General features: G+C 40.5%; 3 protein-coding genes and 1 long non-coding RNA gene across 4 annotated transcripts in view; 2 read left to right on the plus strand and 2 right to left on the minus strand.

Moving 5' to 3' along the window:
* The first annotated feature begins 3,789 nt into the window (after positions 1-3,789).
* RARRES1 (retinoic acid receptor responder 1) lies at positions 3,790-39,612 on the plus strand. The gene is made up of 6 exons (XM_032262285.1): positions 3,790-4,339; positions 22,289-22,351; positions 25,186-25,369; positions 30,732-30,868; positions 38,643-38,705; positions 38,787-39,612. The coding sequence occupies exons 1-6, from the start codon at positions 4,064-4,066 to the stop codon at positions 38,934-38,936; spliced, it is 873 nt and encodes a 290-aa protein (XP_032118176.1). The 5' UTR covers positions 3,790-4,063; the 3' UTR covers positions 38,937-39,612.
* LOC116539392 lies at positions 34,316-39,848 on the minus strand. The gene is made up of 3 exons (XR_004264026.1): positions 39,767-39,848; positions 37,004-37,672; positions 34,316-36,206 (listed from the first exon to the last, which is right to left on the minus strand). It is a non-coding gene; the product is annotated as an uncharacterized LOC116539392 (long non-coding RNA).
* Positions 39,849-44,986: 5,138 nt separating this feature from the next.
* GFM1 (G elongation factor mitochondrial 1) overlaps positions 44,987-72,089 on the minus strand; it is a 44,388-nt gene continuing 17,285 nt past the window's right edge. The window contains exons 12-18 of the mRNA XM_032262323.1: positions 71,683-71,820; positions 70,794-70,876; positions 55,323-55,485; positions 52,659-52,803; positions 47,231-47,391; positions 46,379-46,432; positions 44,987-46,228 (exon numbers count right to left, since the gene is read on the minus strand). Of these exons, the coding sequence (XP_032118214.1) occupies positions 46,097-46,228; positions 46,379-46,432; positions 47,231-47,391; positions 52,659-52,803; positions 55,323-55,485; positions 70,794-70,876; positions 71,683-71,820 (876 nt within the window). The 3' untranslated portion in view covers positions 44,987-46,096. The remainder of the gene's footprint in view (positions 46,229-46,378; positions 46,433-47,230; positions 47,392-52,658; positions 52,804-55,322; positions 55,486-70,793; positions 70,877-71,682; positions 71,821-72,089) is intronic.
* Positions 64,310-70,766, plus strand: LXN (latexin). The gene is made up of 6 exons (XM_032262336.1): positions 64,310-64,883; positions 66,203-66,265; positions 67,624-67,801; positions 68,076-68,212; positions 70,097-70,159; positions 70,427-70,766. Exons 1-6 carry the CDS (start codon positions 64,755-64,757, stop codon positions 70,523-70,525), a joined length of 669 nt encoding a protein of 222 aa, XP_032118227.1. The 5' UTR covers positions 64,310-64,754; the 3' UTR covers positions 70,526-70,766.

Below are 72,089 nucleotides of genomic sequence, written 5' to 3' on the forward strand. Positions count from 1 at the left end.
CCTTCAGGTCAGGCTGAACGTACCTGTCATATAACTGTCTGAGATCCTTGCATGGCTATCCTCCTTCTAGCTCCTTACTGATTTCTTCTGGGAGCCTTTCTTCTGGGAACAGTCTTTGTTTCAGGACCTGCTTCTAGGATACCTAATGTAAGATGCAGTTTTCTAAGGCCGGGCGCGGTGGCTCAAGCCTGTAATCCCAGCACTTTGGGAGGCCGAGGCAGGTGGATCACGAGGTCAAGAGATCGCGACCATCCTGGTCAACATAGTGAAACCCCGTCTCTACTAAAAATACAAAAAATTAGCTGGGCATGGTGGCGCGTGCCTGTAATCCCAGCTGCTCAGGAGGCTGAGGCAGGAGAATTGCCTGAACCCAGGAGGCGGAGGTTGCGGTGAGCCAAAATAGCCCCTTTGAACTCAGCCGGGGGAACATTGGTGAAACCCCGTCCAAAAAAAAAAAAAAAAAAACAAAAAAAAAACAAGATGCAGTCTTCTTCCTTAGTAACAAAATCCTGAGTTTTATTTTGGCATATGCCTACCCTGAGTAAACACTACATTTCGCAGCTTCCTTTGCAACTAAGTTCTTGCCAATAAGATGCAGGGCAGAAGTGCCCTGCAGGACACTTCTAGGAAATCCATAAAGGGAGCCTGCTGATGGCTAGTGCCCATCTTGGACCCTGAGGGCAAGGGACACACTCTCAGGATGTGGGAGCAGAGATCTGGAAAAGGCCTGGACCTCTAACAACCTCATGGATCTGCAGTTCTAACCACAGATTGTCTACCGCCCCACCTTTGCCGCACAGCTTCTTTTATGTGAGAAATAATTTCCTCTCCTGTTTCAGCCAATGTCATTCAGGTGTTTGTTCCATGCAGTTAAATTTAATCCTATTTTACAGACCAGACCACTGACTCTGATAAACGACAGATACTCACTTTGCCAGCCTCCCTTGTGCCTAGGCTTTGCCAGTGCAACCCAGATCTGGCTGATGATGTATAAGGGAAGGTCTGGGGGCAAGAAAGGTATAGGAAGAGGTTCTAGAAAAATATTTCTTCCTGATGCAAAAAACAAACAGGTGCATCATGTCAAGCGCTCTTTCCACTCTGGCAACCTATTCCCTGCCACCTGCCTTTGGCTGCAACTCCAGCACATGATGTGATGTCTGGAGCTGTAGCAGCCATTCTATAACCATGAAGCTACAAGTCCATGGACAAAAAGTCAACCAGCTGAGGATGGCTGTGCAGAAAAATGGAGAGAGCCTAGGTCTTTCAAAAACACTGAGATCTCCCACTCCAGACCAGTAAGTAGTCCACATTGTTAATCAGGTTTTCTATGACATACAGCTGAAAGCAGTCTAACATAGGGGACAAAGCTCCGAGTAAAATGAGGAAAATTTATAAAACCTGGAGGTGATCAATTCTCAAAAGTCTGCTACTACAACCTCTTGGAGGGTGCTCTAGTTTGGGCATTTTTGTCCCCTCCAAAATTCATGTTGAAACTCAATTCCAAATGCAAGAGTATTGGGAGGTGGGGCCTAGTGTGAGGTGTTTAGGTCATAAGAGTGGGTTCTCTCCCACTCTTCCAGCATGTGAGGACACAGCGTTCCTCCCCTTCAGAGGATGAAACATGCAAAGCCCCATTTTGGAAGCAGAGACAGACACCAAACACCAAACACTCACCAGACACCAAACCTGCTGGTGCCGGGATCATGGACTTCCAACCTCCAGAACTGTGAGAAATAAATATCTGTTCTTTATAAATTACCCAGTCTCACGTATTCTATTATTTCAGTACAAAACACAATATGGGGGGATGACTAGGTTCTGGGAGGTGATCATCTGTGCTAGGCTGCCTCTGAGGGCAAGAAACAGCAACTTCAGCTTCAAATAAGTGAAATAATAATAAGCTCCAGGATCAGCTGATTCCTGTGTTCAACAATACCATCAGCAACCCAGGGCCCTCCCATCTCTCTGCTCTGCCACTCTTAAAATAGGCTTCATTCTCAGGTAGCCAGCAAGACCAGGGCACCCTTCTGGGCAGCACGGCCAGACTTAACCAGGACCTATCAAGGACCTGCACTCTTCCCCTTGGATTCTCCCTCCAGATAGACTTTCATGTCATCTCTCTTTCCACTCTGGCAACCTACTCCCTGCGACCTGCCTTTGGCTGCAACTTCAAACATGCCAGATGGACTCCTGCCCCCGCCTCTGCACTTGTGTCTCCTCTGCTTCCAGTGCTTTTACCTACATGTCCACCTGGCTCCCATGCCTCCTTCAGGTCCTCACTCAAATATCACCTCCCCATACAGGCCTGCCCTAACCACCTTTTAAGATTAACCACCTCCTGACTCCCCACTTCTTTTCTGGCTTCATTTTTCTCCCTGGCATGTAACTGCATCCAACATAGGGCACATTCCCTTGGCCTCATTGAGTGTCTGGGCCCCACCTGGCTAGAAGGTGTGCTCCAGGAAGTCAGAGATGTTTGTGATTGTTTAGCCTCATTTCCCCAGGGCCTGGCAGAGTAGGTGTTTCGCAATTATCTGCAGAGGGAAGGAAAGATAGAGAGGGACAGACAACACCCAGAGGAAGAAGTGCAGTGAGAGAGGATCTTTACAGAGATGGCACCACGTCCATCAGCCTGCAGGCTTTGCTCACATCTCACGCAGAACTTGCACATGCCCAGCCTCAACCACCCACTGGCAAGGAGAAGGGATTTCCTTTAGCCCCATAACAGCACTGGGGTCCAGGTTTGGAGCAGGGGTAGACCCCTGAAAAAATGCAGGATGGAGAAATGGATGTCAGGAGTGCCTAGCAGTACCAGTTCTCCCCTCTGAGCCCTGGTTCTCCAGGACTTTTCCTCTTGTCTGTGGTTTAAAAACAATAGCTCTCTCAGCCCTTCACTGTCACCTGTCTAAAGAGTTGCCACCAGGTGTCGTGGCTCACGCCTGTAATCCCAGCACTTTGGGAGGCCGAGACGAGCGGATCACGAGGTCAGGAGTTCGAGACCAGCCTGACCAACATGGTGAAACCCCTTCTCTACCAAAAATACAAAAATTAGCTGGGCATGGTGGCGGGCGCCTGTAATCCCAGCTACTCAGGGGGCTGAGGCAGGAGAATCGCTGGAACCCGGGAGGCAGAGGTTACAGTGCGCCACTCCACTCTAGCCTGGGCGACAGAGGAAGACTGCCTCAAAGAAAAAAACACTTGCCAACACTTGCTGCCTCCATTCCTCCATTTCCATTCCCTGAAGTCCCATCCATGCCTCATGCCGCTGGAATCCGCTTCCACCCCCGGCCTTTAAATCTGCCTCCCACCCGGGTTGTCAATGACCTACTTGCTTCTGAGACCAATGGGACTCTCAGGCCTTATCTTACCCTGCCCTGCTGCCCGCTCCTCCCTCCTCAGTGCCTCGCCACCTGGGCAGGCCCGTCTCCAGCCGCCAGACTCCGGAGTCCTGGGCTCCCTACCGGAGTCCTTCACCCTCCCCTCCAGCCCCATCCCTCTGGTGCCTGACTTCTCCCACTTCCACAGTGACTGTGCCACGAGGAGCCCCATCTATGCCCAGTGCGGCCCGCCCCTTTCTCTCTGACTGTTACCTTTCACCTGTTGGGAAATCACAGCCCTAAGGCTTGGAGAACCCAAGCAGTTTTCCTCTAAAGCTCCAGGGTTGCGAAACCGCCGGGGAAACGCCAAGTCCCTGAGCTGGGCTAGGGGTGCCGGGTGAGGTAGCACGGGCGGGCCGCGATCCCCCAGGGGAGGTGTCCCCACTGTCCCGCCACCCCCACCCCCTCCCTCTTCCCGCGCGGTCTGGGCCGGAAACACTTGACCCCGCGCCGCGAAGGCGCCGCCGCATCCTGGCACCAAGCCGGGGCAGCGGGGAGGGGCAGAAAAAGCCCAAGGGCTGAGGGAAGCGTGGAAAGGGCGCGGCCCCACGGAGATCCCGGCTCGCTCCAGACGTTCGCCCCGGGGGCGGAGGGGAGGGGCCCACCGCGACCTTATTTCCGCGAGCGCCGGCACCGCCGGCTCCGAGCCCGGGTCTGTCGGGTGCGGAGCCAACTTTCCAGCGTCCATGCAGCCCCGCCGGCCACCGCCGCCCGCTCCCGGGTCCGGGCCCTGGGGCCCGCGCCCCGCCGCCCCGCTAATCTTGCTGCTGCTGTTGCTTGTCCCGGTGGTGGCGGCCGCGGAGTCCGAGAGCGCGGAGGACCGGGGGCAGCCCCAGGATGCGAGGCTCCAGCGCAGGCTCCTGCAGCAGGCGGCGCGCGCGGCGCTGCACTTCTTCAACTTCCGGGCGGGCTCGCCCAGCGCGCTGCGAGTGCTGGCCCAGGTGCAGAAGGGCCGAGCGTGGGTGAGTGCGGAGCGATGTGCCGGGGCGCGCGCCTGGGCTGTCCGCGCACGGCGCTGGGCGCGACACCTGGGTGCGCGCGCCCGCCTCCCAGCGGCGGATGCGCGAGGGCAGGTGCGGTGGACACGACGCCACGGGACATCCCAGCTGGGCCTGGCTCCCCCTAAGTGTCCCAGGGCGTGGAAGGGGCCCATCGGTGCACTGCAGAAAGCTGGCTCATTTCTTCCAGCATTTATGAAGCCATAAATTTTTCACAGGGCAGCGCTCTTGACAGCTCCCATACCTGGGAGAGAGATGCTTTGGGAAATTGAGGAACACGCTGAAAGAGCAACATTTAATTTTATCTGGAGATACCCAGAGTTGGTTGCTAAGGGGTGGTTATTGTGCGCACACCCTACCAGTGACTGCAGCCATGCAGCCAAAGTCTTGGGCGGGATTTCCAAAATCTAAGTCAGTAGCGATACCACACCGCGGACGACAATCTCTTGGTAATCGCAGGCCGCCAAGCTAGGGCTTCAGAGTAATGTGGTTGGAATTCACACGCAGGCCTGGGCAGAAATCTGCTAATGCTGGCGTCTGCTTTTATCCGATAGAAGTGAGTGAACCGGGGCTCAGAGTTCTATATGAACTGAATGAATAAGAACTTTGCAACCCATTGTTTGGTTGCTGATTTCACGGCATTGGCTGTAGGTATCGTGTGTGTGAAGCTATATTGCGTTCTTCATCACATAGATAGAAAAGTTACAGAACTACACCAAGTCTGTCCCAAAAGCAAAGTTGCTCCTTCTGCAACCCCGAGATATTCCACAAAGCCTGCAGACACACAGCCTCGAAGAATCTGGTATTGAGTACCGCATGTATTTAATAAATAGGTGAAGTTTTAAAGTGCGGCAGGAGGATTTTCATTTAACAGTGCCGAACGCCTGGTAGCAGACACCATTGGAAAGTCCTTCAAGAAGTTCAGCCTCCGTTCTTCAAAATTTATTCCTGCACCTGGCATGACTACATTTATTGAATGATTAAATCAAAGTGTTCCTGGAAAATGGCAATCTGGCCGGGCGCAGTGGCTCACGCCTGTAATCCCAGCACTTTGGGAGGCCAAGAAGGGTGGATTGCCTGAGGTCGGGAGTTTGAGATTAGCCTGACCAACATGGAGAAAGCTTGTCTCTACCAAAAATGTAAAATTAGCTGGATGTGGTGGCACTTGCCTATAGTCCCAGCTACTCCGGAGGCTGGGGCAGGAGAATAGCTTGAACCGGAGAGGTGGAGGTTGTAGTGAGTTGAGATATTGCCATTACACTCCAGCGTGGACAACAAGAACAAAATTCCGTCTTAAAAAAATAGATAAAGAAAAAAGCAACCTGGCTGGGCATGATGGCTCACACCTCTAATCACAGCACTTTGGGAGGCCGAAGTGGGTGAATTGCTTGAGCCCAGGAGTTGAAGACCAGTCTGGGTAACATGGCAAAACACCATCTCTGCCAAAAATACAGAAAAAAAAAAAAAAAAAATAGCTGGGTGTGGTGGTGTGCAGGGCTATGGTCCCAGCTACTCAGGAGACTGAGATGGGAGTATTGCTTGCGCCCAGGACCCCAGGACCCGGAGGTTGCAGTGAACAGAGAATGCACTACTGCACCCAGCCTAGGCAACAAGAGTGAGACCCTGTGAAAAGGGAGGGAGGGAGGGAAGGAAAGAAGGAAGGAAGGAGGGAGGGAGGGAGGGAGGAAAGGAAGGAAGGAAGAAGCAACTTATTCTTGTCACCTGTCTTAATGATCCTTGCTATCTGAGCTACAAAAAAGTTCAGTTTTCCTAGTACAACATGGCAGTGAGGTAATGGACCTTGAGGACTTTGGATTTGCTCCCTGGTTACCGGGGGCAGGATTCCCTACAGAAAACCAAGCTCACTCAGATTTCTAAGGTACACCAGTTTTCAATCCCAGGGATTTTTTTTCCCCATTCCAAACCCATTTTTAAAAGGAACAATAAAATAGCTTGCATTCTCATGCATTTAGTCACCCCCTTGAAAATAAGATACTTGACACCCTTCATAAAATAATCAAACTAGCTCTCAAAACCTGAGTAAATAAAGTAAAAATTCCCAGCCCCTGCATTGCTCCAATGAGGAGGCAGGGGCTGGGTATTTTATATATGTTATATAAATCTTAAAGAGGTCTTAAACATCGTTTAGTCCATTGGCTTTGGGGAAGTTTATTTAAGTCTTCTCTGGATATTTCCCTGTTTGGAATGGAAATAATTCATGTTCTGCCAACAATGTCAGGTGGTCTTAGGAGTCATGTAAGATGATATGAGTGCCAGTTGAAAAGTATAAAAATGTGAGTTCAGGGGCAGTCTGTTTATCGATTAGCTCTGTATTGAATGCTTCCTCTGTGTCAGGAACTGGGCTAGATAGTGTGGCCTGATTCACATTGAATATAGGGTCATTAGGGAAGGCCTCTTTGGAGATTCTCTGTTTTGAAGCACTTGGCTGCCTGAGTGAAGAGCGCAGACACATCTACATAGAGCTTTCAGTGTGGTCATAAGAAACTCCTGCCTCCATTACAAAAGCAGTCACAGCATTGGGGAGAAGTAAAACATGGGCCAGGCATGGTGGCTCATGCCTGTAATCTCAGCACTTTGGGAAGTTGAGGCAGGCAGATCACATGAGGTCAGGAGTTGGAGACCAGCCTTGCCAACATGGTGAAACTCCATCTCTATTAAAAATACAAAAATTAGCCGGGTGTGGTGGTGCATGTCTGTAATCCCAGCTACAATGGGAGGCTGAGGCATGAGAATCACTTGAACCTGAAGGCGGGGGTTGCAGTGAGCAGAGATCATGGCACTATACTCCAGCCTGAGACTCTGTCTCAAAAAAAATAAGTAGAACATGATTGGTCTCCAAACTCAGGTTTGCATTCTACCCAATCAGTGCATTGTTGGACTGAGTGCTCAGCTGCTGCACAACGTCTATCATCCATCCAGAACTGACCCTGAGAAGCGAGCAGGTAGCCAGGTAGGGGAGAGAAGTATAGCTAGTAGGGATCCCTTCCCATTCTAGGGGTCAGTGCACTCCTTTGTAAGATGAGAGGCTGAGATGAAGTCAGAGTTTTTCAAACTAAGGGCTCACCAGGGTTATAAAGTCAATTTAGTGTGGGATCCTGTTGACTATGAAATAGTATAGGCTAGAAAAGATTAGAGTGCATTGCAAAAGCAAGGGTAAGTAGTGTCTCCAAATGTGTTTCAGATATATATGTATGACCTAGGACACAACGAGAAATGCAGTTCTTGCTGTGGGTTGCAGCTTTAAAAATTTTTGAAAGCCTTTGGACTAAATGATGTTTAAGACCTCTTCTCCCTCTGAAATTCTGTGAGATCTTGGCGCATCAAGTCATCTTTCATTTTAAAAACACTGTTGCCCTCTGGTGGCAAAATGCAGCAGTATTTGCGGTAGTAAATGCAAGGAAGAACTAAGTGCTAGCGGGAGTCGAGTGGAGTGGAGTAGAGGAAGTATTGTTTTGTTTTGTGTTTTGTTCCTAATTGTAGGGAGATCACAGATTATGATTTGTGTTCCCTCACTGTCCCCACCTGATTCCTCTCTTATCTGGCCTTACACTACCTTTCCAAAACCAGTGAGGCTTTTCCTTTTCTAATATTACATGGCTTAGGCTCAGGACCCACAGTTGGAGTGGTGGGAGATTTTGGATGGTGCCAAGCATTCTTGTGCTACTCAGGGTTTCCTGGATCAGCCCCACAATGTTTGCCCTGCTCCTGACTATTCAAGGCTGTCTCTTACTCGGAGACAAGTCTCTACTTGCCACTCGGCAACTTCTGGGGCCACTGCCTCTGTGTGGTGCATTTGGTGAGAGGCCAGCCTTTTACTAACATTTTGAGAGACTGGCTGAAATCCTCAAGTGCACACACTCCAGAAGAAAGTCAACCCATTCCGGGCCGGGCACGGTGGCTCAAGCCTGTAATCCCAGCACTTTTGAGAGCCTGAGGCGGGTGGATCACAAGGTCAGGAGTTCAAAACCGGCCTGGCCAACATGGTGAAATCCCATCTCTACTAAAATACAAAAACTAGCCAGGCATGGTGGTGGGTGCCTGTAATCCCAGCTACTTGGGAGGCTGAGGCAGAGAACTGCTTGAACTGGGGAGGTGGAGGTTGCAGTGAGCCAAAATCGTACCACTGCAGTCCAGCCCAAGTGACAGACCAAGGAATTAGCTGTTGTTTGGGAATTGGCCACTTAACAACAAAACAAAAAACAAAACAAACAAACAAACAAAACACACCCTCTGACCAGGTCAAGACCAGTGGTTGGAAACATACAAAGTGTCTTGGGAGAGGGGAGTTAGGCCCATACCTTAATTGCTTCAATTTAAAATAAAATCTGTAAGTGTACATTTATCATCTATCTTTTGATATAGGGCCAAGGCCATTTAATTGGAGCTCCCTGAAGTCTGTGTGAGTCACTTCTTGCATTGTTTAAAGGAATATCTGAGGCTGGGTAATTTATAAAGAAAAGAGCTTTTTTTGGCTTATGGTTTTGCAGGCTCCACAGGAAGTGTGGTGCTGGCATCTGCTTCTGGTGAGGCCTCAAGGAGCTTACAATCATGGCGTAGGGAGCCAGTATGTCACATGGCAAGAATGGGAGCAATAGAGCAAGCAGGGTACTGCCACACACTTAACCAGATCTCAGAGCAAAAATTCACGTATCACCAAGGGGATGGTGCTAAACCATTCATAAGGGACCCACCTCCACAATCCAGTCACCTCCCACTGGGACACCCTCAACTCCAAACTGGGAATCACATTTCAACATGAGATGTGGAGAGGACAAACATCCAAACCATATCAGTTTTTCTAGCAAGAAAACACACCCATAGGGAATCGTTTGTGGTTTCCATTTTGTTTTACTGATTGTGGAATGAGCTCCCACAGAATACGCTGAATAATCCTCTGCTTTTACTTTTTCTTGACTAATCTTGACACCAATTCAACAGCTAAATTTCTAATGCATTTATCTTGAATTTCATGGACATGCCATCTTTGTTTATACCCACTCTTCACCACTTTACATAACATTTATTTATGTAATCAGGTACTAAGTATATCTGCTATAAGCAAATTTGAGAGCAAAGCAGCTGGCTTTGGGTAAGCATCAGGTCAGCCCCATACGGGCCACTAGGCAGGAGCCCATACTCTGGGGTTCAGGCCACCATGGGTCTGACGGCAAACATGAAGCCTGTCCTCTAGGCCACAGGGCAGTTAGGAGAGCACTTACTCCACTATGAAAAACTTTATTCCTTTGTGACTTTCAACCTATAAAGCACGTTAATACAATATAATTTATCTAATTACCACTCTTGAGGTCTCCTCTCCATTAATGTCAATAATTCAGAGGTGATGATTCAGGAGATGAGGAAAGCAAAATATTAAATAATCCATAGAAACAAAAACTGCAGAATTCAAAAGGCTGCAATGAACATAGAGGGAGAAGATAAGTAATAAAATACTCAAGTGAAATAGTCTTCATTTTCATGTAAGGAAAGCTCCCAAGTACTTTTTATAGGCATTAGGAAAGAACAGCAGGGAGGGGGATATCTGCAAGAGAAACTAGGATCTCTTCAGTGCCCTCACACTGTCCTAAGGATGAAACGTAACAATCCTGAAAGCACAGAACAGACAGGCAGGAATCTCTCCTTCCAGGCAATGCTTGTGCTGAAATAGCACAGGTGCGCCTACGGTCTCCTCCCCATCACCAACCTGATCTGCAGGCTCTCATCACAGAATCTGGGTCTAGCATGGGGTGGGAAAGGCCACTAGGTCTTTGGAGTAAAGCTTCAACTTTGACCTCCTTGGCACTTTGCCCCAATCTCCTAAGCTAACTGCGCCCAGATGAGCAAGCCGATAGGAATTTTTTTGGTTTTCTACCATTTTGTAATAAATTGTTTTTAAACCACAATTTTTTTTTTTTTTGGCAGCCCATGACATTTTCCACTTGGCTTTCCACATGCAGAGTCACAGCCAGGGATGCATATAATCACAGAGCATTAGTAACATCCCACATCAAGACCACCGGTGGCGGGTCATGACTGTTGACTACCAGAAGTCTGGCTTGGCTGCAGACTCATCCTTTAATGACCAGGTTGTTCTGCTGGAGACTGCATGTCAATAATCAGCCCACAACGACTGCATGAGGCATGGAATATTACACATGCATGCATACACACTCGCCCAAATCCAACCTGACCCTTGATCACACTTGCTGTAAAGCAGTATCTCACCTCAGACATGTATGACACTAACACAACCTTGGCATTCATTTGCCTTTCTGAATGGTACCTCAGTTGAAGAATGTTTCACAGAAATAGTCCCACAGTGGTTAGGGACAGTAGCCACAACAAGTCACTCTGGCTGGCTTGCTATGGTTGTTTAGGATGTCTCTAGCCAGAAAAGTCAAATTAAGAAAGGAAATCTTGGCCGGGCATGTTGGCTCACACCTGGAATCCCAGCACTTTGGGAGGCTGAGGTTGGAGGACTGCTTGAGCCCAGGAGTTCAAGACCAGTCTGGGTAATGTGATGAGACCCCATCTCTAGAAAAAATAAATTAGCCATGTTTGGTGGTGCATACTTGTAGTCCCAGCTATTTGGGAGGCTGAGATGGGAGGATCACCTGACCCCAGGAAAGCTCAGCATGCAGTGAGCCCTGACTGCACCACTGCCTCCCAGGCTGGGCAACAGAGTGAGATCTTGTGTGATTTAAAAAAAAAAAAGAAGAAGAAAAGAAAAGGAGTCTTGCAGCATGGCAGTGTATGGGATGTATGTGATCCATGATCATCCCAAGAACACATCCCATACAGAACGTGACATTAAGGATCATAGTAATTCTGTATCGGTGTTGTGTCCTATTGCTGCTCTAACAAATGACCTCAGACTTATTGAGTTAAAACAACACAAATTTACTTATGGTTCTGGAGGCTAGAAGCCTGAAATAGGTCTCCCTGGGCTAAAATTAAGGTGTCACAGGGCCTTGTTCCTTCTGGAGGCTCTAGGAGAGAATCCATTTCCAGCTTCTAGAGACCACCTGCGCTGCTTGGCTCATGACTCCATCCTCCATCAAAGCAAGCAGCACAGCATCTTTGATTATGACACCGTCTGCTCCTCATAGGACTGTTGTGATTATGTTGTGCCCACAGGAATAATCCAGGATAGTCCCCCATCTCAAGATCCTTAGTCACATTGGCAAAATCCTTTTTGTCACGTAAAATAACATATTCACAGATGCAAGGGATTAGGAAGTGGACAGCTTTGGGCAGGGTGGTGGGGGGGACGTTATTCAGCATACCACACCCAGTGTTCAGGCTGGCTGTGAGCTCCTGCAAGTATTTACTACTCTGCCCGACATATGCCAGTACGCAGAAAAAGCAGCTCTTGCTCCCACCTCCTGCTTGCTGATGTCCGCAGCCTTGCTAATCTCACATGGGAACCCACCTGCCCTCTCCACTATATCTCAGTACTCAACCATAGGCTGCTTCGTCCAAGCTCTTGCACAGTCACTTTTCTTTCCATTCTGCCCATGTGGTTGCCTATCTTAAATGGATGGTCGGCTTCTACAGGGCGCAACGTATTATAACATGTCTTTATCTCCTTCATTGTACTAGCACAGGGCCTGCTAGAGACAAATATTAGACATTTGTTAAATTAAATGAAGGTCGCTGGAAGGGTGCTGGAACCACTGAGGCACCTGGAACAGGGAGACAAGCCATGACTCAGCCCATTCCCAATCCTCCCAGCAGGAAAAAGCAGACCTGAAGCCTCATGTCCCTCTCTCAACCAGCCTTTTCTGATTATCCCCACCTGAGGCCAGAGAGGACCTGGAGCAGGCAGCTTCCACTCATTTCCTACCCAGATCAAGAATGTGGGACCCAGGGTTGGCTGAAAGAGAAGACACACAGTATTCTGGCTCTCCTCTCCACTGCTACCTACCCTGATAAAGCAAAGCATCCACATGCAAAGGGCTCCCTTGGGCCCCACTGCATTGGCCTGATCAGAAGGTAACTGACTTCTGTTCCATAAATTGTATTTGTTTTATCTGGCCTTGCCCGAGAGAAGGAAAATGCAATAAAATGATTCCAGGGTATAATATAATATACTGATGCTCTCTCCGTCTGGAACATAAGGATAGCACAGCAACTTTTATTCACAAATGAGTTGTTTACTTATCTCCAACTAAGCCTGACTCATAAAAGTAACCTTATAAAATGAAGAAGTTCGATTTTACTGGAATAGCCTGACATTTATGTTTCTTACCAAATGTGAATGCTGGAGGCAACATTTAGAAGCTGAGTCTATTAGACCAGTGAGTCCCAAGATGTGTGGAGGAAGATTAGAATTACCTGTGAGCCCTAGAAACAGAAATTCCATTTACCCAGCAATCCCATTACTGGATATAGATCCAAAGGATTATAAATCGTTCTATTATAAGGACACATGCACATGAATGTTCACTGCAGCACTGTTTACAATAGCAAAGACTTGGAACCAATCCAAATGCCCATCAATGATACGGACAAGGAAAATGTGGCACATATACACCACGGAATACTATGCATTCATAAAAAACGATGAATTCGTGTCCTTTGTAGGGACACGGATGAACCTGGAAACCATCATTCTCAGCAAACTGACACAAGAACAGAAAATCAAACACCGCATGTTCTCACTCATAGGCGGGAGTTGAACAATGAGAACACATGGACACCGAGAGGGAAAGCAGGGGGTGGTGGTTGGGGAGGGATAACATGGGGAGAAATGCCAGATATAGGTGATAGGGAGGAAGGCAGCAAACCACATTGCCATGTATGTACCTATGCAACAATTCTGCATGTTCTTTACATATACCCCAAAACCTAAAACGTAGTATTAAAAAAAAATTACCTGTGAGCTCTAGACAAAAGAGGTTTGTCCCCACCCACCCACTGCCAGCCTGAGAACAGAAAGTTTAATGTTGTTACACTGGCTCTAAGGGCGCTAATGCAACAGGAAGGATCAGTGCTTAGCAACCAATAACACTGAAGAGGGGGGAATCGGGAAGTGCTTTCTGTAGAGGAGCTTTGGGCTGAATCAAGTCTTTGGAGACTTCTCCGTGTGGTGGTGCACAGCAACGTTTCTCCAGGACACCATTCCTGCTCTTTTATTTGCTCCACGATTTGTGGTGTTTTGAGAGAGTTTAAAGGGGATGTTAAATGTGCTCTTAGTATATATACCTCTTCTCTATCCCTCATCAAGTTCCTCGGGTTCATTTCTAACAAATCCAATATTTAAATGACTTTACCCAATCTTTCAAATATTGAAAAATATTAAAAAATATTTAGGCCAGGCGCGGTGGCTCACACCTGTAATCCCAGAACTTTGGGAGGCCAAGGCAGGTGGATCACAAGGTCAAGAGATCAAGACAAACCTGGTCAACATGGTGAAACCCCGTCTCTACTAAAAATACAAAAAATTAGCTGGGCATGGTGGCGCGTGCCTGTAATCCCAGCTACTCAGGAGGCTGAGGCAGGAGAATTGCCTGAACCCAGGAGGCGGAGGTTGCGGTGAGCCAAGATCGCGCCATTGCACTCCAGCCTGGGTAACAAGAGCGAAACTCCGTCTCAAAAAAAAAAAAAAAAAAATTAAATATTTTAATATTTCAAATTGACTTTATGTAATATTTTGCTGATTTTATGCAATATTAAAAAAAAAGTGGGTAGTGCCTAATGTAAAGATAGTACAGACACCTACTGGAAGAAAAATCTTTGATCCATTAACAAGAAAACAAAGCTTTGTGGTTTACTATAAACAACTTTTACTGAAAACAGGACATGTCTTTGTAGAGTTGCTATTAGAATGAGTAGTTTTAACTTTTTGGTGCATATATAAATGTCATTATAAAGCAAAATTGTTATCCATCTAACAGGAAGCAAGGAGGGAATTTTCTTTAAAAATTATTTTAGTCCAAACTGCCTTCTCCAGTGTTCCTTCTTGATACTTTTTTTTTTTTTGAGTTTCACTCGTTGCCCAAGCTGCAATGGTGTGATCTCGGCTCATTGTAACCTCCGCCTCCCGGCTTCAAGCGATTCTCCTGCCTCAGCCTCCCGAGTAGCTGGGATTATAGTTGTGCACCACCAAACCTAGCTAATTTTGTATTTTTAGTAGAGACAGGTTTCTCCATGTTGGTCAGGCTGGTCTCAAACTCTCAACCTCAGGTGATCCGCCCACCTCGGCCTCCCAAAGTGCTGGGATTATAGGTGTGAGCCACCACACCTAGCCCAAGTGTTCCTTCTTGAAGAACAGCACATACTGTGTCATCATGGAGGTTATTATTTGCTCCTGCTGAAGCAGAGGGCAGACCTGCCACCTGCACTTTCTAAGGTATCATAACCTGATTCACCAGAAACTCCAGGCTCCTGAAGTCACCACACTTTGAAAGAACACTCCTCCATTTCATTTGGTCCTGATGATACTCTCAGGTTTCTGGAGAGAATTAATGGTCCCAGCATCAATCTCCTATTTAGCAGTCAGCTGTATCCTAGTGACTGTCATCTGAGCTACATGTCACTTCCTACCTGCACCCCTTAGAACTTGAGTGGTTCCACTCAGCAGCTAGAAAGTAGTTCTCGAAGTGTGGTCCCTGGACCAACAGGATCAGCATCATGTGGAACCTGTTAAAATGCACGTTCTCAGGCCCCACCCTAGACTTCCTGAATCAAAACTCTGGGTATGGGCCCAGAAGCCCTCTAAGGAATTGTGTGGCACACTCAGATTTGAGACACTGCTTTGGAATGAGGTCCCTGTAAGAGACCGTCTCTAATCTGGCCCCCTCCCACAACTGTAACCTCAACCCCAAGTCTACTCTGACTTAATTTGCTAGCTGCCCCAGGTTGAGCTGCTTACTTCCATGCCCTGGCACACACTCTACCTTTCCAGAGCACCCTCTTCCTCTCTCTTGGCTTGTCTAATCCTAGTCCTTCATGGAGACGTCCCCACCTGCACTGGGTCATGCTTTCATTTATACCTCGTCTGAAAGGGTCTGCATCCAGGGGCTCCTCTAAACTCTCAGATCACCTTTACTTCCATCTGTTATGTGTTGAGGTGTGTTTCCTAAAAAGAAATGTTATACCATGGTGCCTTAGTGAACATCCTTATATGAGCAGTTCCTTCACAGACCTGCATCTAACCCTCAGTGATTTAACTGTAAACAGAGTCTTTGCAGATGTAATCAAGTTAAGATGAGGTCATACTGGATTAGAATGGGCCCTAAATCCAATGGCTGCTGTCCTTATATAATATTAAAGCCATGTGAATATGCAAACAGACTCAGAGGAAGGCCACCATTTAAAGATAAAGGTTGCCTGGAGGATCCCTTAAGCCCATGAGTTTGAGGCTGCAGTGAGCTATGATTGCACCACTGCACTCTAGCTTGGGTGAACAGAGCAAGATCCATCTCAAACACAAACAAAAATAGAGGCAGAGATTGGAGTGATCCAGCTGCAAGCCAAAGAATGCCAAGATTGACAGCCACCACCTGAAACTAGGAAGAGGCAAGGAGGGATTCCACCCAGAGTCTCAGAGGAAGCACAGCCCTGCTGACACCTTGATATTGGCCTTCTGGCCTCCAGAACTGTATGAGAATAAATATCTGTTGTTTTAAGCCACCTAGTTTGTGGTACTTTGTTATAGCAGCCCTAGCACTTTAATACACATACCATACCTGGCAGTCTCCCTTCCAGAGGAAGGTTTGGAGTGGTTCTTGTCCACAGGGAGCTTAGTTGTAAGCATAGTGCAAGAGGATCCCAGCACGTTCTCTCTCTCTCTCTCACACACACATACACGCACACACACACACACACACACACACACACACACACACACCAGCAACCAGCTTTTATTCTTCCTTTTCTTAGAGAGGTTGCTGGGATTTATTTTTCTGTGCAGTTCTGTGCAGTATTTGAGAAGAGCAGGGGCTCTGCAGGCCGGTTTCCCTGCTTCCTGTGCAGTTCTGTGCAGTATTTGAGAAGAGCAGGGGCTCTGCAGGTCGGTTTCCCTGCTTCCTGTGCTGTGACTTTGGCCAATTCCTGAACTTTGGTCAAGTGCCTCCATTTCTTCATCCTTAAAATGGAGATAACAATTATACCTATTAAAAGGCTTTAGTGATATAATAAATTAGCACATGGGTACCATGTTGGGTTGGGTAAGGCACATAGTAAGAGTATAATACGTAATCACTTTTATCATGATTCCCTCCGATGGTGGCAGGATGTTTTATATGTAAGCACTGAATGAATGCTTAATACTGATTTGTTAAGGAATTGAGGAACATTTACCAAAAAATAAATAACTAAAATATAGTGTGATGAGTTCAGATCTTTGAATGCATTCCATTGTACATGCTCTCAAACAGGGATTTGAAAGTGGCCTGTTTCCCTCCAAACTGATTGCAAATCAAACCAAAAATCAGTCCCTAAAGAGTGAATGATGGTATGGTGTATGAGGAAGGGGAGGTGGAAGGTATATGAGAAGGGGGATGGTATTGGCCCCCTGTAGGGCCAAAAATCACCTGTAAAATAAACAAACAAAAATTAAGATTAGAGCATAAACTATGTTATTAGTGGCCCATGATTATAAAGAATTTAGTTCCAGGCTGTAGTATACAATTCCTCTTTTATACATAATTTTTTAAAAATCTGCAGCAAAGAGCTACTAATTTATTTCTACAGGTTATATAGTCATATGGTCATTTGCTTTGCTTGCTGACTATTTCTTATTAAATAGCCCTTTTCTGAAAGTTACTGGAACAATGTGCTCTGTGTTTGGCTGTGTTTAAAGAAAGGGATGTAAAGTTTCCTGATCTGTTTCACAGATGGGCAGTTCTGGCAGTGTGTGGGGGAAAGAAATGAAATCACTGTGATTTGCATTACAGGAATCCTCCTTTCCTCAGGAAAGCTAGAATTGTTGGTCACCTTTGGCCCCTGTCAGATTTCACTCTTTCAAAAATGTCTTCTTACTTTTTTTATGGCTTTGAATTGAATGGATTAGCTTTGCACCGTGTGGCTGTAGCAACCTATTGTGTAAGTCACAGAAGGAGCATCCCTGGGCAAGACCAGAGGTCTTTATAAGGTGGGTGCCTCCAAAGTCCCACCTCCCCACATGGTGCCTCAGTGAACATCCTTATATGAATCAGTTCCTTCACAGATCTGCTTCACAGTTTCTCTGGGATACATGCCCAGAGTGGTATTTCTAGGTCATAGGGCATTCACACATAAGCTTGATTTGACCACATATGTCAGATTGCATATGCCAGACTGCTGTCATAAAGCGCCAAAGCCTGCCAACCAATGGGCCCTGCCACTTCCTGATTGCCAGTCTGCTAGTGGTACTGTACTAACTTACTGCTTATTTAGTTTGCATTTCTGTAATTACTACTGAGTTTGAGTAGACCTTCAAAGCTTTGTTAGCACACATAATACATGTAGAGTGCTTAGAACGGTACTAGGCAATTGGCCCAATTATTGGGCAAATTACGTTATTCTGTACACACAAGCATCTTTTAAATGACAGGATGTTAAAAATGTTGTCTTAATATAAAATGTTTTATTCCAGTGATGATTTCCGATGTTCAATTACCTGTTTATTTTTTACTTTCTGATGGGACTCAGGGTTTGGTGGTTTATGACTGCTGTCATGTGGCTGGTGGGAGGGTGGCCTGCTGCAGCCTGGCTCGGGGCAACCTGGCGTACTGGGTCCACTATATGCTCCTCTCCATTTCCACTGTCCTCACCTTGGCTCAAAGCCCTGCTCCCTCTCCCCTGCCCCCTTGGCGAGCCTTCTGCTCTCTCTACATTCACTCTGCACACCTCCTCGCTCCAGCATCATTCTCCACACTCCAGCTAGAAGGATCTTTTCAAAACCCCTCCTTCTAGTCCCTGGCTTTCCATTTCTCTCAGGACAAAATCCTGTCTGTGGCCTGCAGGTGCGGCCCTTGCCACCCAGTCAGCCCCTTCCCTGTACTGGCTCCGGCTCCAGTCTTTCTGCCCTGGGGCCCCATGCTGCTCCGCAGGCCCTTGCCAGCTCTCCTCCCCCAACCAAGATCAATTCCTTCTTCATCTTCAGAGTTCAGCTCAGATGTCATATCCCTGATCCCTAGACTAGATCAACTCTCCAGCTATCATTTCATAGCTCTTCAGTCAGCCATAATCAAATAGTCAGTCCTACAATGCTCTATTTAAAGTCCTCTCCCTCAGGCTGCCCTGAGGGCGGCTGCTGCTGTTTTGCTCTGTCTTTCTTGCACCCAGCACAGGACTTTGAATAAGGTAGAAGCTGAAATCATGGAGCGATGTTGTTGACCAAGGACCCCTTTACCACAGAACATTTTTTTTTTTTTTTTTGAGACAGAGTTTCGCTCTTGCTACCCAGGCTGGAGTGCAATGGCGCGATCTCGGCTCACCGCAACCTCCACCTCCTGGGTTCAGGCAATTCTTCTGCCTCAGCCTCCTGAGTAGCTGGGGTTACAGGCACGCGCCACCATGCCCAGCTAATTTTTTGTCTTTTTAGTAGAGACGGGGTTTCACTATGTGGACCAGGATGGTCCCGATCTCCAGAACATTTTAAATCAAGGACAGCCAAAGTTCAACACAACTGCTGGAGAGCCAGTGTGAGACACTGAGTCCAGAGGAAGGTGGCCCTGGCTGCCGCCGACCCCGCCCACAGGCTCATCTCACTAGAGCCAGCAAAGCAGCACGGGGCGCTTGTGACTCAGAGGAAGGGAAATGGGAGAGGCCTTTGTGAGAGATAAAACCACTGTGTCTTGATACATGATAAAGTACAACCAAAAATATAAAACTCTTATTTTGGATGAAATGTGGACACTTTTAAGAGTGCCTCATTATTAAAACAAAATAAATCAAAACAGCAAAGAAAATAACTCTTTAAAAGAACAGACTCCACACCAGCTTAAAGCCTTTCTCACTTTGCCTCCATGTTTCCAGAAAACTATTGGGTCAAATCATAACTCCTGTATTTAAAATATGCACAATTATATCAAGAATAAGGAAGACTTCGGCCAGACACAGTGGCTCACGCCTGTAATCTCAACACTCTGGGAGGCTGAGGTGGGTGGATCACCTGAGGTCGGAAGTTCAAGACCAGCCTGATCAACGTGGAGAAATCCCATCTCTACTAAAAATAGAAAATTAGCTGATTGTGGTGGTGTACGCCTGTAATCCCAGCTACTTGGAGGCTGAGGCAGGAGAATTGCTTGAACTTGGGAAGCGGAGGTTGTGGTGGGCCGAGATTGTGCCATTGCACTCTAGCCTGGGCAACAAGAGCGAAACTCCATATAAAGAAATAGAAAAGGAAAAGAATAAGGAAGACTTTAGTGAATCTCTTTGTATAGCATATAACCATGCCCCAGTGTGTCAGTGATGTGAAGGTTGATGTCTACACATCTTCCCTGGGGGATTGCATCAAATCCTATGGCTTTCACCACTACCTCTGCTGATCCTACTTCTATAACCCTCAGCATTTTCCATGACATCTCAAATTTCCCCATATGCCAGAGACTGAACCCACCCAACTTGGCTTCCTCCTCATTTTATGAATGGCCTCTGTGCCCACCCTTGCCCACCCCCCAGCTAGAAACCTGAGGGCGTCGCTGACTCCTCTGCAGGAGGCCGTACCCAGGAAGCCCCTACTCAACAAGACGGGCAGACTGCGGTGCTGCGGTGCACACAGCAGGGACAGGGCTGGTGCATCAAGCCTTTCAAGGCTTAGAACCCGGTGGCAAGCAGAAGTGTTGCCTTTTGAGTGTTAGTTGTTTGCGGGTGCCCATGTGGCTGGGAGTATGAGAGGCAGCAAGCCACAGCCCAGTGTTCCTCCCATATTGGCAGGTACTAAAGATGCTGAACTTCAGGAATCTTTGTGATAGAGATCATGAGAGACTTGTCCAGCCACTGTCAGGCATGTCTCATTTATATCCTTTCACTACTCATTGGGTGTTTCAGGAGCAACCTTGATGAGAGACTATGTTATATAACTTCCCTATCCTTGAACTTGGGTCAGCCTCTTGCGTTTAGCCCAGTTCTTCCACTCTCTCATGCTTATAGATTTTAATAATAATAAAAATAGTTAACAGACTGAATTTTACCCTGACCCAGGCACTGTCCTAAGCCCTGTTTATGCCTCATCCTACTGTTCACAACACCAGGTGTACTGTGGATATGTTTAATGTTACTATTCCAGACTTTTGGATCAAGTTCCAAGTCATCTTCCAAAAAGTAAGGATTTCCATGCCCTTGAACACACCTCCCCAGACACCTTTTCTCCAGCCTCACTGTCCCCCTGGAATTCCAACCCCTATATCCCACTCCCACACCTCTGCCTGACTAACACTGGCTCCTCACAGTTAGTTTAGGCCTCACCTGCTCTAGAAGGCCTCCTAAACTTAGCACCCTCATGCAGGCTGTGCTCAGCTGCACTGATCAGCTGCACTGCAAACCTGTTTCCGTGATAGAAGTAGGTTTCTGGAAAGGCTGGGCTGGATGTCACATTTCTTTATATCTCCTCAAGCCCTGGCATAGTAGGTGGTGAACAGTGAATGAGTGAAAAGACAGACTTGTGTGTGTGCACTGTCAACCAAAATCAGTGCTTCAGCTTACAACAGAATTCATTTGAAGCTTGACAATGAGCCCTCAGCAAACTGCTCTGTGTGCAGTGAGTACTCCTGGGAATTCCGCTGCTTCCCCAGCAACATTTATGCACCTACAAGTTTAAATATTCTCTACATAAATAACTGCCATGGAATCCTTTCCTTCTCTTCTCCAGTTTCCCAGCATTTTTAAAGCATCTATAATAGAAATGGATGATATCCGGTCTATTTAAAATAAAATAATGCTGTTTGGTTATTGCATTCCTACACTAAGATTCCAAGGAAACTAGTGTGTTTCCAGAGTCTAACCTTAATCAATGGTACGTGAAATAACTTCGACTCCATACAACAGAAAGTTCCCTTTCCTCTCCAGGAAATATTTCTTTTACTGAATTATCATTTTGCTTTCTTAAAAAAATGATGGCAAATAATATGAACTTCTTCTGAACAGTTTAAATTGCCACAATGACCATAGATATGTATATTCCAAAATATGCACTGGAATCAATTCAACAGTTTTAAAAGGCAAGACATGAACATTTCAGAAGTTTAAAAGTATACTTGCCTGTAAAAATTGCAGGAAAGAAACAGCATAGCATTGGAAAACTTCTTCAGTGTTGGTAATTCATCCTGTCACAGGCTCAAGTTCCGCCTCCTGCCTGCGCTGGTGGGTCCCCTCTGCCTGCAGTGCGCATCCCCCACCCAGATCTGGGATGGCTGGTTCCTGTCCTGCCGGTCTCATCTTTGGGATCGCCTCTTCCCAGGCACCTTCCTACACCACCACTCTTTTTTCACTCATCAGCCCCTGAAAACATAATTATTACTTGTTCTGCATTTGTCACCAGCATCCCCATTGGGCTGTGGGTGGCAGGATGGCAAGTCTTCGTCTGTCCTGCTCACTGATGTAGCCCCAACACCCAGGACAGGGCGTGGAGCAGGCACGGAGGAGCTGGGGATGAAGGAATTCCCTCCAGCTCCCTGCACACATCTGTTCATTTCTCCTTTCGCTGCTCTCACAAAGTCAGTCCAGTCAGAAAACAACCATTTCTCTTTCTCAACTTCCCGCTTTGTCAGTAGGTTCAAACTAGCCAGCAGAATGGTATGATCAGAACAAAATTTGAAATCTTTCTCCTACGCAATTACCAATTTTATTCAGGTTAAATGCTATAGCTACCATTTGCATGCCATGTTATCCTAAGAGTGTGATTCCTGGCTATGATGATGTTTAAGGGAGCTTCCACTATACTAAGATTCAGTTTCTGTATTTCAGATTAATCCAAAAGAGGGGTGTAAAGTTGACGTGGTCTTCAGCACAGAGCGCTACAACCTGGAGGTAAGCAGCCACGTTGGTAAAGTATCCTATTAGGAACTGCTGTACATATGGCTTTGTAAAAAAAGTGAGAATCTTAACATATAGTGACCTGGAGGTTTGGTTTTGTTTTTTCCTGATTTGTTTCCTATTTGTTATCAAGAATTAATGAACAGAACTAGGCAAGAGCTCAGTATTTAATTATTTCATGATCTTACGCAAGACTGCATTTAAAACAATCCATATAAGCCATCACCTCCCTCTTCCTTGGGACCCCTGAGAGAATTTCACAGCTCCCTCTAGTATCCCTCCCAGCTCCTCAGAGTCCTCAGAATGACTCACTCTCAAATGCCAGCTTACTCTTTTCCTGTCAGCTGCTGACATTTCTGGTTAGCAGGCCAGCATAGCGTGAGACCAACCCCATGAGCTAACGTACACAGAGGCGCTCTGTAAAACACCAGCACATGCTCCAGCCGTTAGCCTCACTAGAGTTTTGACCAAGCAGACCATGTTTTGCCAAGTTTCCTTTTCCCTGTTTTCAAGAAGAGAGTAAAGAGAAAACTCATATAGAAATTAGAGCCAGATGAACTTCCTTGTGCTGGGCCAAGCTGAAAGGCAGCAATCAGAGCATGGGCGGAGTGGAGACCGGCCCAAATGCTCTTTGTCTTGTGCTGAGAAGCAGCCTAGAGCAGGCAGCATCCAGGATCAAAGTGTTCCAGGGCGGTGGAGTTTCCAGAGTGAAGGCATTATTTCCTCAACCCCATGTTCCTGGAAGAATGCTCACCAGTATTCAGAAACAAGTTCCTACATGACAGCAGTATGCTCTGACTTTATTTATTAACTCACAAATTAAAATTTCCTTAAAGCATAAGAAAGATGCTTTTGATTGTTAGTGTTGCCAACTGAAAGACTAAAGCTAGAGGGAATACAATTACTAGATTATTTTCACGAACAATATGCTTCCTTGGATTTGATCCTGTAGATGCATTAAGAGCACAGCTAGCTAACTGAAATGATCCATTTCAGAGGGTGAAAGGCAGTTATTTTATCCTCATGCAACGGCTTCGATTCCATGGAGATGTTTTGAGGGGAAAAAGAAGCAGTACCTGGTTCTTTTTCTCTTCTCTGGAAATGGCTTAGACATCAAAGGAGGCATGTAATAGCCTCCTTCTGCCCTTCATAAGCCTCTTCCTGAATGCTTCCTTCACCATTTTTCTATGTTACACAATAATTAACATCTTAAAGCAGTATGGAAGTTCCCTTTCACTCAAAACCAGCACTCACAGTAGAAGTTGCCCACTGGAAAGTGTTTCTCAGTTTTTTTGAGTTAGTTTTAGAAACAGGCTTGTTAAGCAGATCCTTTATTTATTTATTATTCTTTTTGAGACAGGGTCTTGCTCTGTCTCTCTGGCTGGAGTGAATTGGCACAATCATGGCTCACTGCAAACTTGACTTCCTGGGCTCAAGCACAGATAGAATTTTAATTACAATTTGTTTCCTCATGAACTTTTTTCTTTTTCTTTTTGATTGTTCTTTTCACTGGGACTTCACCCAGTTTAAACAACCACCAAAGTAAAAAGAAGATTATTGCCTCAGCTTCACAACCAGCCAACAAGAGTTGGATTTGGGTAGGGCCAAGAAGAGGCCCATGAACTTCCTCAAATTCTAGGCCTAGTGTTGATATGTGCATTTTTCAGGGAATAGATTCCCTGGCTTTGATTATCTGGTTAAGAAATCTAGGGAATTCCTTAAAAGGAGGAAGAACCACTATCCTAGAAATGAGTCATACGTATGATGTCTGGTGGAAGTTCCAGATATTTCTGGATTGTAAAGTGAGGGAGATCCCAGAATATCCAGAACATCTATATTTAAACATGAATGCAAATAAACATCACTCAAGTAGTTGAATGAATCCCATGTGGATGATCAGTGCCTCCATTTCTTCTGGATTAGATCTTGGCATACAGAGATGAAGTTAGTGCAGAGAGTCTGGGCTTTGGTGTTAAGACAGAAGTGAGGTCAAGCCCTGGCTTACTGCTTATCAGCTGTGAGACACAGAGTAGGTTCCTCCTTAAACCTCAGTATCTTAATCTTTCAAACTGGAATAAGAGGACCTAATTCATAAGGCAGCATGAAGATGATGTTGTTATTTTTGTAAATAGGAGCCAGCTTCAGCCAGGCGCAGTGGCTCATGTCTATAATCCCAGCACTTTAGGAGGCGGAGATAAGCGGATCACCTGAGGTTGGGAGTTCAAGACCAGCCTGACCAACAGGGAGAAACCCCCATCTCTACTAAACATATAAAATTAGCCAGGCATGGTGGTGCATGCCTGAAATCCCATGTACTCAGGAGGCTGAGGCAGGAGAATCACTTGAACCCAGGAGGTGGAGTTTGCAGTGAGCCGAGATCACGCCATTACACTCCAGCCTGGGCAACAAGAGCAAAACTCTGTCTCAAAAATAATTAGGAGCCAGCTTCATCTTTTAGTTCAAGTTAGTAACTTTGAGGTCCACCTAAGGATTATGTTGGTCCATATTAGAGAGGAAAGTGTCTACTACCCTTGAGATTTGAGCCAAGCAGTGTTCAATGGATGTCAATGATATTTCTTTGGAAATATGCCCAACATCATTTTATAAAGTCACAATCAGAAGAGTTTAAATGATAGCAAAGAGAGGACTATTGTATTCAGCTATGACAACAAAAACCACTTTCTATAAAGCAAAACCCACTCCATCTATTAATGCCAGAGCCTGCCTGCCATGTACAATGAACTCAATCTTGTGTGTGCCTGTGTGCACTGGGGTGAGTGGGAGGTGATGAGAAAGTATCCTGTTTAATTCCAAAATCTTTACTTCAGGAAGGTGAGGGACACTTGGGGAAATGTTCTGCTCGAGTGCTTTTCAAGAATCAGAAACCCCGACCAGCTGTTAATGTAACTTGTACACGGTTCATTGAGAAAAAGAAAAGACAACAAGAGGATTACCTGCTTTACAAGCAAATGAAGCAACTGAAAAACCCCTTGGAGATAGTCAGCATACCTGGTATGAATCAGTATTTGGAATTTCTCTATTCAGGAATGTATGTAATAACTAAATCTTTTTAAAAAATGGTCACTTAAGTTTTTATCGCTAAGGTGGTACTTTCATTCAACTAAAGAGTGTGATATGCCTCATAATTTAAACAAAACTCAGAGGTATTATCTTTCTGTTCATCTCGAGTCCAATGCAGTAACTCCACCAACAGTTAAGTATCCCTTTAATCTCATTTTCCATCCCAGAATGAGGCGCATGGCAAGAACTGAACCCCAGGTAAGAGGCAGAGGATTCTGAAATAGGATATGCATACAGGGGTGCTGTTTTCAGGGTTGAGTCCGGGAGCTGAGGTGACATCTCTAAGTCTGGCAGTGGCTTTTGTAACTTCATATGACAGCCTCCAGAGCCTCCACTCTGCTCATCACAGCCTTATGCCCCAGGGCCGGGTGAGACCTTTTCTGGGATACTGCAGGGGAGTCATGTTTATCTCATTTCAGGTCAATGGTTAATGGGCAGTGGTGCTGTCTCTAACAAAGGAGCCCTGCCCTCTGAAGTGACTCAGCTGAAGTGAAGCTGAGCTCATTTGTTCTTGGTACTCACCAGAATGTGTGGGCAGCAGTTGAGACTCAGCACATTTACTGGCAAATCCAATTTTCAAAACCACGAAAGTCATCTCTGGCCTTGCTCCTGGGTATTAAGCTTGATGTCTAACCACTACAGCACTCTTCATCCCACCCTCTCCCACAGTTTGCTCACTTGCCCAGATTCTGTGGCAAACCCATGTCAACACTGGAGGCTCTGTAGTCTCCATTCCTGAGTGTCTCTGCTCCCCATTGATTTACTGAGACTAGGTGTCCTTAAAAACCTGGAAGTGGAATACTGCTTCTTGCATTTCTAAAATTCTGAACCCTGAATGATTCTCATATAGTTCTCTGACAACTGGGATCAAGACCTGTGCCAAAGAATCAACAGGAGCAATTAAAATCTCATGTTGTAGCAGAATTGGTTTATATTTAGTATTGCTTGAAATAAATGAGCTAATGACCGATACTTATAAATCTATACTTATTTAGGGATTGTTCTCCATTAGTTGGGAAAATAGGGTTTATCTTTACTCCTTAAAACACAAATTTTAGAAATTGTATTGGATCTTTTCTTTGAATATTTGCCACAGGATCATGAGATTTTAGACACTCTTTAATACTGCAGGTTAACTGAATTATGTTTAGTTAATAAGTCCTGCATATCCATAGGGGCCATTCTACAATGATCTAACTTAATGTAACTACTGTGAAACTTCAAAAAAAATCTTTTTAATAGAGGGCACCTTTCATCAAAAAACTTGTGAGTTTTGCTGTCATATGAAATTCAGCAAAGACATTTAATGGTGCTATCTATAGCTTGTCTGTGTATGTAAAATTATCTACTTAAAACCAAAAAGGTTTGGTTTTAGATAACATAAATTTTATCCAGTTCAAACCTCAGCAGATTCCTACTCAGTATTTAATCGATACAAGGCATTGGGCTGTTGTAGTATAATGGATAAATGAGAAGATCTAATCCATTTTGGAATATCCTTGCTTCACATTGTTTTTTTCCCCTTGTCTGTTTTTTATGAGTAAAAATTTTACTTCTAATGAATTTGTAAACTTCCTATTGATGAAACCAAGTATACTACATACAAAGACTGAAGACCTGAGAATAACCAGCTGAAGTTGTGTCCGCCCAAGTGATTCTACAGCAGTGCTGCCAGCGCTTATCCTTTCAAATGTTCTCACTGTTCACAGTATTTAGTATAACTCATTTATCTTCTAGGGTGATGGGTTTTATCTCACAAATCTGAACTCACAGCAGCACCAAAAGGTAGAATACGTGATGATGAGTTGGATCAAGGAAGTTTTCAGTCAGTGAAGACAAGAATGATGGGAAACCTCTTAATAGTAAAATAAGCAATAAAGTTTATATCCAAGATGTTGAATTCAGAGTCTTGTATTACATAATGTGCTGAAGTTCTTATGGTTTAACTGCTCAAACCAATGAGGAACAACAAATTCATTCGTGAAATACTGATATTCTATGCAGGAAGTAGAAGTCTGAAACACGCTTTCTACAATAACATCTGTAAAAATAGTCACAGCTCCCTGTTGATTACTTATCATATGCTGACAGGAAAAATGACATTACCAGGTTAAAGAAATTACACAGAAAAGCCAGTGAAGAGTACTGAAAGTCCTCAGTTCCAAGTTTGAAGGCACTTGGATATTAACAGGAAAGCATTATGGAACCAAAAAACTTAAGCCACCTAAGGGTGAATGATGACAATGCAAGGTAACAAATACCTTTTTGCTTGATTCTCAACAGGCATTTTGTTCTAAAAGATTTCTCCAAGTGCTGAGCCCTCAATGCTGCTCACTATTCATTTCTAACATCTTATTGTCCTCCACATGACAGCTGTGTTGAAGCTTTTCCATTTCTTCAAGGCCCACACCCTGGCCTCATACACTTTCAGGAGATAGTCTTGCCTCCTGCTTTACTGAGATTGAGACATTTCATTCTGTCATTTCTTCCTACCTCACAAAGTCGCTACATCTTCCCCAACGCCCCCTTTGATTCTAAGACCTCTTTTATTTATACCTTTGGCTCTAGTTTCTCTGGTTGTTTCATAATTTTGCCCCATCAGTATCCTTCCCACCTTTAAAATCTTCGTCAACTAGTTCCTTCTCTTGTCCTATAGAGATCATCAATCAGAGTTGTGCTGATCAATTTCTTCATAGACCCATCGCCCCCTTTTCCTTATTCTGTCTACTTTTCAAAAGTAGATTCTATACACACTGCTGCATCCTCAGCCTCTTCCTATTTGGCTTCTACTCTATGTACATAAAGGGACCACTGAGATCACCAAGAACCCCAACCAGATCTTACTTCTATCCTTCCTCATTTATCTGTAGCACTTTTTTTTTTTTTTTTTTTTAAGACAGAGTCCCTCTATCACCTAGGCTGGAGTGCAGTGGTGCAATCTCAGCTCACTGCAACCTCCATCTTCGGGGTTCAAGCGATTCTCCTGCCTCAGCCTCCTAAGTAGCTGAGATTATAGGCCACTATGCCCAGCTAATGTTTGTATTTTTAATAGAAGATGGGCTTTCACCATGTTGGTCAGGATGGTCTCGAACTCCTGACCTCAGGTGATTCACCCACCTTGGCCTCCCAAAATGCTGGGATTATAGGCTTGAGCCACTGTGCCCAGCCTATCTGCAGCACTTTATGTCATCTACCTTCATGGCTTTCTTGACACTGTATTTAATTCACCTAATAACAAACTCAACTTGTTTTCACCCAAAACGTTCCCACATTCTGTCCTACATTTATATAACAGTATACTATTCTCCTAGATTTGGCTAGAAACTTCGGTCATTTTCACCTAATCTCCTAACATTTAATAACTTGCCATTTCCTATTAAGCCTGCATTCACAAAGTGTTTTGGACTCATCTTGTCTTCTCCAAACCCACTGTCACCATCCTCCACACCTGAACTACTTCTCCCTGAGACCACCGCACCCAGCAGTCAAAGTCATCTTCCCACACTTATTACTCAGCCACACTTCATACCCGCTCTGGCAGCTCTGCAAACAAGGCCTTTCAATATCTGGTGCCAGTATACTGTACACTGTATCAAGACCAGTCACTAAGGCCGCCCCTGCCCCGTGCCTTCCTACCTTCATGTGCTCTCTCTCTCAGACCCCCACTCCTCCCCCACCTCCACCCCCACCCCCACACACATGACAGCAATTTAAGGTGCAGCAAAAATCTCATCTCTATGAAGGTTCCCCCAACCCTCTTCAGCCCAAAGAAACCTGCCCTTTCCCTGCTGTCCTTCAGCTTTCTGATCCTCCCTTCTTAAGGGATCTATCAACTATAACCCTACCCTGTCAACATGCGGAGGGTGGGGACTTATCTTGGTATCCTGCACAGATCCCAAGAAATCAATGAATGCTGCTTGAATTATAATCGATATCCTACGTTCCCTTTTCCCTACCTCAATGAATTGAGCATTCTTTTGGATAAAATAATCATTAGCATAAATTCTATTCTGTATCGGTAAAACTTGGCTGGTTTATACTCAGAGTATAAACCAAGGCCTTTCAATATCTGGTGACAGTTTATACTCAGAGTATAAACCAGCCAAGTTTACCAATACAGAATAGAATTTATGCCAAGGATTATTTTACCCAAAAGGATTGGTTTCCTAATAAGCTTGTTAGTATTCCTCATGTATTGTGCTATTATTAGGCCTTAATATAGTATCCCTGCAAAATTGCATAAAATGATGGTTCATGAACAGTCATCTCATTAAATCTGAGCTCCTAAAAGTCACAAACAGTAATTTGTCATTGTATCCCTACCTCTCACAGTGTCTGATATTGTGTAAGTTTTAAGAAAGATGTTTGCCAAATTTAAAAGATTTTTAGATCCAAAAATAATGCCATAGAACAAATCTACCTGATTTCTTCATGTGTTAAACAAAAGTGAGAGAGATGCTGCCAATACACTGATTAGCTTTAAAGCCAATGATCAGAGAAGCACAAAGATATTTTGGCAGACTGGGAAGCAAAGACCACCATCACACTGACTGTAGACCTAAACCAGAAGGCAAGGTGGAGAATAACAGTGACAGACTTTTCAACCTAATTAAAAATGCTTCTTGGCCAACACAGTGGCCCTCACCTGTAATCTCAGCAGCACTTTGGGAGGCCATGGCAGGAGGATCGCTTGAGTCCAGGCTACTGTGAAGTATAATTGTGGCACTGCATTCTAGCCTGGGCAACAGAGCAAGACCCTGTCTCTTAAAAAAATGCTTCTTAACTAATAAGACTAGGTTAAATTGAATGTCAATTTTGAGTATTCAGTAATGAGTGTGGAAAGGTCACTTTAGCTGCTGGGTGTGAGACGGCTGGAAGGAGGAGACTGAAATCTGAGAGATTTGGTAGCCGACAGTGGCCATGGTCTCAGGGAGAAGCAGCCCAGGAATGAAGGGTGGTGGCAGTGAGTTTGGGGAAGACAGGATGGGTCCAAGATACTTTGTGGACATAGGCTTGATAGCACACAGGCTTCGTAGCTCTTATTTTGCATGTATACAGTACAGCAAATGGCTGTTAAATTGATTTAGAATAGATTTACTGTTTGGCAAGTTGAAGAATATAAATCCACAAAGTCACATAGAAACAGATACAAATAAATCACGTCTGGCTCAAGGTCTTACTGTGAGGGGGATGACAGGTATAACTAAGTTTAAACCTTATTTCAAATCTGAAGCTTCTGAGATTTTGTCTCAAAAATGCATTAATACAAATGTGCTTTTTTTGTCTCTCTCAGATAATCATGGACATATTGATCCCTCTCTGAGACCCATCTGGGATTTGGCTTTCCTTGGAAGCTCTTATGTGATGTGGGAAATGACAACCCAGTTTTCACGCTACTACTTGGCACAGCTCACTAGTGTGAGGCAGTGGGTAAGAAAAACTTGAAAATTAGCTTGTGCCACAAGAATCAGTGCAGTCTCCTTAGACTGAATTCATGTGAACTTCTAATTGCATTTCAAGAGTTTTAATCGCATTTCATTTCTTTAACAAATATTTGAGTTCCTGCAATGGGCTAAGTATTGTTTCAGGGGCTGAGGATACACTGTGAACACAATGTTGCTGTCCTCATTAATTCTAGGGAAAGAAGATAAAAAGAGACAGTGAACTAATAAATAAATATGTATCACATGATGGTAAATGCTATAAAAAAAATTAACTAGCCAAGGTGTGAGGATCATTTAAGGTCAGGAATTTTGAGACCAGCCTGGGCAGCATAGCAAGATCCCATCTCTACAAAAAAATTAAAAATTAGCCAGATATAGTGGCACATGCCTATAGTCCCTGCTACTCAGGACACTGAGGTGGGAGGATTTTTGCTTGATCCAGGAGTTGGAGGTTGCAATAAGCTATGAGCCTCTGTACTCCATCCTAGGCAACAGAGATGCCGTCTCTTAAAAAAGAAAAGAAAAACAAAAAAATGAGGTAGGGAAAAGGGAATGTAGGGTATTGATAGAATTACTACTTAGTCTGAAGTAAGGCTAATTTGAGCAAAGGTAACTTTGGAGTAGAGACCAAAGGGAAGTTAGAGTGAGCTGAGCCCCGCTCCCATAAGGAAAGAAAATGTCAGAGGGAACTGAGGCTGCAATGTTAAAGTCTTTGAGTAGGCAGGAAAGTATATGATCAATCCAGATGATCTTAGGAACACAGAGGGTTCACCTAGAGGGAAACAGTGGCGCAGATGCTGGTAAAAGGACAGACAGATATCAAGGTGGGAGTTTGTGGAAGTTGTATTCTAACTGCTTGGTCTTCTCAGTGAAATGGGACAAAGTCATCAGCTGAGAGCAGGAGAAATAGCAGTGAGGCTGCTGTGGCTAGAACTGAGTGACAAAGGGAGCACCGCTGGGAGACAGATCAAATCGAGTGGGGCAAGTGGAAAGCATCAGCTCATGTAAGACCTTGCAGGCCCTTCAAAGGGTCTTATCTTTCACTCACTTACCCATTAGAGGGTTTTTACCAGAGTGACATGATCTGACTTACAATAGGATCATTATGGCTACTATGTTAAGAACAGACCAGTAAAGTATTGCAATATTGGGTGGGGCGCAATGGCTCACACCTATAAACCCAGCTCTTTGGGAGGCCAAGGTGGGTAGATTACTTGAGGTTAGGAGTTCGACACCAGCCTGGCCAACATGGTGAAACCCTGTCTCTACTCAAAATAGAAAAATTAACTGGACTTGGTGGCAGGTGCCTGTAATCCCACTACTCGGGAGGCTGAGGCAGGAGAATCGCTTGAGCCAGGGAGACAGAGGTTGCAGTCAGCTGAGATCGCACCATTGCATTCCAGCCTGGGCTACAGAGCAAGACTCTGTCTCAAAAAAAAAAAAAAAAAAGTATTGCAATATTCTAGGCAAGACCTAGTGGTAGCTTGGACCAGGGTGGTAGCAATGGAGCTGGAAAGACACTTGGATTCTGTGACAGTATTGGCTTATGGGTTGGATATGGATATCAGACATGAGAGGAGTTAAAGATGATTTTTAGAATTTTGGTGTGAATAACCGGAAGGATAGAGTTTTCATTTACTGATTTAGGAAGCTTATAGGAGGAACAGATTTGAGGGAAATTATCTTGATTTGGGGCATTCTAAATTCTATAACCAAATAGAGAATTTGTATAATCATCTGGACAGAAGAGTCTGAAGTTGGGGGAGAGGTCTTGGCTCTAGTTATCACCATATAGATAGTATTTGAAGTGACAAGACTGGATGAGGCCACAGGTAATAAGTGTAGAAAATGAAGTCAAGTTATGTAAGGACTGGATCATGGAACACTTCTGACTTTAGCAGTTGGAGATATGGGAAAACAAAGTATCTCAAGGATGAGGACTGGCTGCTAGTATTAATGCTGCTGGAAAGTCAGGTAAGATAAAGACTGAGAACTGCCCATTTGATTGAGCAACTGGAAGTCAATGGAGAGCTTATCAAGAGTCCTCTCACTGGCACAGTGGGACAAAAGCCTGATTGGGGTAGGTTCAGGAAAGGATGGGAAGAGAGGAAGTGGACACTCAGTCCTTTCAAGAAATTTAGCTATAATAAACAATAGTAAAAAGAAGGAGAAGAGGACTACAGCTGGATGATGGGTAGGCATCGGGCTGAAAGGGCTTTTTTTTTTTTTTTTTTTTTTGCTTATTTTTGGTTGGGAGAAGTAACAGCATATTTATATGTTGATGAGAAAAAGTCCAGTAGAGAAAGGCAAAGTAGGAATTGCAGGAAAGAGAAGGAAAAGTTGTTAGAGTTACTATCTTTGATAGGCAAGAGAGGATATAATCAATCCAGATGATATCAGGAACACGGAGAGTTCACCTAGAGGGAAAGCAGGAAACAGTGGCCCAGTACTAGGAGGGCAGATATCAAAGTAGGAGTTTGTGGAAGTTCTAACTGCTTCTGTCTTCTCAGTGAAAGAGGAGGCAAAGCCATCAGCTGAGAGCAGGATGAGAGTTGAAGGTATTGGGAGTATTAGGGAGGCAAGCTGAGCCAATCATAAGCACCAATTTAAAAGATTTGTTTTGTTCATGGATGGATAATCAGTAAATAACTTCTGAGTACAGGATTTGCCCAGCATTATACCATCATTTTTTGTCAAAAATAAATAGCTTGGTTTGCTTTCCAAAGACCACATGTACAATAGACATCAATTAGAAACCTAGATTTTGTCTTTACTTATCAAAACGAACACGTCTTTCCCCCTTATAGAGTGCTTGTAAATAGAAATTACCATCTAATTGATTGTCGCTATATAACAAGTCAAGATATAGTATTAGTTCTTTTGCAGATAAGTTTCTATCTCTGTTTCTGACACAGTCTCAATCTACCAAGATGACCACATCCTCAACAAGAGGGTTTTACTTTACCTGAAAAGTTAGGGGGAACAGGTTGTTTTAAGTGTAGAAAATGGCGTCAAGATAATGTAGAACTAATTGTAGTGAATGTGAGAGGAAAACTTAATAGGAATAGAGCAACACATTGAGCTAACAGAGAAAAACTAGGACTTTTAACATGTTTCCCTTTCTTTTACAGTTAGGAAAACTTAATAGGAATAGAGCAACACATTGAGCTAACAGAGAAAAACTAGGACTTTTAACATGTTTCCCTTTCTTTTACAGTTGCATATGAGATATTTTTACCACTAGGACATACCAGGGCACAAAAGAATAACAGCTGTATTTCTCTCCCATTCTAACCAGTCTTTCATGTCCATTATATCTCCACTCAACCAAACTGCAAGTGGGAAAGCGATTACATATATGTAACTAGACAGTTAAAAAACAGAAATGCAAAGGGAGAATGGTCATTGAGTAAGAGTTTTAGATTTTACTTTTCCCCTGTGGTGTTTGGGTGTTAGATAAATAATAGTTGAATATGCAGCTGACTTGCTGGGTCACCCAAGGCAAATCACTTCATCTCTTAGGGCCTATTAAATGAGGACTCACAAACAGACTGAAGTGAAACTAATACAAATTTAAATCACCGGAGCAATTAGGAAATTTGGTTTCAAGGTTGACATGCATTTCAGCTTAGAGTTCTTTTAAAGTATGCACATATCCACAAAGATTTTTCAAATTCTGCCATTCAGTGGCCACTAAGGTCTCCTGTGACCCTGATCAAAAGAAGCAACACAAGCAACAGACAAAACAATCAATGATTTTAAAAAATACCCTATGAGCAGAAGTTCTAAATACTGTTCTGAGAAACTAGCAACAGGACACTAGGTCTGAGAAAGCCAGTACAGCAGAGGCAGCAATGACTGGAGGTGCTTGTTAGAAACAAATTTTGGTGCTACAAAAGAAATAGAACTCAAACATAAATTTTCTCAGCAAGGCAAATTTACTTCCATAGAAGGGTGCATCTCACAGATAGAGCAATGGCAAGAGCACCATGAACAATGGAAAGCAAGAGGTTTTTATTTCTAACACAATGGGTTTCTACTACTGTGTCCTGTCTCCATTGGCTGCAGCTGGACCACACAATCTAAACTGGTCCTGGTTAGCTAATTTGAAGGGTGCAGAGAGGGGGTTACACTAGGGGCAAGGACAGTTTCGGTGGGAGAAACTATTCTGGCAGGAGGGGTAATTTGCAGAGGGAGTAGAATGTGGGCCCTATAGATAAGGACTGGCTGGGAAGTTGCTTGCTGTGACCAGAGCAGGGAGACAGCGATAGTAAGGAAGTCTGGCCTTGAAAGCAGGGAATAAAGAATAAGGAAACTTAAAAAAGCTACACCTTTGAAGAATAACTTCTTACTGTATTTAACAGTGCTCTTAGCCCAAGGTAGCTCAAAAAAAGGTATAAAGATTATAATTTTTCCAAAAACTTTCTGGATGGGAATTACTGTCTTGATACTCAGGGTAATTTCACCTTTTAATGCAATTGTGTGATGAAGTACAAGCTTATAAACTCACAGGTCCAAATGAACAAGGCCTGAGGGAAGACTGCAAAAAAAGGTTTGAAATGCAAATATATAACTCATCTTACTGGCACAACTCTTTCCTTAGAACTGAAGAATAGATGTCATTCCCAATACTATGAAGACTGTGCTAAGAACAAGGGATATATGATAAGGCCATATCTTTAGCCTTTAATATGAATTGAGAAAAATCAAGCTGAGTATTGTTCTAACTCCTGTCAATCAGTACCAGATTTGTAAGCAGCCCAAACTACCTAGCCTGCAGCACATCACTATCAGTCAGCTCGGCTTCACCCTAAGTCTCCACTAGCCAAAGCTACATAAGCAGCCATCTTATCTACTTTATCTATTATACTGAAATCTACTTTTTATAACTTCTATTACTAACTTAAGCCTACTTCCTCACCACTAAAACCACCCTGGTTCTGTTAGTCTTCTCTCTCTTTTGGGGTAAGTAGGGTGGAGAGGCATGGGGTGGGTTGGGTCATGAGCAAGCAAAAGGGAACAAACAAAACACTTCCAGTCTGTCTCCAACAAGATTAAGTGCCGAGTTACCAGGAAATGTAACAACAAATCATCATCAATTTGGGCTACAAGATTTGGCATTTATGATGATCTGAATTGAAGCCAAAAGATAATTTCTGAATAATATTAAAAACGACTTCTTGGCAGAGCTTGACTTAGTGAAGGCAGTCCAATCCTGGCATACTTTGCCAGCCTGCAATGCACAATGTCCTCTTCTGCAGTTTTTTAATAAGCTGTGCTTTTTGTTTTGGTTTAATGGTGGTTCCTCTTAAAGGAGGAGGAATCTATAAAAACACAAATGTAAGGGGATGTTTCAATAACTTTACTGAGGAAGTTCTCAATTAAATGATACAGGGTTTTCCAAGCATTATCATGACTCACATTTTTGTATTTAAAAATGGGTAATACTCTTTTTGCGCTTTTAGCAAAATAGTTTGTCAAATGGGGCTGGAATCCTAACATTTGTTTTAAGCTCCAGCCTCTTTTTTGCCTCACTGGAGACTGCCATGATTTCCTTCAGAAATGTCGTTTTCAAAAGCAGAATAAGACACTGTTCTCAAAAAAACATTTTAAGTATACAAGTAAAACCAATATATATAAATACAATTATTTTTTTAATAGAGATGAGGTCTCACTATGTTGCCCAGGCTGGTCTCAAACTCCTGGGCTCAAGAGATCCTCCTACCTTGGCCTCCCAAAGTGCTGGGATTACAGGTGTGAGCCACCATGTCCAGCCTAAAACCAATTTTTAAATTATAAAAATATATCATAAACAGTCAAGACTTGAAAAATAGTACAGACAGCACAGAAGTCTGAGACAAATATCCAGCTGGTGTGGGACATCTTGGGATAGATAACTGTTTCCTTCCAAGGTCAAGATAGCCACCAAATGGAGGTCAAACAAGGCTAAACATATCCTCAAAGTGACAATGCCAAACTAATCACTGGAACCTCCAGTAACTGTTCCCTTATGAAAGAGACACTGAATCTTCTCTCATGAATTCTCTAACTTTGCTGCTTGTGCCTCAGATGTTTGCTCTGAACATTTGTGGGTACATTGTGAGACAGGAGGGAAACCTACCCAGTATTGCCAAGAAGACAGAAGATGCAGTTGCTTTCTGATTTACCCAGGCCCTCTCCTCTATCTTCTCCCTCCAGACTTCCTCACCTACTGGAAATTTCATGGCTTGTAAAAATCTTCATCAGTGTAGGCAAAGGGGAGACAAAACTGTGTGTGTGTGTTTTTTTTTTTTTTTTTTTTTTTTTGAGGGGGGTTGCTTTTTTGTATTCTTTAGTAGTCTTAACACAAACCTGGTAATATATCGAAAACACAAGTTTAGTCGTTTGCTGCTTGCAGAGTCCAATTCACAAATGTGAGGTCTGGTATAAATAAAGTGACTTTATCCCAAAGCTAGCTTAGGGGAATAAGTACAGGCTCCTGCCTTTAAGGTACTGTTTCCCTTTTGGGACAAAAAGCAAGGGTTTTTAAAGGGGGACTTGGCATGAATGGCATGCAGGGGAAGAAGCGAGCAGGTGCAGGGTCTATGTGACTGGCTTGAATACCTTATCTACTGGGTGATTGAGCTGGCGCCATGTGGGCAGAGCTAGACTGTAAGCTGGCCGTTGTCTCAAGATACTTAGACAGAGTTCCCTCATGGTCCTAACTGAGGTGCCTTCTCCTGGTGGGAGAGAGTTCCAGCTCTCGAGCTTTAGAGTGAGCACATACATAAGCTTGCCATGCAGGGAGTATCTGGTAAAAGGGAAAGTAAAGGTTATGATTCCATATCTAAAGAGCTGAGTAGGAAGGGGAGAACAGGGGAAAAGGAGGAAAGAGAAAAGAAAAAAAAGGTTTTTTAAGTAACTCATTCTCTTTCTCTCAGAAAAATGGAGTACTCCATTGTAGGAAGACTAAAATTATAAACCAAATTGAGGGATTATTTTTAAAAAATGTTCTCTCTTCCATTTTTACTTGTGAACAGATAAGCAACCTAAAGGAAATGTCAAAAAGAAAATATGGAGTTGGTTTAGTCACTAGTAAAATGTATAGAAACACTGTGAATAAAAGAGGTAAAGACAACTGCCTGCCTACTGAAAAATATTTAAGGCACTGGGTTTAGAAGCAGTGTGGTATAGATTCATGTAGTATATATGAAGAATATGGGTGCTAGAGTCAGTAGATCTGAGTTGGAATTCCCATCTGTCACTTCCTAGCTGTAACCTCAAATTACCCCTCCTGTAAAACTAGGCTCATAATACATAGATCGTAAAGGAGAATTACATGAGAACATGTAGAAGGTGCCTAACACAGAGCCTAGTCCATGGTAGGCATTCTAGAATTACTAGTTGTTTCTCCCCTTGTCTTATCGTCTGTTATATCAGGGCTAATATATCAGCTTGAGGTGCATATACAGTATCTAGATCCTTAAGGTTGTTAAAAGAATCTCCCTATCTCCACAGACTCAGTCTCCATCAGAAACTATGAATATTAAAGAGAAAAAGTGATAGACATTCAACCAGGTTTTCATGTAACTCAGTGACAAGACAAAAATGAGGATCAATGACTTCCATATCTTGAAGCAAAATACTACCAAAAACCATGAGGCTGAAATCTAAAAGGCAGTAGGAGAGTCAAGGCATCCATTCAAAATAAGAATGTATTGTATATTTATTACACCAAATACCACCATATTTATTATACTAACTCTTTTTTCTCCCTCTAGAAAACTAATGATGATACAATTGATTTTGATTATACTGTTCTACTTCATGAATTATCAACACAGGTAAAACATAAAATTGTATGTAGAATTGTTTTTACCGTAAGTTTTTGCAGATCATAATATTTTATAACTCTTATTTCCTAGGAAATAATTCCCTGTCGTATTCACTTGGTCTGGTACCCTGGCAAACCACTTAAAGTGAAGTACCACTGTCAAGAGCTACAGACACCAGAAGAAGCCTCTGGAACTGAAGAAGGATCAGCTGTAGCACCAACAGAACTTAGTAATTTCTAAAAAGAAAAAATGTTATTTTTCCAGCTTCTAAACAAGTGACTGTACTAGCATTTTCCTGGTAAAATAGCTAAGGTACAGACATTCTAATAATATGGGAAAGCCTATGATTACAAGTAAAAACTCAAAAATTCAAAGATGTTGGTTTTTTGTTTGTTTCTCAATTGGTCTGCTTTAGCTTTTAATTCTGGAAGCACATGGACCTGAACTCTGCTCCGTGCTAAACAGTCACCCTCAGGTTCTTCAGGGTTTCAGCCCTAAAATGTAAAGCCTGGATAATTAGTGTATGCTGCAATGGGATCAGCATTTTTTTAAAAACTGCAAAAAATGATGGTTTCATCTCTGAATCTGCATCTCATTCTTTTGAACATACTATAGCTAATATATTTTATGTTGCTAAATTGCTTCTATCTAGTATGTAAACAATGATAACATACTTTCAATGAAAGTAAATTGTAGGAAGAAAATTAACTGTTTAAAAGAAACTGTATTATATTTTATGATTTCAAGCAAGTATTCCTTTTTAATTTGCTATCTACTTTTAAATACATATTTACATTTCTAAATACAGAAATGTGTTAAATGCTCTTGTGGAGATTTGTATACAAAGGAAAAACTTGTGCTAAACTGGAATTAAATGAAATGGTAATATTGCTTAACTTAAATTTTACAAATAATAGAATGTCTCACCAGATAAAGCTGTCTGCAAACATCCATCAGAAGAAATACGGATGTAACTGAAAGCACATTAAATATTTATAATTTTCATTTACAAAGACAACTTGGACCAAGTGTTGGCCTAAGTAATTTATAAAAGCAAACATAGTATGTACCATAATCAAATTCAGTGGAGTATCCTTAAGGCAGGAGGAATTGATCCAGGAAATGTTGCCATCACTTGCCTCTCAAAATTAGTATCATTTAATGGAATGCTTATGTTGGTGTCTAAAAACCTTGAGCCAGGTTTGGTAGCCAGTAATTGATTAGGAAACATCAACCTTAAAATGTATCAAAACATTACTTTTAGGTGTCTACCATTAGATTATCAGAAAAGTTTATACTAAAGAGAAAATTTTAAAGGCATGAACCATACAAAATAAGCTGATCTAGTTTACATATTTTTCTACTTAAAACGCTTTGCTTTGCATTTATCTTCCCCAAATCCACTTAATTTTTTTTTTTTAAATGTATAATTAAAAAAAAAAAACACGGCTGATGGCTCATGCCTGTAATCTCAGCACTTTGGGAGGCTGAGGTGGGAGAATCACTTGAGCTCAGGAGTTCACAACTAGCCTGGACAACACAGGGAGACCCATCTCTTAAAAAAAGTTACTGATTTAAACACTTGTGGTTGGGCTCATTTCCAGCATTTTAGGAGGCCAAAGGCAGAAAGATCACGTAAGCCCAGGAGTTCAAGATCAGCCTGGGCAGCATAGTAAAATCCAGTCTTAATTTTTAAAAACACATATAAGAAATAAAGAATTGTAGTATTTGGAAGCATTGCAAACAATCATTTAAAGGACACATCAGCTCTCCCATCTATGTGATAATGAAGATATACTTTTTATAAATTATCAGAATCCACAATGATTAAATTGTGCCAAAATCAAGTGATAAATTTCTATAACTGAAGTTCCCCAAATGATGTTCAAACAAAGTCCTAAGAGCATTATAATAGTACACTCAATGTCCTGTGATATTTAATAAATATTTTAGTGTCATGTTAAGGACTAGAAAAGGGCATTTAGTTGGTGTTTCAGCTTTCTAGAGTTGCAGCTTTCTCAAAGTCCTCATCCCCATAAAGGCGTTTTTCTTTTCTCCTTTTTTTTCTTTGTTTGACCTTCATAGGGTGGCTGTCTTCACATTGGAAGCAAATGATTATCTATCCCAGGATGTCCCACACCAGCTGGTTATTTGTCTCTCTATGTTGCCCAGGCTAGTCTCAAACTTCTAGGCTCAAGGGATCCTCCCACTGTGGCCTCCCAAAGTGTTGGAATTACAGATGTGAGCCACTAAAACACATTTTTCATTAGTGAGATTAGGCTCACAAATGTGACCGTAATCCAACCAGGTAATGATTCTAAAGTAACCCTTTAGCAGATTTATTACAGTATAATAGGGTATGAAGGGGAATTCTACACATACAAATAACACACAAACACAATTGCCTAATTTATAAATTTACAAAATGCCCAAAAGTTGAACCAACTAAAAATTTATCGGTATCACCATTAGAACATCTCATATATATATATATATATATATATATATATATATATATATATATAATTTTTTTTTTTTTTTTTGACACAGAGTCTCACTCTGTTGCCCAAGCTACAGTAATGGAGTGCAGTGGCAGTGCCATCTCAGCTCAGTGCAGCTTCTGCCTCCCGGGTTCAAGCACTTCTCCTGCCTCAGCCTCCCGAGTAGCTGGGACTACGGATATGTGCCACCGCGCTCAGATCATTTTTGTATTTCTAGTAGAGACGGGGTTTCACTGTGTGGGCCTGGGTGGTCTCAACTCCTGACGTCAGGTGATCCGCCCACCTCAGCCTCCCAAAGTACTGGGATTACAGGTGTGAGCCACCACGCCCAGCCTCAGAACATCTTTTCTAGTTCAAGCTCTAAAATTGTTAACTTAATATTACTAACAGTGGTTCCACTAGCTAACAACAAAAAAATCACTTGGCATAAAATGAAAACCTAAATTCCCTAAGTCCTCTTTTCATTAAGAGTCTAAGTTATTCTGCATCACTGTCAGCTAATGACAATCACAAACAGCATCACATTCATTTTCTTAATCTCTAGAACTTCCAGAATTTTAAGACATGTAAAATAATACCAGGATTTGTCTACATTCCATTTTATTTTATTCATAGTTTCATTTTCTTCCTACCTGAATTATGAATTTTTAGAAGTTAAATAAGTTCTTTTGAAAGTCAATTGGAAGCTTATATATTTGTATTTGAGTGTTAAGTCATTCATGACATATTAGTTTATTATATCAATTTCTCTCAAATTAGAAAATTCTGACCTGTTTTGTGATTTTTCCTAGTTTTTAAAGTGCTATAGTCACCTAACATGCAGCCTAGGACTTACTGGAATTGATAAATGAATGAATGCTCACAATAAATTTTCCTTGAATACAATTAACTTATTTCAATGATGCACTACAATGTTATTTGAAGGTACTTTCAGTGGCAATTAGAGCTCCAGTTCAACAATTTACAGTTCTAGAGTTGCAAATAGCTATCTTGTACAAAGGGACACATTCCAACATGTCACAATTTACTCCTGTTGGGTTGGCTGTCAATTTTGAGACTTATCTAGATTTCAAAAATATTAAGATATCAAAAATCCTAAACTTTAGAGCTGACTAAATGTTAGTGATTTTACAACTACACAATCTAAGAGTGAGCTGAGGAAAGAAATAACAAAAAACAGAAACACTGACTTTTTTGTTTTTTAAGGTAAAATTATCAAGTCAGGTATGGTAATGTGTGCCTACTGTCCCAGCTACTCTAGAGGATTGCTTCAGCCCATGAGTTTGTGAGCAGCCTGAGCAACATAGCAAGCCCCCTATCTCTTTAGGTTCAGGGGTACATGTGCAGGCTTGTTACACAGGTAGCAATGCCCCACAACAATATGTTGTGGGGGTTTGCTGTACAGATTATTTCATCAATGAAGTAAAAGCCTAGTATCCATTAGTTATTTTTCCTGATCCTCTCCCTCCGCCCACCCTGCACCCTCCAATAGGCCCCAGCCCCAGCGTGTGTTGTTCCCCTCTATGTGTCCATATGTTCACATCATTTGGCTCCCACTTGTAAGTGAGAACAGGCAGTACTTGGCTTTCTTTTCCTATGTTAATTTGATGAGGATAATGGCTTCTAGTTCCATCTATGTCCCTGCAAAGGACTTGATCTCATTCTTTTTTATGGCTGCGTAGTATTCCACAATGTGTATGTACCACATTTCTTTATCCAGTCTATCACTGATGGGCATTTAGGTTGATTCCATTTCTCTGCTATTGTGTGAATAATTCTGCAATGAATGTGTGGATGTGTCTTTATAATAGAATGATTTACATTCCTTTGAGTATATACCCAGTAATGGTATTGCTGAGTCAGATGTTTTTTGTCTTAGAAGACCCCATCTCTTAAAAAAAAAAAAAAATTTGTCAAACAAAAAATACAAATTCTAATATTACACAAAAGAATACATTAGGATACTTCTGAATTTCACAAATTTTTCACTTCATGTCTTGGGCTTAAGTACAATGCAGGCAATATTTCAGTAGTCTTTAACTTTGTCTACATATGAGAATCACCCAAAAAACTTTTATCTCGATGCAGCCAAATAATCTAAATTCCTGGGTGTGAGCCTAGGTATTTCTTTTTAAGTCTCCTCCAGTGATTTTTAAAGTGCAGTGAGGGTCGGGAATCAGTACAATACTGCCTAGTGCTGCTACTATTCTCCAATACAAGTATGTAATATTCACATTAGCCAACAATTATCCTTCTTGATAGCAGTATAAACAACACTCACTTATGAATATTCTCATTAATTTTTTTCCATGCTACAGACTTTGGTTAGTATGTGATCTCTATCAACTATAATTAATGAGTTAGAAAGAGATGTGGGTTCTGATCCTGATCTGTCCTTATGTGATCCCATTCTAGTTACTCTCAGCTGTGCCTGAGTCATTGCATATGAGATGCTGGTGTTGGATTCAATAAACTAATGAGTCAGAAAGAGATGTGGGTTCCAGTCCTGATCTGTCCATTTGTGATCCTATTCTAATTACTCCCACCAGCTAGACCTAAGTCATTACCTATGAAATGCTGGTGTTGGATTAAATATCTATGACCTTTTCTTTCTATTTTTTTTTTTTTTTTTTTTTGAGATGGAGTCTCACTCTATAGCCCAGGCCGGAGTGCAGTGACGTAATCTTGGCCCACTGCAACCTCTGCCTCCTGGGTTCAAGTGATTCTCCTGCCTCAGCCTCTCAAGTAGCTAGGACTACAGGTGTGTGCCACCATGCCCCGCTAATTTTTTGCATTTTTAATGGAGACGGGGTTTCACCGTATTAGCCAAGATGGTCTCAATCTCCTGACCTCATGATCCGCCCACTTTGGCCTTCCAAAGTGCTGGGATTACAGGTGTGAGCCACTGTGCTCAACCGTCTAGGACCTTTTCTGACATTGTAACATTATAACCAGGATGTTTTACAAATTAAAAATAAGTAAAACTTTTACTTACTTATCCAAGTTTATCCAGTTTAGTTCCAGTAGCTATGACTATTCTCAATAGCCAGAGGAATCATGCTAAATTCGATGAAGGTACAGAGAATGTATATCCTCATTAGGAACAATATTCAAAGTTATTGTGAATGGCACAAGATGCTGATGAAATGCCAAAGCAACCACATTTTTTCAGACCTGATGCTGTCGTAGCAAGACATTCGTGGGAGACATGCACTTGGTGAATTATCATAATTAAAGTATCAATTTAAAAACTTAGGTTTTGTGGTCTCATTATTTACCTTATCTGTGCTTCATAAAAAAATGGACATAGTAACAGTACTTAGTTCTCAGGGTTGTGAGAATGAAATTATATAATGCATTTAATGTATTTAGCGGCCTGGCATGGTGGTTCACACCCATAATCCCAGCACTTTGAGATGCCAGGACAGGTAGAGAGCTTGAGCCCAAGAGTTTGAGACCAGCCTGGGCAACATGGCAAAACGCCATCTCTTCAAAAAATGCAAAAAATTAGCAGGCAGTGGTGGCACACACTTGTAGTCCCAGCTACTCGGGCAGCTGAGGTGGGAGAATTGCTTGAGCCCAGGAAGCAGAGGTTGCAGTGAACAGAGATGGTGCCTCTGAATTCCAGCTTGGGCAATAGAGCGAGACTCCACCACAAAAAATAAAAATAAAAATAAAAGTATTTAGCAAATGCCTTGAAAATATGTGCTCAATACTGTTTAAAAATATTTTTTCCCTAGAAACCTTAAAGTATAAACCCACATCTATAAGTCAAGAAAAGGAAAGGAATTTAAAATCAATTATTTTATTTCTATCATTAGGTAATAGAAAGGACTAGGATCCATCTATGCCATCAGATGATTTTTGGATGAAGCAATTCTGAACCCTGTAAGAGAACTGCTTGGGAAAGCCCAACTTATTCTGGAAACAAAAGATTAACATTTGTTCTTCTACAACCTCAGTGAATACAATATACGACAAATTCAAGTGAATTCAAATTTAGCAGCATTCATTAGGTTGATGAAACTAACTTTATAAATTACATTTGATTTAGGTGTACAGAAACATTAAGATGAACAAAAACAAGAATTGCATTTGCAAGGGTCCACTTTTACTTCGCAATAGACCACAAGGAGGTAATACTTACACTGCTAAAACAGAGGCAGTTACAAATTTGCAGAAACTACAAATTAAAATAATCAGCCATATATAAAACAGAGAGAAATTTGGCTAATATTTTAATAGCCCAGTGAAGAATCTGAAAAGCACTCTCTATGAAGATCATATGGAATCTACTCTTCAACAGAAAAGCCTGCCCATTAATGGCACTCCAAGAAGTGTCATGATGTATGTGATTCACTTTCAAGTCTTCAGCAAACTAATAGTTTAAAAATACAGAGGTATGAGACTTAAAGAGACAACAGACAGTTAAAGCAAATATGACAAAACAAATTACTATATGATAAACAACCTGTTACGAAAGGAAGGTAGATGGAAAGCATGTGGTTGTTCTTTGCACTTTTTCAGTTTTTCTCTATGTTGAAAAGTCTTCTAATACAAAACTTGGAAGGGAAATGTACATACATTCTAAGCTTAAAAGTATAACTCTTCTCCCCTTAAATAAATATTAAACATATTTCTATGATTATTATATTTTATTTGAGGATTTTCAATAAACTATAAAACCAATCAATAGAGTTGAGATAGACATAGAATTACCTTGAATAGAACAGAAGCTCCTGGATATGAATAAGAAGGGCTTCTTTTGAAGAAAGAAGAGCCTGCTTCCCAGGCTCAAAATTTCTTGTTTCAGCAGCCTGAATTTATTCCACTGGAATCCATCAAAGTATTGACGCCACGCAGATTCAATTAAAGTTAGTCAACTCAAAGTAAGAAAAGTTAGTTCTTGGCTTTTCCTTTTTTAGCAGGAAGTTGGCCAGTAGCCTCCAAATACTTATTAATGAGTTCTTCTTGTGTGGCTGGTAAACATGGCTGATATCTGCAGTACTCCATTGTGTATTCTCCCTTTCCCTAGGGGTTTTAAAAAAGATAGTTTGTTGTTGTTGTTGTTTTGTTTTTAACTATAAAGCAAAGTCATGCAAGGTCAAGATTTTATAAATTTGATCATTTTGTATGGTGGTCTTTTGAAGGGCACTACAGTAAAAGTTTAAACTTGCCTACCTCGGTGCATGACCTAAGTTCAGTGGAATAACCAAACATATCATTTAGAGGGACCTGAAAACAAATACAGTAGATATTTTAGCACTGCTTATTGAAAAATATTTGAGAAAAACACAGATGCACGTTAGCCATTTAGTTCCTTTAGATTAAGATTTCTACTTACTACTCTTAGTTTAAAATAATTAAAAGCCAAAGAGAAACATTTTTGTTTTATTCCAAGTGGAAACCCTATTTGAAAATTATTTCATTTGCCAGTCGAACCAAATCTTTCCATTTCATGGAGTGAACACCATTGACAGCTCTTCCCTCCTATCCCCACTCTGCTCTGTGGCCACAGCTCAAGGACTCACAAGTGTTTCTTCTGCAAAAATGGGAATACAACTTTCCTTTGGACACCTTAAGGATATGCTGAGACTAGTGTTTTCCAGGAGGCCTTAAGAAATGTAATAAACACTTTTTCCCTTGAGATTTAAGTCAAGAAAGGTATAGGCAAGGGAATTAAAATATTCCAATAAATTAAAGATAGCAATAAAGTAGCTATGCAAATAAAGCTAAAATGAGAGAGATAATACACATCTTATTTTTCCTTTTCTTTTTGTCAGTCTGTGCTTATCCAAGAAAGAGAGATAATATACATATAAGAAAATGACATATTCACAAAAGGTCAAGATAAAATAAATCTTATTTTTAACTTCTGTACTTAAGAGTTGTTCTAGTAGCAAATTACAGAAAATGCCACATGTATAAAGCCACAAATGCAGCAAGCAAATGTGTCCATTTAAAAAAACAAAAGCTAATTTGGATATCCTGCGGTTAACAGAAGCAAGACTGTCAATGACTAAGCGTACTTACATCTGCATACAGTGTAAAATAGTCCTCAACTCCATCTTGCCCAGTGATTACCCCATGGCGTCGGTTAATTCCTGCAATTACTTGTCCCTGAAATTCATTTGGAGCTACAACTTCCACAGACATAATAGGCTCAAGAATACATAATGTTGCATTTGCCAAGGCTGGATTTAAAAAAAAAAAAAGTTCATTAGTCTTCATAAAACGACAACTCTTCTGTCCAGATATACAAAAGGGGGCCTTCCCAAAGGTACAAACACAAATGTCAAGGTTAAAATATTTGACCTAGACTCATTTTTCCTGTAGTGGTAACAGTCACTCTTCTAAATGGAAATTCCAACATTTAATATTTCCATTATCATATTTTTATCCTTAGAACTCATTAAATAGCAGAGAATAATACAAAAGGGTCTTAAAACAACATCTGATCAAGTCCTTTACCATCTAAATTATCCCGCTGAGTTATTTATTCTCTCTGAAAATCTTCAGGGGTAAGGATAATAACTGTTATGTCTTTGACCAAGGTATACCCATTCTTTCTTTTTTTTTTGAGTCTTGTTTTGTCGCCCAACCTAGAGTGCAATGGGGCAATTTCAGCTCACTGCAACCTCCATCCCCCAGGTTCAAGCGGTCCTTCTGCCTCAGCCTTCGGAGTAGCTGGGATTACAGGGGTCTGCCACCACAGCCAGCTAATTTTTGTATTTTTAGTAGAGGTGGGGTTTTGCCATGTTGGTCAGGCTGGATAAAGCCATTCTTTCTTGTGGTCCCTGGCATACAGTTATTTTTAATTATAAGAAAATAACTTTTGTCACAGGGCAGTAGGGGATGTGGAGGGTACCCTTCCTATACTCAAAAGCAAGAATCAAGCCACGCCTACAATTTGTCTTTCCTTTTCTAGACTGAACAATTTCAACACCTGATAGAGAATGAGAAGACCAAGTTTCTAGTTTTTGCCCTACTTCAAAGAAGTTATAAGCCTTTTGGAAAAATACAGTTTGTCCAAGTCTCAAATTTTTTCATCTACAAAATAAGGATTCTGGACTAGATTGGGCAATTTTAACATTAAAAGTCAGTGTGTTTGTATTTATTTTTATCCCACTTAATACATAACCGACAAAACACTTTTTTTCTGTTAAAGCGCTAATGTTTAAATGTAACAATATGGAGAAAATATAGTAAAACCTCAAACATTTATACTTAATTTAGAAGATATAATAGTGACAAATACTTCAGCCTCAGGTTTGCTAAATTATTTCCGAATAAAGGCTTTCAGCAAAACACGGAAATGATGACAAGGGTAACATTTTGTTTAAATATAATCATAATTTTTCCAGAAGCATCAATTTGTTTATAATAAACTAAAACTAACAAGTGTTCTTATATATTCACTCAGCACTTCTTACTAGAAACAGTAGAGCTTAAGTGCAATCATTATTACAACAGGAATGTAATTAGAAATATTTTTAAATTTAAATCACATCTTAGCTCACACCTACTCAACTAATTAGTTCTAATGAGTTAATTTTGTTCTGAAAGACAAATAATTGAACTCATAGAGAGATACTGCAGACTCCTATGCTTGAATGGCTAAACCCTGCAGAAACCTACATGGACATCTAAATCAAACTCACAATTTTAGAGTGTAGAGACAGTTCTATTGCTTGCATAACTTCTTTACAACAGCAGAGCTTCCCTGGCTCTAAATAAATGTAATTAATATGAAGAAAAGCACCCCAAAGGAGAGATGTGAGCAGACATATCTAGATTTAGTTATATATTATCTAATGTTCTCAATAGGACAGTAATGTAAAACATCTAGATTGTGAAAGGGTTCTATTTTAAAGGGAAGGACAGAGGCAAATATACAATGTCAATCACTCAATTATTGAGGACAGCATTTTTGGTTCTGTTTCACATCCCCTCACCCTTCTGGGGTGCTCCCTTCCTTTTAACTCTCTAAATCTCTCCCTGATTTAGTTCCAAATGAATCTTACCTTTACACATGCCTTCCTCTAACCCTAGACAGTAAGACTCCAAAGCTAACTCCCCTGCCATTTTTCTATAGTCACATTACATCCAAGTCCTAAAGAAATTTTTCCTCAAGCAGATCTGTGGTCAAGTCAATTGCACCTTTCAGTTTTAGGTTATATCACTGATCAATCTCATGAACAACATTTAAAATTAGGCTCAAATGAATTCCAGTGTTCATTTTTTAAATGAAGAATAGAGGAGAATTTGAACTATTGTTCTTCCAATTTTAATGAGATATAATAGTAAGATATACCATTGTAATAACTATAATACCTTATAGTTATAAGCTGTTATTCTAAGCTCATTTACCAACATTTTCACTGTGAAACTCTAATATGGCATTCAACAGAGATGTATGTAAAAAGTTGATTTGCTTGCTGAGTGTGGTAAGAGCTTCTTTTTACCTGACTTTTACATTTTTGTCTTTTTTTATTAGGATAGAAAAAGCTTTTTTTAAGTTTTACTTGAAATCTAATGTTTCAAAAAAAGTTTTAATTTTTAATTGACAAATAATAATTGTATAGGCAGGGGGTGCTGGCTCAAGCCTGTAATCCCAACATTTTGGGAGGCCAAGGCAGGTGGGTCATTTGAGGTCAAGAGTTGGAGACCAGTTTGGCCAACATAATGAGACCCAGTCTCTATTAAAAATACAAAAATTAGCTGGGTGTGGTGGCACTCGCCTGTAATCCCAGCTACTTGCGAGGCTGAAGCAGGAGAATAGCTTGAACCGAGGAGGTGGAGGTTGCAGTGAGCCGAGATTGTACCACTGCACTCCAGCCTGGGTGACAGAGACTCCATCTCAAATAATAGTAATAAAAATAACAGTATATATTTGGGGAGTATAGTGTGATGTTTTGAAGATTTTTTGTCTTTCAATCATGGAGAAATAAGAATCAGATGAAGAAACAGCAAGGTAACTTATTTCTCATTCTAGTATCCTGCTTGTTTGCATAGAATATCTTGTAAAAAAATAAAATTACTCAGCCAGGCACAGTGGCTTATACCTATAATCCCAACATTTTGGGAAGATGAGGCAGGAGGATCACCTGAGCCCAGGAGTTTAAGACCAGCCTGGGCAACCAAGCAATACCCCATCTCTACAAATAATAATAATAATAATAATAAAAATTAGCCAGGCATGGTGGCATGCCCCTGTACTCCCAGCTACTCAGGGAGCTGAGATGGAGGATCACTTGAGCCCAGGAGTTCGAGGTTGCAGTAAGTCAAGACTGTACCACTGCACTCCAGCCTGGGTGACAGAGAAAAACTCTGTCTCAAAAATAAAAAAGAAATCCCAGCACTTTGGAAGGCTGAGATGGGCAAATTACTTGAGGTCAGGAGTTCAAGACCAGCGTGGCCAACATGGCGAAACCCTGTTTCTATTAAAAATACAAAAATTAGCTGGGTGTGGTGGTGCATGCCTATAATCCCAGCTCCTTAGGAGGCTGAGGCATGAGAATTGCTTGAACCTGGGAGGCAGGGGCTGTAGTGAGCCAAGATCATGCCTCTGCACTCCAGCCTGGGCAACAGAGCAAGGCTTTGTCTCAAAAACATAAAAATAAAAATTTAAAAACAAAAAAAACCTTCTCAATTCAATTATAATCTAGTGTTTTTCTCCTGTACATCTAATAGGCAATTAATCATACTTAATATTTATACTATAAATAAAAAAACTAAATGGTACATATTCAACTGTTTAGCTAATATTCATATATATTTTTTCACAGGATAAATGTTTATATTAGCTCCAAATGAATCTTACCCTTACACATGCCTTCCTCTAACCCTAGACCATGAGGTTAGAGCTAACTCACCAAAGCTAACTCCAAGGCTAACTCACCTTGCCATTTTTGGATGGCACATTTCATCCAAGTCCTAAAAGAAATTTTTTTCCTCAAGCAGATCTGTGTAGATATATATTAAACATATATCTATTTATATTAAATATACATCTATATTTACTTATATTAAAATGTAGGAGCAGTTAAAAAGGATGAGGTTCCTTGTTAATTGATAAGCATATCAGTTATCTGGCTTTATGTAACCTCTATTTCCAGGAAAGCTACCAATTTCAGGAAAGTACCAGGACAGAACAATCGGTACTTTCTAATTTGTTTTAACTGTACTTCTAAAAAGTATATAAAGTGATTATAACTAATTTGTCAGTTCAAGACATACTAGAGTGGTAAACACACAGAGGTAAGAAGACAAGTATTTTAATGTGAGTCATGCCTAATAAAGTCTCATCTTCTTTGTCATTTTATTTACCTGTTCCCTAGCAACACAATCTTCAGATTGTGACAAGATTTCTACATCACAAATTTCAACTGCACTTTTAACAGAGAGTTGATATAAAGGAAATCTCCCTTTCATAATTAAGAAACTGAAACATACATTATGAAAAACTCCAATTAGTTGAAGTAAAATAAGGAATCAGCAACCCTCCCCAACCACTGCCCCATACCTGATCACAGATGCAAAGTGTGACCAAAAATACCACAAAGTTCAAAATTCATACAGAATCAGAAAAATCCTGATCTACAGAATGCTTAGGAAATATGATGAAGAAAGTTTCTACTGTCTACTTTAATCCTCTTTGATGAAGATATTTCTGAAATGTTTTGTGAATCATTAGTCTACTGTGTAAAGACACTTGTGGACATCACTAATGTATTTTCACATAAAAGACATGAAAAGATGACGAAGAGAATGGAATTTTCTTGCTTCAGGACACGACTTTGAAGTTCCTTTCTTGAATAACCCTGATGTGAAACTGCTATGTTGTCACTAACCTTTTTTTCTCTCAAAAGCAAAGAATCAGATATGTTTGCAACTGCATAAGGTTCTAGTTTATCAGCATTTAAATACAAGTATTATTCTGTGAGAAATGTTGACAATTTTAGCAGTTTTGCAAGAAATCTGCATTGTGAATAAGGTTTATCAAATTCTTTCAAAATACTTTGCCATACTCAAAATGCCTAAAAACATACAATGTCATACTGAAGAGATTACTTACAAATTTACGGATTTCTTGATACTTGAATAAGTCACTAGAAATAACAAGACTACAGGTAAGATATCTTTAAAATATTTCTTAGAATTCTGAACATTTCAGTCTTCTCTATTAAAAACAGAACTTACAAATTATCTATGAATTCAAACATGAAAAAAAAAAACCCAGAGAATTTAGGAGAATATGATAGCTTTTTAGTTTTGCAAGAAAGAGAACACAATAATTTACCTTGATCTCAATTCCATAAAGGTTTGCCCACTACCTACAATATTCCCTGGTGTGGTGCCTCGTTCTCTGGGTGAAGAAGACTAAAAATAGTGTTGCCATCTGAGGCTATGATGATCTATCAGGAAAACAGAAATGCTAAGGTGCCTAGACACAGCATACCTTGTTTAAGAGCACCTTCTCCTGCTCGGATGAAGGAGATTTCATTAGAGTCAACCATGTGGTGCGCTCCATCTTGCAGGACAAATCGGAGCCCAGAGAGCTTGTGACCAGAAAGAGGGCCCTTCTCGCAGGCATCCAAAAACCCCTGTTAATGAATGAACACAACTTCTGGAGTGGATTTTACTTGCAGATACATTAACGAGAATCCCAAAATACTTGTGTTCAGAAGTGTACATTTTTATGTGTGCTATATTTCACCCCTGAAAAAGAATTTTTAAAAAATGTTTAACAATTTTACTACCTTAACTTTTAAGTTCTGGGTACATGTGTAGGTTTGTTACACAGGTAAACCTGTGTCATGGGGGTTTGTTATATAGATTATTTCATCTCTTAGGTATTAAGCCTAGTACCCATCAGTTATTTTTCCTGATCCTCTCTCTCCTCTCACTCTTCACCCTCTAATAGGCCCCAGTGTGTGTTGTTTCCCTCTATGTGCCCATGTGTTCTCTTCATTTAAGCAAGAACACGTGGTATTTGGTTTTTTACTCCTGTGTTAGTTTGCTAAAGATAATGGCCTCTAGCTCCATCCATGTCCCTCCCTGCAAAGGACATGACCTTTTTTATGGATGCATAGTATTCTATGGTATGTATGCACCACATTTTCTTTATCTAGTCTATCACTGATGAGCATTTAGCTTGATTCCATTTACATTTGCTATTGTAAATAGTACAACTTTACTATTTAAGCTTTATTATTATGGCATTTAGATTAGCAATTCCTTGGAAAAGCATATTACTTAAGGGAGTAAGCTGGTTTGAAAGCAATGCTTAGAGTGCTAAGGATCACTTTCTCATAACCTCATCTTCAGGAATTACTCAACTCAACTCAATTACTCATAACCCATCATAGAGACAGCATGATTTTAACTTTACAATGAGGAAACAGTGGAAAGGCAAAACTAAGAAAGTCCCTAAAAGAAAATCCCCACCAAAATTGGTGTTTATTCACTAGCTGTGTCTTGAGCCCTGCTACATACCTCTAACTGCTTTGTCTCATTGGCGGATCACTACATTATAGCCTGGTGTTACACATTGTCAGTAAGAACTAGAATTAAAAAGTAATCATTTTTTTCAAATCCAATTCTTTTTTTAAAAAATAGCTTTGTTGAGGTATAACTGATATATAATAAACTGTACATATTTAGAGAGTACAATTTGATGAGCTTGCAATTTTTACTAATTCAGTCACTTAAATACTTGCAGAGTTCCTACCACTTGTTAGCTTTTCTTGGCAACACTGTATCATGGCTGCACAGACAGCACAAAATCCTTCTTTTTTTTTTTTGAGACGGAGTTTCACTCAAGTTGCCCAGGCTGGAGTGCAATGGCGCGATCTCGGCTCACCGCAACCTCCGCCTCCTGGGTTCAGGCAATTCTCCTGCCTCAGCCTCCTGAGTCGCTGGGATTACAGGCATGCACCACCACGCCCAGCTAATGTTTTGTATTTTTAGTAGAGACGGGGTTTCACCGTGTTGACCAGGATGGTCTCGATCTCTTGACCTCGTGATCCACCCGCCTCGGCCTCCCAAAGTGCTGGGATTACAGGCTTGAGCCACCACGCCCGGCCTACAAAATCCTTCTTGACATTTCGGAATTATAAGTTATATACCTGAAACTAAGTTCTCCTTCATCTAAATTAACCTTGGGGACATAAGACATTTAAAAATGTGTGAATGACAAAATAATGTCTTGAAATAGAATACATTAATTGCAAAAAATGTTCCACCACTGAAACCAAAATTATAACCTATTAATAAGATCTTTCTAAGTTAAATGGTTAAAAAAAAAAACCTCACAGTCAAGCATCCTCTCACCTCAGCCTCCAGAGCAGCTGGGACTATAGGTGTGTGCCACTACCCCAGGCTAATTTTATTTTTATTTTTATTTTTCTGTAGTGATGGGGTTTCAGCATGTTGCCCAGGCTGGTCTCAAACTCTTGGGCTCAAGCAATCTTCCCACCTCGGCCTCCCAAAATGTTAGGATTACAGGCATGAGCCATCGTGCCCAGCCTACAACACTGTAAAGCAAATGACCTGGGAAGCGAACAAAGCACTAACGCTTCATACGTGCAAAGCACTTCTCCAAGGAAATGTCACATAGTCTTATCTGATCCTGAATTTTGTAAGAGGTACAGGTTTAAGTATTTTCTCTCAGTTTACAGATGAAGAAACTGTTCTGAACACTGATTTACCAAAGCACATTAATCAGTAGCAGAGATAAGACAGTAGCACCCAGGTGTTGGGAATCTAAAGAATGGTCATTCGGCTACAATAGTACACATAAAAGTCTTATAAATCCCTAAGGACTACTACAAATTTTAATTGCTGATTACAATCAATGCAGTAATTTCAATTTATTAAGAAAAATATAACGATGATTCAAAAACATAATAATTTCCCATCACTGTCACAGCATGGATTTATAGCTCTTGTACTTAATGAACTAGAGATTCTAAATCAGATGGAAAACTTAACAATCAGAGAAACAGGACTGTAACTAAAGTGAACTGTGATAGACAACATGATGGAAGATAAAGTATGACTGAATATCAGATAAACTGTTTTTAGAAGTAAAAATGAAAAAAGGCTTTTTAAATAAATTTACCTTCTCGACAGCAGGCACAAACTGCTTTGGAACATTTGATCCAAATGTTTCATCTGAAAACTCCAATTTAGTGTAGTCCTCTGGGTTCAGAGGCTCCAGGACACCTATTACTTTCCCATACTGGCCTGCACCACCTGATTGTCTTTTATGTGTAAAGTCAAACCTGAAAATTATTTAGGAAGAAAAAAAAGTGGCATTATGTAATTACAAAATAAAATAACTCCTATTAATTTAAAAGAACACATTTGATTATTTTTACTTTTCCATTTGAATGTGATGGTCTTGCTGTAAAAGTTTATTGTAGAGTTTATTTTAAAAAGAGCCCTCTCTTTTCTGTTCTTACTTGAGGTGAGGGTGGGATACGCTACCCAAGGTAATACACAGATGAATTTCACACACAAATAAGTAAAAGTCAAGTAATTAAATAGGTCAGTCTACAGTTCTTGTTCTAATAATCTACATTCCAAAGACCTTGCCCATTTCCCTGAAACGGAGTATTCTTTCCTTAAATTTCTGTAACCAAAGACAGCTACTTGAAAATAGGACCTTTCATGGCTAACGTTAATTTATTCAGATAGTTCCTATTTAATTTTATTCCTTGGGCATTATGGACTCAGGCAATAAAAGAAAAGGAATTTCCAAGTGAAATAATTAACAACTGAAAATGATGACTGGCAAAATGGTAAAGACCAACATAAGTCAGTCATTCACAAAGACACATATATATGCAGGTCAGTGTTTACTTCAAACCACTAATGACAACATTAATATACTAAGTGAATGTATGTAAAACGCTTATTCTATCATACTAATGTTGAAACATTATATGTAAACACAGGCTACTGTTTCACTGGAAAATCATTTTATGAGTATCTACTGTTTGCAAGGCATTTCTTCCTTTAAATTGAAATCTTCCTCAAAACCACAAGATGGAAGAGGCCAGCTGCTTTCAGAATTATAACAGACAAGAAAATGGACATTAATGAGTGTGTATTCCTGCATACAAAACTGAGAGTGGTTTGGAGGAAGCAAATATCAGTATTTGCCTATTCTAAGCTGGTAGGAGATGCCAGCTTAGAACAAGGAAATTTCCAAAACTGTGGTGTGCTGACATATTCTAAGGTATACGCAAAGTTCTCTGTGAGATATTTGTCAATTATATAACATCTATACAAATGTACTCTGTGATGTTTATATGGTAATAACTAACCATGGCTATTTACATTTAAAACATTTCCGTCACTGCATCAAGTTCTATTGGGCAGCACTGCTCTAAAGGACCAAACCATAATCAAGTAATTCCATACACTTTCAGGGACCACATCTGACTTTATAATCGAGAGTAGGCTAAACAACAGAATACTTATGTGCTAGGCTTACGTTAAGCACCTTATATGGATTGTCTTAATTGCTCTTTATCACAAACCCATGAACTAGGCATTACTTTTATCACCATTTTACCGATGAGAAACCTGAGGGACAGAGAGACTAAGTAACTTACCCAATGCAATACAGCATTAAGTGGCAGAGTCAGGTTTGCTCTAAAATCAAGGGGCTTAAACATTCTTCTAGAAGGCTGATACGAAAAAGATAACTAACCCACAAATGCTGGGGTTAGCTTGTTCACTTCAAAAGCTTTCAGAAGGTGCTACAAGAGGACATATTTTGCAGTAGTTTAGAAAAAGAAGAGGTAGAAGAACTAAGACTGCTTGACAGCTAAATAGAAATGCTGAAGGTGAAAGAAATGTCACTCTATGAAAGACAATTTCACTTTGGCAAAACACTGTCTGTCACATTCAAATTAATGCTGATTAGAATTGTGGGGTGGGGAGGGGGTGAGGGATGAGAAATTACCTGTTGGGTACAATGGATACTATTTGGCAGATGGTTACACTAAAAGCTCAGACTTCACCACTACCCAATATATCCATGTAACAAAACTACGCTTGCACCCACTATATCTACTTTTTTAATTGAAAAAAAATTATGTCAGGGTCACACTGTCTTCGACAACTATATATATGTATGAATTGTGTTGGTTTTGTTGTTTACCTCAAATTTGTAGATTTGTTTTGACTTTAGAGTCATATCAAAGTTGCAAGCAATAGGTATTTCTACTTAGTTTTATGTTCATACAGTTGCATAAAATTATAATTTACTTGATCCTAGAGATCCATAATAATTGTCACTTTGAAGGTAATCCACACATTATTCAAATTTGAGGATAATGGACGGATGATTAATCATTCATGAAGCATTACTAAGTAACAAAGACTTAAGGACCCAAATATAGGAATGAGATTCTCTTAAGGTGGTTTATTTAATATCTAAATAGGCAGTTAAGTTTTTTAAAATGTAATGATTACACTTTGTTTTCCTCAGCAAATCATATCTCTAATTCTGTTTTAAAGAGAGCCTAAATCGGTATATGTACTTTTAAATGCCTATTATGTCACAACCTATGTGACTAGCTTTGATATACAGAGATGGTGACTGCATTCATAAAGCTTCAAAATGGTGACTTTAGGAAGGTCACATATTTTATTTCTCACTACTGGTAGTAACACAGGAGATGTAAACTAGCAATTTGTGAAACTTAAAATTTCATCATCAGCAAAAAGTTCTTTCTGAGTTATCAGAATGTACTCAGCCACTTTCCTGGACACTATCAAAGGAGGACCTATCCAAAAAAACACACATACACAATGACAGCTTAAGAGGCTGGCTCACAGATAAATGACTCGTCAAAAAGAAAAAAAAAAAAAATAAGAGAAAAAAGTTCTTCCAACTTCTTAGAAAAAGCCTTAAGAGGAGAACTAACCATTTCATCCTTTAGTTACTTTATAGTTGGTTGGCTAATGTAACTAGAAAAGATGAGAAATGCTGTATTGCTTACTATTAATTTTTTTAAAAGCTACTTAGTCTAAAGAAACACTGTATTTATAAATAAAACAGTTTATGAGGAAGATAGTACACTACAAATACATTTTTTTGTTCATTTTCTTTTTCTTTTCTTTTTTTTGAGACAGAGTCTCGCTCTGTCACCAGGCGCCAGGCTGAAGTGCAGTGGTGCAATCTTGGCTCACTGCAACCTCTGCCTCCCAGTTTCAAGCAATTCTCCTGCTTCAGCCTCCCGAGTGGCTGGGACTACATGCGTGTGCCACCACACCCAGCTAATTTTTGTGTTTTTAGTAGAGACGGGGTTTCGCCATGTCGGCCAGGATTGTCTCGATCTCTTGACCTTGTGATCCTCCTGCCTCAGCCTCCCAAAGTGCTGAAATTACAGGCGTGAGTCACCACTCCCGGCTTCATTTTCTTTTTCAAAGCATCACAACATACAGGCATCTTTCGGAGGTTCGGTGGGGTTCAGTAACAGACCACTGCAATGAAGCTAATTATTGCAATAAAGCAAGTCACACAAATTGTTTTCCTAGTGCTTATAAAAACTATATGTTTACACAATACTATATTATATTAAATATGCAATTGCATTATGTCTGCAAAAAAACCCCACCATTCACACCTTAGTTTAAAAATACTTTATTGCTAAAAAATGCTAACAATCATCTGAGCTAAGTATCAGAATTAGAAGTGGAGACTGAAAGTCTAGGAGCCTACAGGCTCTTACCTTGATGCTGATGGCTATTGACTGAGCAGGGTGGGGGCTGCTGAAGGTTGAGGTGGCTGTGGCAATTTCTTTTAAAATGTTTTTTTAGAGATGGGTCTCACTTATGTTGCCCAGGACTGGTCTCAAACTCCTGGCCTCAAGTGATCTTCCTGCCTCAGCCTCCCACGTAGCTGGAATTAAAGGTGTGAACCACTTCACCCAGTCACATGACAATTTCTGACAATTTCTTAAGATAACAATGAAGTCTGCCACATCGATTGAATTTCCTTTTCATAAGACTTCTCTGTAGCATGTGATGCTGTTTGATATCATTATACCCATAGCAGAACTTCTGTCAAAACTGGAGTCAATCCTCTCAAACCCTGCCACTGCTTTATCAACCAGGTTTACCCTTTGCTGTTATTTTAACAATGTTCACAGTGTCTCAACAGCAGTAGATCCCATCTCAAGAAACTACTTTCTTTGCTCATCCATAGAAGAAAGCAACTCCTCATCTGTTCAAGTTTGAACATGAAATTGTAGGACTTCAGTCACATCTTCAGGCTCTACTTCTAATTCTAGTTCTCCAAGTATTTCTAATACATTCACTGTTACTTCGTCCGCTAAAGTCTTAAACCACCCACAATCATCCATGTGGGTTGAAATCAGCTTCTTCCAAACTCCTGGTAATGTTGTTATTTTGACTTCCTCCCATGAATCATAAATGTTCTTAATGGCATCTAGAATGGTGAACTCATTCCAGAAGGTTTTCAATTTACTTTGCCCAGATCCATCAGAGGAATCAACCTATGGCAGCCACAGCCTTTAAAAATGTATTTCTTAAATAATAAGACTTGAAAGTCAAAATTACTCTTTGATCCAGGTGCTGCAGGATGAATGTTGTATTAGCAGGCATGGAAACAACATTAATCTCTTTGTACATCTCCATCAGAGCTCTTGTGTGACAGGTGAATTGTCAATGAGCAGTAATCTTTTGAAAGAATCTTTTTTTTTTTTTTTTCTGAGCAATAGGTCTCAACACTGGGTTTTAAATATTCCATAAGCCATGCTGTATGTAAACAGATGTGCTGTTATCCAGGCTTTCTTATTCCATTTACAGAACACAGACAGAGTAGATTCAACATAATTATTACGGGCCGTAGGATTTCGACAATGGGAAAGGAGCACTGTCTTCAAACTTAGTCACCAGTTGCATTAGCTCCTAACAAGAGAGTCACAGTCTGTCCTTTGAAGATTTGAAGCCAGGCACTGATTTATCTCCAGCTATGAAAGTCATAGATGGCCTCTTCTTCCAACAGAAGGATGTCTCAACTACACTGAAAATCTCGTTTGGTCAGGTGCACTGTCTCACACCTGTAATCCCAGCACTTGGGGAGGCCAACACAGGTGGATCACGAGGTCAGGAGTTCGAGATCAGCCTGATCAACATAGTAAAACCCTCTCTCTTCTAAAAATACAAAGATTAGCCAGGCATGGTGGTGGGTGCCTGTAATCCCAGCTACTCAGGAGGCTGAGGCAGGGAAATTGCTTGAACCCAGGAGGTGGAGGATGCTGTGAGCTGAGATCACGCCACTGCACTCCAGCCTTGGTGACTAAGTGAGACTCCATCTCAAAAAAGAAAAAAAAAAAAAAAAAAAAAAAGAAATCTGTTTGTTGTTTTGTGTAGCCAACATCAGCAACGATCTTAGGAAATCTATTGAATCACCTGCTGCAGCTTCCACATCAGCACTTCACCTTTCATTTTTATGTTACGGAGAAGGCTTCCTTCCTTAAACCTCATGAACCAACACCTGCTAGCTTCAAACTTTTCTTCTGTAATTTTCTCACCTCTATCAGCCTTAGACACTTGCTCTGGATTAAGCTTTGACAAAGACAGAGAGAGAGAATGTGCAAGCACAACCAGTAGGTAGAGCTGTCAGAACACATACAATTTTATGGATGAAGCTTGCTATTTTATATAGGCAGATTTCGAGGCACCTCAAAATAAATTACAATAACATCAGAGATCACTGATTACAGATCACCACAACAGATATAATAATAATGAAAAAGGTGTGAAATATTCCAAGAATCACCAAAATGTGGCATAGAGTTGTGAAATGAGAATATGCTCTTAGAAAAATGGAGCTGAGGCCGGGAGTGGTGGCTCATGCCTATAATCCCAGCACTTTAGAAGGCCAAGGCAGGCAGATCACCTGAGGTCAGGAGTTCAAGACCAGTCTGGGCAACATGGTGAAACCTTGTCACTACTAAAAACACAAATATTAGCTGGGCATGGTGGCGGGTGTCTGTAATCCCAGCTACTCAGGAGCCTGAGGCAGGAGAATTGCTTGAACTTGGAAGGTGGAGGTTGCAATGAGCTCAGATTGTGCCACTGCACTCCAGCCTGGGTGACAAGAGTGAGACTCCATCTCCAAAAAAAGAAAACAAATAAAAAAGAAAAAGAAAAATGGAGCTGATATACTTGTTCCACATGGAGTTATCACAAATCCTCAATTTGTAAAAAAAAAACAAACTATCTATGAAACACAATAAAGTGAAACAAAATGAAGTATATCTGTTTAAAAATACATAATACATAATTATGTAAAATGAAAATATAATTAAAGTCTTTATTTTAAATTTTATATTTAATGTAATATTCTGACAATTCACTTTATCAGCATATTAAATAAAACAATACATACATTACATAGAAATTACCATTCTAACAAACTAATAGTTTAAGTAGAAATTCACATTCATTATCTTGTGTCTGTGTGTGTGTGTATATATATATATTTTTCATGTTTTTCTGTAGTTATTATACCACGTATATTCTTATTCTTATTAATCACCACTTTTAACCAAAGTAGTCAACTTCTGCTTTCCCAAAGGGAAAATCAGAAGACAGAAAACCAAGAAATGTCCAGCTAAAATGTTTCTTTGAGACAGGGTCTGGTTCTTTCACCCAGGCTGGAGTGCAATGGTACAATCTCAGCTCACTGCAACCTCTTCCTCCTGGGCCCAAGTGATCCTCCCATGTCAGCCTCCTGAGTAGCTGGAACTACAGGCACATACCAGCACATCTAGCTAATTTTTGTAGTTTTTGTAGAGACAGGGCTTCGCCATGTTGCTCAGGCTAGTCTCAACCTCCTGGGCTCAAGCAGTCTTCCCACCTCAGCCTTGCAAAGTGCTAGGATTACAGGTGTGAGCCACTGCACCTGGTTAGCTAAATTTTTATAAACACAAATTTTAGATTACTTCTATAATTTTAAGGTGGCAAAACAACATATATGTAACAACCAAAGTATATGCACATTCTGTTAATTCATAGCCAATTTTATGATGTATAAGAAAAAAGGTAAATTGAAACTATCTTTAGCAACCAAAGTTCTGTATCATGTATTAGTTAGAAATTGTCCAATTATCCCAGGACTAAATTTAACATTATGTAAGGGCTTGAAAGTTACTGAAGATCTAAAAAATTATAATTTTAGTTAACACATTTGGTTTTTATAATTAATAGTAGCATAATAATTTTATAAGGTCCAAACCCCTTTATATTTTGCAATCTTAAACAACTGATCAAATTAGTAACTTATTTGGCCCATTAGATCAATATATAAAATTTAGAAAGTTTAGATTATGAGAAGATACAATTTAGTTTTATATAAACTTGAATATTTTATCAGCATTAATTTTATATAATAAAACCTGGAAGAAAACATATAATCAATTTTAAATACATATTAATTTGTTTTGACTCACCCAAATTCATCTATTAATCAGAAATACTTTATACATTTTTAAAAATATAATTTATGAACTTTATATTCACAATCATCAAATCATATTTAAGAGCTCCTCTTTTATCTTGAAAACTTGCTTCTTATAAGCATAATGACAAAGGCTATTTAAGTTCATTTGGCCACATTTTTTTAAAGCCCAATAGTGATTTTTTTTCTTAGACATTTTTTTGGCTGTTTATTTGGACTAGATATTCCTGGATTGCACATATGATGGCAGAATGACTTAGTCTCATGAATCATCTTTCAAATGTTTAACGGAAGAAAAAGAGAGACAGGAAAAAGGTGAGCTAAAGCCAGTTTTAGACAAATATATTATCACTGTAAAATGCTAATTATCTTTCCTCTTCAAGGAGAGAGGAAAAAGCTTAAATATAAGCCATGTGATTAATAAAAAGCCTTGAAGTATGGAAATAAAATAGGGGCAGTCATCTACTTAAAATGATCTTAGATAAATAAGACAATTACTATTCTCCAAAAGTCTTGTTTTTTGATTTCTGGTGTTGTTCTTCTGAAGTACATTTGAAATGAACAGTCTCCTTTATGTCAAAGTTCCCCACATTTCACCAATTCTTTGGTAAATTTATCTCAGGAGACAGTGTAAGTTCATATCTGACAACCCCATGAAAAACTGGCTGCTATTTTGTAATTGCAAAAATGTTGCTATGGGTGGGTCAGGGTTTGCTGACGTAAGAAATGTGGAGAGACAGGGCCATGTGTAAGAGGTAGACTATATCTCCCAAAGCAAATTTCTCACACACAGACAAGACTGAGAAAAGTTTCACTGAAAAACGATACAAGATGGTAGGCAAAAAGACAGAAGATGGTATTTAAAAGCAAAGTCAATCAGAACTCCCAAATCCCACAAGACAATAAGCATGAAACTGGGGCCAAAGTCCAAAATCCAGACTTACTGCAAAATCTACATAATCAGAAAGAGAGAAACCTCAAGAGTCTCGGGTGTATGCATTCCTACCAAGTTAATGGTCCCAATCCAGGCAGCAAAGACTTTGGCCAAACCTTGGTAGAATCTCCAAGGTATTCGAGCCCAATTAACCTAAGACCACCGAGGATAAACCTGTACTTCTACAAAGTCAGGTTTACAGGCCCATTTCAATGAGAGAGACCACAGACCAGAGACAATGTTTTGTATAAGTTCAGTTTTTAACTATATCTTAGCCCTTTATGTAAAATATTCAAAATGACTCAAGTTGGAAGCATAGTGTTACACCAAAACTTCATCCTTTTAAGATCAGTAAAGAAGAAGGGTACAGGTGCATTTTTTCATTTCTCCTGATCCAAATTACATAATCCCTCAATTTAATATCATAGTTTGCAGATTCTCATACTTTGATTTGGGCAGAACTGGTCCAAAACCACAAAAAGCTGAGAATAAGCAAGCCCCTTCCTGAACTCTCATAAGAGAACGGTAAATGAAGGAATCTTCATTTCCTGGAGGTACTCATACCTGGAGTACCTGTGCACCTTGCCCTGTCAGGGACACTGCGTGCAGTGTATAAGGAAGTTGTGCTCCAGTATGCAAGGGAAGCAACCAGGCTTTCTCTCCATGGACGGGAAATTGGAGGGCTCAGAGATGTCCTATATAAGTGAAAGCCAGAAAGCCCCACCCTGCACTTCTATAAAGGTCACTGAAACAAAAGATGCAATCCCAGAGAACCTAGCCCACTGACTCCTTCCCCACACCTCCACCCGCAGGTGCCAGACGGCAGGCTGGCCTCTGCTCCAGTAGGAAGCAGCTGGCCAAGTAAGGAAGGCGGCTGCCGCCAGTGGCGGGGCGGGGCCACCGTGGCAGCCAGCCCAAGGCGCTGGGACGCAGGGAGCTTGAGCCCAAATAGGAGCTTCCGGAGTCGGAGAGCAGTAACGAGGAAAACAGGGACGGAAGAACCTCGCGACTTTTCTGCCTGGGCAACTGTACCCAGCAGCAAGCAGGACGGGCGGTGCTCTGGTACCGTTAACCCTGAATAGCCCAAGCCCTGTGGTCACCGCTCATCAAGAATGGAAATCCCGCCGACCAACTACCCAGCCTCCAGGGCGGCCTCAGTGGCGCAGAACTACATCAACTACCAGCAGGGGACCCCCCACAGGGTGTTTCAGGTGCAGAAGGTCAAACAAGCCAGCATGGAGGTAAGTTTATCAGGGAGGGGCGGGCAGCGGGGACTCCAGGATTGCGCTCCCTCCACTCACCCAACGTCTCAGCCTCTGTGTGCAGACAATCCGTGCCACCCCCTACCCATCTTCTGTTTTAGGACACACTGCTGGCATCTGGTCTTGAGATATTAATGTTTCTGGGGGACTGTCTATAATCCAGTCTCTGGAGACAGCCCTGTACTGTTTTCATCTTGAGGGAGACAAAGTTTTTACGCACACAATTGCAAAATGGGAAAACCCTCTAAGTAAGGGTCAGCACTTTCCTTAAGTGTAGGAACCATTCAAAAGAATCCTAAGGCTGCCCGGTTTCTCATCTGCTACTCTGACCTGGACCAACAAAAGCTGCGATCTTCCAAACGACTATTGCCTAAGGTTTAAGACAAATCCCTATTAGACCCTTTGACCAAAATGAAGGGGGAAACAAACTGCAAGAGAAAGTGAGATGAAAGTCAAGAATAAAAGGACTGTGCCCTGATGCTGGCCTTTAGCCACCCAAAGGCCACTACCACATGACTGCCTTAAATGATGTGCACACTCTGCTAAAGGCTTGAATTAAATGCTTAAGTCCTCAGCAATCACTAAAGAAGTTTGTTTTCATTTTAATAAAATCTGCTGGATTTGAGATTGTCCCTTATTTATCTAACAGAATTTTAACTAACAGTCTTTAAGAGGTGACGGAGGGTAGATCTTATTTTAAAACTGTACCAGATAACATAATTAGGTATAAATTTTCAATCTGTATCTTGATTTAAAAGTGAAATACTTATTTCTTAGTCTTATAAAATTTGTTAATCATTTTGCAGTTCTGCTAATATACAAGTAAAAACAATACTTAAGTGTATTAAGTCTCCAATTGCTTTGCAGTAATCTACCTCAAAATGAAATTCACATTCACTGAACACTATTTGGAGGGTACACTGAGCTTTATGAAAAATCTTCTCAAAGGTGATATTATTTGTCATCTTTAGAATTAAAAGCTGTTTCAAAATTTCTTATGTAGAGGCTTTAGAATCACAGATCCAGACGTTAAAGTCTTTTGATGATTGAAAGTTGTGCCCAATTTATACGTATGCTTTTATCCTACCCTTTTGATTTCATCCAAAATAAACTTGATAGGGGACTTGCTAAATTAGATGTTACATTCATGGTGACATGCCTTTTACAAGACCTGAGGCTTTCACCATGACCCATCAGCCAGCCCCTCCAACCAAATGAGATGGATGCTTCTAATAACGCAAGTATATGACTTGTTGTTATAATATTTTCTTGTCTCCATTACATTTTCTTAATTTTAGGATATTCCAGGAAGAGGACATAAGTATCACCTTAAATTTGCTATTGAAGAAATTATACAAAAAGTAAGTAAAATGTTTTTTGTTTTTGTTTTTTTCTTTGAGACAGGGTCTCACTCTGTCAGTGAGGCTGGACTACAGTGGCGGGAACATGGCTCACTGCAGCCTCAATTTCCCAGGCTCAGGCCATCCCCCCACCTCAGCCTCCCCAAGTAGCTGGGACCGCAGGTGCATGCCACCACACCTGGCTTATCTTTGTGATCCTCCTGGCTCTGCCTCTCAAAGTGCTAGGATTACAGGCATGAGCTACCATGCCCAGCCAAATGTTTTTATTAAATCAACTTTGATTCTAAATATTCCAGATCATCTTTGCTGATCACACCCTTACGTAAGACTGATTAGTTTTACCTCTTTTAAAAAAGTTACTGTGAAATCTCTGCCTCTAAAAAATATTGACCATACGGGCAAAGTTTACAGGGATCAGTTCTTTACAATCTTTGGGTATTCCTGAATATATGAATTATTTCTATCAAACTATATGGAAAAAGACTATATACTTAAGTTCAAATGAATTTCCTTAAGAAGTTACATCCTCATAGGGCAGTCTGAACTTATGCCTAATATAAATAAGTGAAGTAATTTACTCCCCAGTCAATCACTTTCTTATGTCTGCTTTTCTCATTCTATTTTTCATTGGGTTTTTAGAGAAAGAAAGTGCCCTTAGATATTCACAAGCAACAGAATGCCAGCTGATACCAACATTCAGATAAAGATCTTTCAGTAATGGGGAAGGGAAATTTTTAAAGATTATACAACTGTCCAATTATTAATAAGACAAACTTAAAAGAAAGGAACTGCAGTCTGTACCATAGCCATCCTGAAATTTTAAAAAGCCTGCCTTTCTGTTGAGCATAATTCATAAGGAGATTCACTAAAAGACATCTAAGCTGCTAGACAGCCATCTTTACAAAGCATAACCCAATGCTATAATCTTCTAATTTTACATCCAGATACAGACTGCTGCATCTGCATTTGAAAAAAAAAATGTTATTTCGGAGCAAGGAGTAAGACTAATGAAAAAACTTTAAAAGTAACCAGAGTCTTGGATTGGTATTATAAAGTCAGACTAAAATCTGGCCTTGCAAATGAATACCCCATTAATACTGAAATATATTAACAGTTTTAAGACTAGAATTTACAAGATTATGACACCTTATCATTTATAAAGTAAGTTATCTGTTTTAGGGTATTCACGTAACTCTAGAATATTAGTAGGCCAGGCCCAATTAGGTATCTCTGAAAACAAGCACTCTGAAGTCTAGTCTAAACAACACCATTAGGGCCCTATGCTTTAAATCATATCTCAAAGTTGATAATAATGAATAGCCTTCTATATATAAGGATCTTTCACTAAATTTCAACAGCAAGTTATGGTGAACTGCACAGCTGAAGTACTTTACCCTTCAATGGGACAAGAAACTGTACCAGAAGTCAACTTCACATTTGAAGGAGAAACTGGAAAGAACCCAGATGAAGAAGACAACACATTTTATCAAAGACTCAAGTCCATGAAGGAACCGCTAGAAGCACAAAATATTCCAGGTATATAAATATGATGAAAACCATTTGTTCCAGCCTTAAAATCAATCTCAATTGTCTAAAATAGTTAGTTGCTATGTTAGAAACACACAGGCTTTTGCAAAAATATTCATTTCTAATCTAATCCAACAAAAGGGGCCTCAGAAATTTTACAGATCCATAGCTTAATTATTTTCTGAACACAACTGAAGGAAACTACGACATGATTTAGAATTTAGATTGTTTTAAGAGGTTAATACCATATATATAATTATCATATAAACGTTTTCCCCACCAGACAATTTTGGAAATGTACCTCCAGAAATGATGCTCGTTCTACATTTAGCCTGGGTTGCCTGTGGTTATGTAATATGGCAAAATTCTACTGAAGACACATGGTATAAGATGGTAAAAATTCGAACTGTCAAGCAAGTGGTAAGTAGTCTCTATAAAATACACTATTAATGGGGTTAACATTTATCAAAAGTATTATAATTCATAATTGGATAAATAGCATCCCTATAGTCATTTTGTAATTAATAGCAAACCTGGAATTTCAAAGGAGAGGTCAGCTGCAATCAAGATCAGAGAAGGTGAAGAATTGTAGGAAGAGTTCAAAGCAACAGTAACTGGTGTAAAAAGTTGTTTGATTTGGCTAAGAGATACAAACCACAGACCTCCTTTGCCTCAAACTTGCCTAATAACAGTGCTTGGATAATTGCATTCTCTGGGAACATGCTGACAAGGAAGCATAACAATAGCAAGGCAAAGCCAAGGATTTCAATGAAACACTTACTATTAATACGTAGTATCTAGACTGCACTTTCAAAAAGCATCATGGTAATCGTAGCTCTTAATCTTTCATGATAGTCAACATAGATTTAACTATGATACTTTACTGAAACCCTCTTACAGAACAAAAAGGTTTAGATAGTTTTATTAGTAGCAGCAAGATAAAATCCCAAGTGTTCAATATACAGCCAGGCCTGTCTATCCATGGGTTCTGTCCATGGATATAAACAACTGAAAATCAAAAATATTTGGGGGGGGGCAGAAATGGATGGTAGCATCTTTACTGAACATGCACAGATTTTTTTCCATTACTTAGTAATATAACTATTTACAGTATTATAAGTAATCTAGAGATTATTTAAAGCATATGAGAGGGTATGCATAGGTTATACGCAAATACTACACCGTTCAATGTCAGAGACTTGAGCATCTATGGATTTTGGTATCTGAGGAGAATCCTGGAACCAATCCCCCGTGGATACTAAGGGCCAATTGTAATGACTCTCCTCACCTTTCATCCGCTCTACAGAGATCCTCAGGGCCACTTTTTATGGCAGTCACAAGCAAAGCTGTGCTTTCAAAAGAGTAAAATCTTGAGCTATAATCTGACATTTAGCTTTTGTGCTCAGCTTAATACAGAGTATTTCCTTTAGCAATCTTAGTTTTGTGTTCAAATTACTATAGTCATGCCATACTGAAACTGTTTTTTCTCTACTGTGCAGTTCAGAAAAGAGCTTTAATTACACCATCACTAACTACACTGAGTACATTTTGCTATTTTCAGGTGTTTTGGTTTTTTGTGCGATGGTTGGTTTGTTTTTGAGACAGGGTCTCACTCTGTCGCCCAGGCTGGAGTGCAGTAGTGTAATCATGGCTCACTGCAGCCTCAACCTCCCAAGCTCAGATGGTCCTCCCACCTGAGCCTCCCATGTGGCTGGGACTACAGGCACACATAGCCATGCCTGTTTTTTTTGTTTTTTTCTTATAGAGACATGGCTTCATCATGTTGCCCAGGCTGGTCTTAGACTCCTAGGCTCAGGCAAGTTGCCCAACTCAGTCCCACAAAGTGCTGAGATTACAGGTGTGAGCCACTGTGCCCGGCCTTATTTCGGTTTTCAAAAAAATAATTTCTATTATAAAATTGGATTCTTTCAATGTAAACTATAGTTTATCCCTTAAATTATGCTTTTCTGTACAATGGAAACACAAAGTGTTCTTAAATAATAAGCTACACATGGTAATTCTCTTAAGTAGCTACCACAACTTGGAAACTAAAAACAGGTAAACATTTTTGGGGGGAACAAACATAAAAATCATGATTTTAAAATGCATCTGAAAGACCACTTTATTTAGTGTAAGAAAATAGATTTTCTGTCACATTAAATTGAATTATAATGTTCAATTTTTATTTTTACCTAAATGGAAATAAAATATTCATCTACTAATCAAAGATGATTTTCAAAATTAAATGTAATTTTTGCCAATGATATTAAGTTTTAAACAAGGCGTTTTTATTTTTTGTCACAGCAAAGAAATGATGACTTTATTGAATTAGATTATACCATTCTACTTCATGATATAGCATCTCAGGTAAAGTATAATTTACCTTTTTTGATACCATTCTGAAAACTGAGACTTCCTCGTATAGTCACAGTATGCTTTATTAATTTTAACTCTAAATCACAATTCACATAAATCCAGATAGGCACCATATTTAAGTATATCATAGTTGCAGCAATTTAACAAAAGTACTACTCTTTGTGAAGACTGTTTTGTCTCTAACAAAATATAAACCCAAATACGTTTTCCTCAATGTTTTCTGAATTTTATTATAGCATTAATTTTCTTCAATTGCAGGAGATTATTCCCTGGCAAATGCAAGTTCTCTGGCATCCACAATATGGCACTAAAGTAAAACATAATAGCCGTCTGCCAAAGGAAGTACAACTGGAATAAACAAAATCTTTAACACTGGGAGGAAGTGTAAGCATGCCTATTAATGATGTGTATGCCAATTTTATTGGCATGTAGCTTATAAAGCCAAATTATCCCAAAGTGTCACTTTATATAAATGTCTTGATTGTAATATAGAACTGTATAGATTCCATAATACAAAGTATCACTATTTAAAAATGTCTTTATAACAGTCATAGTGGTATGTATATCCAATAATAAAAAGACTTCAATTTCAGCCTCATAATGTTTAATTACAATGCATACTTACGGGACAGGGGCAGTAATGGTCTCTCGAAAGGCAACTTTTGGCTTTCCTGTGATACAAGGACAGCCATATTCTCTTTCCAGTCTCTAAAAAGAGTGGGGAAATTATTATTTAAATTTAAAAAAATAAACTGAAAGAAAAACCCCCAAGCATCTTGTATATCTTAGTAGCATTCATTTAAATACACTAGATAAATAAGTTTCAAATCATTTTAGTATCTTACAAGGATTAGGTATGTGATGCTTAATACAAACTGCTTTTACAGATATTATATAAATGAATTCTAAATTACAATGGTAAATTTATATTTACCCCCAATTAATCCACCCACTAACACTTCACCATTGTTCCATATTATTACAAATTTACTGGAATAATACATAAATCTGTTGTCAGGATTTTCTGTCTCAACTTCAGAGATGTGAGCTCACCAAAATTTCTAATCTTTGGTTTTTACTTATATATCAATACATACAAGACCTTTCCTGGGAAGGTATAGGCCCCACCTTCCCTTTCTTTTATCCATATTATAATAATCTTCAAGTACTGACTTGAGAAGAAATGGCCTGAAGAGTTGGTACAACCACAGGCTGTCTCCCTAAGGCTTGGACCAGGATTTACTAATGATCTGGAGATGGACTGATATTCTTGTTGCAAATTCCGAGACTTGATTCTAGCAGTCCAGAACGTTTGCCAAATAAAAAGATTTAGAGATCAAAAATAATTATTTTACAACACATAGTAAAGGAAGCAGTTGACCACATCTGGATACAAGCCAGAGTTGAAGCATGAGGAACCACAGTTACAGACATTAGATTGAAAATTATTGACTTTTAACAAAACACAGACAGTAATAAACTGATTTCAATTTAATTTCCTTATTATTCATTACCTGAGCATAGATTTCCAGGTGTAATTCTCCCATTCCAGATACAATTGTCTCTTTGTTCTCAGTGTCAAAGTGTACTTTAAATGTGGGATCTTCTCTTGTAAACCTGCCAATACCTTTTGAAAATTTTTCCAGATCGTTCTTTAAAAGAAGAAGAAAGTCACTATTTGTTTTGCTAAGCATGATAAGCAATGGGATTTTAGAAAGAACTTTACTGAATGAAATAAAATACATTAGCAGTTAAGAAATAAAAATGATACACATCTAGTTCTACTGCACAGAATTTTCTTTCCATACCAAGATAGAAAACAAGAGTCCAAGACTTAAGTCTATGCCCTTTCCTATTACATTGACAAACTGTCCTGTGAAAATTGCCCCTAAAGCAGAAACTGGAATCTGTGTTACATTTT

Source organism: Sapajus apella, unplaced genomic scaffold (genome assembly GCF_009761245.1).
Source record: "Sapajus apella isolate SASKATOON/1434 unplaced genomic scaffold, GSC_monkey_1.0 scaffold4, whole genome shotgun sequence".
Taxonomy (NCBI): domain Eukaryota; kingdom Metazoa; phylum Chordata; class Mammalia; order Primates; family Cebidae; genus Sapajus; species Sapajus apella.

What these genes read in the sequence shown, in the direction of transcription:
- RARRES1 (XM_032262285.1), top strand. Translation starts at nt 4,064, where the DNA reads ATGCAGCCCCGCCGGCCACCGCCGCCCGCTCCCGGGTCCGGGCCCTGG. An exon ending in TGCAGAAGGGCCGAGCGTGG is followed by an intron (nt 4,340 to 22,288) that starts GTGAGTGCGGAG and finishes TCTGTATTTCAG; the next exon opens with ATTAATCCAAAAGAGGGGTG. An exon ending in TCACTAGTGTGAGGCAGTGG is followed by an intron (nt 30,869 to 38,642) that starts GTAAGAAAAACT and finishes TTCTCCCTCTAG; the next exon opens with AAAACTAATGATGATACAAT.
- LXN (XM_032262336.1), top strand. Translation starts at nt 64,755, where the DNA reads ATGGAAATCCCGCCGACCAACTACCCAGCCTCCAGGGCGGCCTCAGTG. An exon ending in TCAAACAAGCCAGCATGGAG is followed by an intron (nt 64,884 to 66,202) that starts GTAAGTTTATCA and finishes TCTTAATTTTAG; the next exon opens with GATATTCCAGGAAGAGGACA. An exon ending in TTCATGATATAGCATCTCAG is followed by an intron (nt 70,160 to 70,426) that starts GTAAAGTATAAT and finishes CTTCAATTGCAG; the next exon opens with GAGATTATTCCCTGGCAAAT.